Below are 67,480 nucleotides of genomic sequence, written 5' to 3'. Positions count from 1 at the left end.
TGAAACAGCCACTGGGGGTCACCACTCTACCTCACATCGAGGTGTTTCTGTAGAATCAGGCCTTGTAGACACTCTGGAGTACTGTATGAACCTAATTGTCCAAGAAAAAAATGGTCTGGCTGAACCTTCTGAAGAATCTCTAGCTTGCATTCTTAAAAATAAAGGTTTCAAAAGGGAATGTTGGCAGCAATGCCATAGAATAACCATTTTGTGCTCCTCAAAGAACCTTTAAGTTCTTAAAAGAACCATTTTTCTTAGTGTGAAGAGCCTTTGATAATCTAAAGAACATGTTTCCATGGGGTGGGGGGATTATTTGATCCCCTGCTGATTTTGTACGTTTGCCCTCTGAAAAAGAAATGATCAGTCTATCATTTTTTTTAATTTATTTATTTTTTATCATGCACATCTCTACCCTTTTATTATTTTCTAAACATTTTACTTATTCTATTTTTATTTTAATAATTTTTTTCTCTTCTTTTTAATTATTATGCAAACAAACATACTATTTACAGGTAACAAATCAAATACAAAATAACCAAGGTCAACAAAACATACATGACAGCCAACATGATTTGTGTGAGTGAGTGAGTGTGTGTGTGCGTGTGTTTGCGTAAGTGTGACTGGGTGTTGGGGGTGGAAGTATATAAATAAAAGAAAGTACAACAGACATGACAATAGCAAAAAAAAAAAAAAAAACATAATAGTAATGATAACAGTAATAATAATAATAATAATAGTAACAATAGCATTGATAACAAAAATTAGAGGATGGAGGATGAGGAAGGTGATAAGTAATAATAGTAATAGTAGCAGCAATAACGATAATAAACTTATTCAGTCTATAATTTTAATGATAGGTTTATTTGAACACAGTGAGAGACAGAATAACAACAAAAAGATTCAGAAAAACGCATTTCAAAAAAGTAAATTGATTTGCATTTTAATGAGTGAAATAATATTTGACCCCTTCGCAAAACATGACTTAGTACTTGGTGGCAAAACCCTTGCTGACAATCACAGAGGTCAGACGTTTCTTGTAGTTGGCCACCAGGTTTGCACACATCTCAGGAGGGATTTTGTCCCACTCCTCTTTGCAGATCCTCTCCAAGTCATTAAGGTTTCGAGGCTGACGTTTGGCAACTCGAACCTTCAGCTCCCTCCACAGATTTTCTATGGGATCAAGGTCTGGAGACTGGGGGCCACTCCAGGACCTTAATGTGCTTCTTCTTGAGCCACTCCTTTGTTGCTTTGGCCGTGTGTTTTGGGTCATTGTCATGCTGGAATACCCATCCACGACCCATTTTCAAAGCCCTGGCTGGCTTCAATGCCCTGATCCTGATGGTACATGGCCCTGTCCATCGTCCCTTTGATGCGGTGCATTTGTCCCGTCCCCTTAGCAGATCTTGAATGGAGCCCCAGACCGAGGGAGATTGACAGGTATTTTGTGTTTCTTCCATTTACGAATAATCGCACCAACTGTTGTCACCTTCTCACCAAGCTGCTTGGCGATGGTCTTGTAGCCCATTCCAGCCTTGTGTAGGTCTACAATCTTGTCCCTGACATCCTTGGACAGCTCTTTGGTCTTGGCCACGGTGGAGAGTTTGGAATCTGATTGATTGATGCTTCTGTGTGGACAGGTGTATTTTATACAGGTTATACACTCCCTTTAAGAGAGTGCTCCTAGTCTCAGCTCCACCTGTATAAAAAACACCTGGGAGCCAGAAATCTTGCTAATTGATAGGGGATCAAATACTTATTTGACTCATTCAAATGCAAATCAATTTATAACTTTTTAAAAATGTGTTTTTCTGGATGTTTTTGTTGTTATTCTGTCTCTCACTTTTCAAATAAACCTACCATTAAAATTATAGACTGATAATTTCTTTGTCAGTGGGCAAACGTACAAAATCAGCAGGCGATCAAATCATTTTTTCCCCCACTGTATATATACATATATATAGTTACCCTAATTAAAATGTAATAAGTATTGTAACTATTTCAAATAATATAATTTATAAAAGTAATGTAACTGATTACATTCTAACGAATGTTTTCAACTGTTAATCGTTATTAAACATTTAAAAAAGGCAGCGTTTACATTACAGTAGTACTCAACACTGATTACTGTGACTTTCAAAATACTTCACCATTTGAATTACGATTAGAATAATTTAATTTTAAAGCACAGCACCACAAAATCAGATTTTAGCACCTCTTTTTACTTTGAGATCGTTCTGTGGTTAAATACAGATTACAGAAACAAGAAGTAGTAAATATTAATACAAGAAGTATTAAGATGTAACCCCCTTTGCAATCTATATAACATTAACTAACTGTAACTGTAGTTTAATTACACATTTTTCTGTTACACTATAACAGATTACAGTTAAATTTATTTTGTAATTAAGTTATGTTAAGTTACTCCCCAATACTGTGTGTGTGTGTGTGTGTGTGTGTGTGTATGTGTGTTATAACTCTTACTCTGAATGTAGGTGAGGTGCATTGTAGTCATTGCAGTTTTTATTTATTTGTTTGTTTGTTTGTTTGTTTGACAAATTAATGGATATGATGAAATATGAGTTGTCACAAGATTTCATGACATTATAATTATCACACTTAGTATGTGCTAAATTAGTCTTCTTCATTAGTTATGGCATAATTTATGAAAGCTCTCTTTTTCATCTGTTGTTCTCCTCTCGGTGTAAAAGGGATCTGTCATTCTCATGCAGACCGGCTTCAAAAAGACTCTGACCCACCGGGCAAAAATGCTGAACTATGCGATCACGCATCAAACCCCAAGACCACAGAAGAGGGAGAGGAAGGAAGAGTCCATCCTGGCCTTTCTGGGGATTGTTGGAACCATCCTCAACCTACTTGTCATTATTTTTGTCTACATCTATACTTCTATCTGACACTAGACTCTGGCATGCATGACCAAACTTTCCACAGAGGGAAGATTTACTTCCCAGACACGGGATCAAAGATGACGTTCTGTAGCATGTGTTTTATCTCACAACATTTGAACATTACTGAATTATGTGGGTAATCAAACAGTCCAGATCTGCCATTTGGATATGATGAACAGTTATTAGTATAAATTCATACATTTTCCTCATGTTTAGAATTTAAACATTATGGTGCACAGTTACTTATGATCAAATTATGTCCATCATGTTCTCTATCAAAACAAAACTTTTTACATTAATAAATTTGTTCAGAAGTACTGATCTGTTTGCTAAAAGGCTTTTTTTCAGAACTGTTGAACATATCATGTGAATGAAATACATAGACCTTAGTCCATAGACCATATTTAATTTAAGACAGGAATAAAAACAAGGAGGTGATAGATAAATACAATGTGTTTAATAACATACCGATTGTTTGACTGATGAAACGTCTTATAAATTTTTTAAAAACTTGAGTTCACGTGAGTTGGTGAACATTACATGATCTCTAGGAGATTTAAACAATTATTGTAAAGACTGTAAGCCTATCCCTCACAGCCTCGTTGTAATTTTCATTTGTGTTAAATTCAATATGGCGTCTAACCTGACTAAGCTCTATTCAGACAAGTAAATTATCGGACCAGTTAGACAGGTTTTCTCAGCTTTTTCAGGTGAAACAAGTGACTGCATCCAAAATCGCATACTTCCCTACTATATAGGCGAAAAAGAGTATGTGACAAAATAAGTATGTTCAAATTTACAGTACTCATAAAAGAGTAGGCAAAAAGTATACCTACCTACTACTTCCGTTGTGACTGAAGTGTGCATACGATAGACATTTTACTATCCCACGAGGCCACGGGAGAAGATGTGTGAATGGCAGTGAAGCGACGCAACTGATGCTGGTGGGTCACATGATAATGACAATGTGGCAAATGCATCTAGATTACATACTACACACATTCATACTAGGCTATATAGAATGTACTCTTTTAGCGGTCACAAAGTAATAATTATCTGCTCATGATATTATGCGATTTCGGATGTAGCAGTGTTTTCCCATTGTTTTGGCAGTATTCTAAATTGTTGTAATAGTGTTTATTTTATTGTAATTTACTAATCACTGTGCAACTCACTGCATTTACTGTCAGTTTACTGCAGTTGTACTTGTTGTATAGTTTTGATTTACTTTCAAAGATAAACAGATTGTGAAACATTTTAATGCATGCTTCATGACATTTATGTTTTTGTTAGCATGATGCTAAAAAAAATGCTAACAGCTCATTTGAGCACAGTGTAGGACTAAAATCCTCAATAACACATAACTCTTAACGTTAACACTAGCCCTAACTCTAACCGGTTCTGCCACTGATTCTAGTTTAATCACATTCCTCACTAAATAACAAGTTCATTATTTAACAATCTTGCCACCCAGCTAACCTAACACTAATACCAACCCTAATGACAGTTCACCCAAAAATAAAAAAGTTGTTCCAAATCTGTATACATTTATTTTAGCTGTTAAACACAAAATACAATATTCCCCTAGAATTAAAGTAATGGCAACCATACAGTTGAGAAATCAGTTCAGAAACTAAAATATAAAGTGGAATTTTATAGTAGGGTATAACAAACTGGCAAATTTTATCTACTTCTTATCAAAAGCCTTTTTTAACAGGGTTCAACATTACTAATCCAAAGGATTTCGTGACACAATCAACACGTGGAAGCGGATTGACATCCAGACCATGCAGATTCAGGTTAAGACAAATTTTACAGTGCAGTAAGCAAATGTTATAACCTGTTTTCACTAATAAATTTTGTAGCTTGTTTTTCATTTATCATGAATTATGGATTTAGCTTAGCAACAAAAATATGTAAATGTCAGCTGTACTTTGGATGGTTCAGAATGAACCATGAAAGTCAAATTTTGGTCTAGTGACAGATTCTGCTGAAACATACACAAAACGTCAATTTATTCAGATATGAGATTCATTCATTCATTCATTCACTCACTCACTCACTCACTCACTCACTCGTTCATGCATTTAAGATTAAGATTAGGTCTTAAAAAGTTTGGGGATTTGAGATGAGTTTCGGGTATGATTATATAATAAGCTCTTTGCTCTACTTTTGCCATGCCACAAAGTACATTGCAATAAAAAATTAATACAAATTGTAATTGTAATCATGTAATCATGCTTTTTACAGCGCACACACATAACTCTGCAATACATTTTTAAAAAATGAAGTATTAATGTGAGTAAACTATCTGATTTTATAAGATAAAGTGTTCCTGAAATATCTTTCACAGGAGCAAAGCTGTCTTCACTGTTTTTCACCCCATTTCTATCCCACTGAATTATATTGAGAGTAATAGTTCAAGATCTTGGGTACATTTGTTAGATACTAGACATTTACTGTATTTGGAGGACATTTTGTGAGCTCTTTCTCTACTGTATTTCTGAGCTGCCAAACAAGATGTGTGAGGGTTACTTATAGTACTCATTAATGTGTACATTTTAAGTGTTCTGACATTTGCGTTTCATCACACAATTAAATCGAATGGTTTTGTTTTATAGCACACAGCCTCTCAGTGTATAGAAATATAAATGTGACCCTGGACCACAAAATAAGTTGCACGGTACATTTGTAGCAAAAGCCAACAATACATTGTAGGGGTCAAAATGTATTTTATGCCAAAAAAACATTAGGATATTAAGTAAAGATCATGTTCCATGATGATATTTTGTAAATTTCCTACTATGAACATATCAAAACATAATTTTTGATTAGTAATATGCATTGCTAAGAACTTTTTGACAATTAACTTTTGACAGTTTGGACAACTTTAAAGGCAATTTTCTCAGTTTTTATTTATTTATTTTTTACCCTCAGATTTTTTTGCACTTCCAGATTTACAAATTGTTGTATCTCAGACAAATATTGTCCTATCCTAACAAACCATACATCAATGGGAAGCTTATTTATTCATTTATTCTTAATTTCAAAAAAATGTATATTGACTGGTTTTGTGGTCTTGGGTCACAAATATCCAGTTTGGAACAAAGTGCAAAGGTGGATATAAATCATTCAATATATGCAAGAAAGACACAGCCTTTCACAATTCAGTTTGTAAATACAAACTTTCACATTTTAGTTTACACGATTTAGTAAGATTTTAGTGTACAAGATTCGTACATTATTATGGGTTGTGTGATTGTTAATGTATGGTGTAGCCATCTGTAAATCATTCTTGAATGTGATATTCCTCTGGGCATCTGTTATCTAAAATGTACAAAAGCAATATGAGAGAAGTGGTCTGCTATGTTAAGTTCCTCCCCTGTGGGAATCAGGCAGCTGGTCATCAGCGCACACTGAGTTAATTAAAAGAGATGTGACATTATATTTGCATTAACATATCCCTACTGCTCTCTTATCATTGTGATGTATCAAGCCCCAGAGCTGAACGATGGAAACGCATGGAGGCCTGGTAACAAGCCTTCAACAGCCTGAGAAATCTAGACAGAAAGAGAACGAGGTGGCGGAGGAAGAATGAGAACATGAGTGGGAGAGAGAGAACAAACATTCAGTTACCTAAACTGCCTTCTTCCTTTTATATCTCATTTTACCTCTAACATTTGTGATGATATCTGATGTTACAAATGTTACTGTAAAATGACATGTCATAGATGTGTGTTGTACTGTACAGGAAAAATACAAAGTAAAAACTACATACATGATAAACTGGATTAATATGCATGGCTGTGTTATATAATTAAGCATGCATTTAACAGGGCTGTGGGAATTTTAATAAATTCTGGTTCTCATTCCTCTTAACAAATCAAATTCCTTAACAGTCCCATTAATTTGTGGGAACTGTTATTAAAATAGGGAACAAATAGTGTATTTGAAGAAGAAAAATGCTATTCCATAAATGATGAGATAATTCATAAAAAAATACAAATTTAATTAGTACAATCCAATAGTTGGCTTATATTGCATTAAATAACTAAATAATACATTTCAAAAACATTCTGATGGTACACTGTATAATAATGCAAATGGCTTCGGTTTCTTAACCCAAAGTTCTGCATTGGGATTTTGTAAGTTTGACTGGGTATACTCAATTCTGTAAAAAGGACGGGTTGCTTTACGGCAGCAATAAATACAGGTGTACAGCTATTTGCAACAGCTATCTTTTTTTCTTTCTTTGATTCACTAAAATGTACTGTATGATTTTAAAATGTACTGGTTACTTTATGTTTCATATAGATAGCAGTTGTAAGGGAAACAGGTCAATTTAGCTCAAAGGGAAGAATGTATGATTTTATAGAATTTGAACAGAATCACTATTTCACGGCTGATCACGGAGTCGGTCCAGCGATTGACTGAACGAGCCGTATAACATCACCTCTGCACTGGATATTAAAATCCAAAATATAGTGAAAACACTATTTAATAGCACAATAACAAGATCGGCAGTTTAAGACATTAACTTGTAAGCACAAAACACAAGATACTTCTCTTTTCAATATAAATAAGACTTTATTGGATAAACCTAAGACATGTAAACTAATCTAACACATAATCACATGCACACATTCACACAAGCTGCAGGAAGAGAGAAAGTGAGGAAAGCATGAGTTTAAGAGAATGAAAATGTGAAATCCCAAGTTTATAGCAATATGTGCAAATATTGCATAGACCTGAACAACCATCAATCACTTAATTAACCCTCGCATTGAGTTCCTCAATGAGGTTAAAATGTATATTAAATGCACCAATTCAGCTAGAATCTGGGGTTGTACTTGCATTGTCTTTGTGTTAAGGGATTCCCTTTTGTCATGGTCATTGCAGAAAGGGGGTTTCCCGAGGTTGCTGATTGGCTGAAAGTTCAGTAGTCGCTGAAGTGATGAGAAAAACATTGACTAAAAAGAGCCCAAAAAGCATGGCTAAAAGCACAAAGCAAAAAGTCATGACAAAAAGCAATATTTGATGGTGTCCTGAGTTTTTAAACTGGGCTGTTTGACACATCCCAAAATGGTGTGTTGACCAATTAGATATTGTCTTAGCTCGGGGTGTTGCTCTTTTTCTCCTTCCAATACATAAACCCACAATGTTATCTTATCAGTCACATGGTCTGAATTTTCCCGCTCTTGCAGAGTATAATTTTGGACATTCTATAACCAGAATATGATACATTTGACAAAGAATTGATTGGAACAAGCATTTCAAGCAAGAATTTTCATACTCATACATACCAAACATTAATATAAACCCTTAAGCTATTCAATAGTTATTAAAAAGACATACACAATGAGTGATTAGAACATGATAGTCAAATGTGTGGGTTACATACATAATATGGAGTTATGCATAGGAATGATTAGTTGCTCATAAGTCCTTTAAAGATGAATTTGGTGCATCTACATATGCATGGAAAGGCAGTTTCTGTGCCATTCCGTTAAGTAAGAATGCGTTCTGTGAAGACCAAAGAGGTTAAAAGGTCTCATAAGGAATTTCAGTCTGGTTCAATCTGAGGAAGCTCACAATTTTAATCATGGATTTACATGTGATGGTCATGCTGCGCATCTCTTTGACCATCAATCTTGGTTACTTGCCCCAAATTTGACAATCTCCTTTCTGAGTTGGGATTATCAATAAATTTTCTTTTGTGTCAATGTTGTAAGCTGTTCTGTGAAAGAGGCTTGTTGGTTAGGCTTGCTTCAGACGGGCTGATGCTCGGGATTTGATTTATGACGTTGTCTTGTTATCCTGGGCCTCTTTGTGGAATTTGGCTCTTTGGGTCTGATTCGCTCTGATATCCTACACAGTTGCGGTACTGACAAACATGCTGAACAACACGTGAGAACATTACTGTCCAAAATTAGACATCCTGAAGTTCAAATTACATATTTCATTGTATTGTGTTTTAGGGCTCAATGAAATTATTTTCTTGCAGTGTGTGAACTGAGATTGTTAACAAATGTTAACAAAGCATCTCAAATGCATTTTAGTGATTAATTCAAGCAGTGACTGTCTTTTTATAGCTGCAAGCATACTGTATGCGTAGAGGTTTTTTTTGTTTACAGTGTGTTCACCTGCCATCAGTGATTAACCTATAAATCTTAAATGGCATATGTGGTACACAAAAAGAATGAAGAAACTTAAAGAAACCAAGTGTGTCCTTTATTTTCCTCTACTGAGTTGGCAACACTATTTTTAGCGTCTGACCTTTTATCAAGATTCACAACATAAAAGGTGCAGGTTTTTTTTTTTTTTTTTGGAAAATAGCATTATTATTTATGTATGTATGTACTGTATGTATGTATGTATGTATGTATTTATTTATTTATTATTTTTTTTTTTTTATCAAATGACCAATCAAATACTGCTTGTTACATCCGCCAGTGCAACATAGAGATTGGCACGTTCTAGCATTGCTAAAAACATTTGGTCTTGCATTGTCTTTTTTAACCTCAAAGTTAATATTAATATTTAGGCTAAGGAAGCTAGTCATGCATAACCATATTAAGGCGGATCTGCCCTGAGTCAATACAGATAACATGTAATGAGTTATTACCCTGAGATATTCAGCTGAAAATCTACCCAGTGACTCAGATAAAAAGGAAGATGCTGATTAATAGTGTGAAGTCATCCATCCATCCATCAAAGCCTTCTGGTGAGGGAATCCCTCAGTGTTGCAATATTGTCTGTACTCCTCCGATTACTCATGTAGAGGTTTTAAAGGATTCACCCCCCAAAAATGTCATTATTTAAATATGGTGATTCCAAACCCACATGATATTTCTCTTTCCATGCAACACAAAATGAGAAGTTATCAAGAATGTTTGCATAGTCTTTATCCAATGTATTTATTGTTTTCCTTATTCATTATTTAAATTACACATTACATTGTGTTGTGTTTTCAAATTAGAACATGATAGCAATGTCAGCCATGGTCACTATTCACTTTCACTGTGTGGGAAACAGCAGCTTGAACATTTTTCAAAATATCATCTTTTGTTTTCCATTGATAATATTGAACTACTCAAAATCGCTTTTGTGGTCCAAGACACATCTTGTGAATAGCTTTATAGTAAACAGTATTCTGAAAGACACTAATGATTAAAATTCTCCGCAAAGTATGAACATGCTCAATTTCCTTCCACACAAAGTTTTTATCTCCCGTCTTCATCATTTTCAATTACAACCGACCTCCCCTGCCCTGAAGGGCTCTGTATGTGAATAGTGTCCATTATCTTCCACTCAAATGATAATTTCCATGTGAAAAATACACAGTTCATTTTTTTATGATGCAGAATAAATGAATATCCAAAGTCGAATGCCTCCAAAAATTTGCATTCAAATTAGATCACGCCCCCACACGCACCATGTGAGCAACGGCTCTGCTCTGCTCTGTACCCTGTCCTGTCCTACTTCCCCGGTACTGTCATCATCGTAGACTCCATCTGTTCATCTGCCGGCAAGAGAGATTTGGCATTAAGATTCATCTGTGAGCCCAAGTTATTAATCACATCTTGACTGGATGATAGCAAGCAATTAGCAGCCAACAATGTGTGTATGTGTGCATGTCAGCGCTTGGTTATGACAGAAAAAAAAAAAGAAAAAAAAAAGTTTAAATGGCTGTAATTTGGATCTTTGGCTCAGTGGCTTAAAGGTGAAGTGTGTCATTTTTCAAAGCTAAAACACATTATTGTATTCAAGTTAATTATTCTGAGACTATAAGATGTTTGAGCAATCATGTAATTAGTTGAGTATCCTAATCAGGCCAAAACAGCAACATTGATTCAACCAATAGGGTGAATTTAGGGCGGGACTATTTGTATGTCTGACCAATAAAAGACAAGGGGAGTGTTCAACATGTTTGCAACTTATATTTAGTGCCACTAGTGATGCAAAACACATTTCAGCTTTAAATTGAAAGGTTTCTGATGTGACTTTGGAGTTTTAAGAAGTGTTTTGGCTTTTAGTTTTGAAAAAAATAAATAAATAAATAAAAAATAAAAACTTTTGAGAACTTGTGAAGGTGGATGGTTCATCTAATCCAAATAAAATCTTGTCCTTGAGAGAAAGAACAACAATCAATAGAACCCCATTTGATCTTAAAGCAAATTTGCAAAAATAAATAAATAAAATAAAGCCTTTTTAAAGCCCTATGAAAAAAAAAAAAAAACATCTGATGTGGAATGACTTTCAAAGAACAAATAAACCACTACAATTCTACTATAGAGGAGAGCTTGATTATAAATGCCATAATATATAGTTTATTTATTTATTTATTTTTAAGACATAAAGGTGCATCAGAACTTGGTTATTCATTTTGGGACAGACTAAACATATTTCACACACTGGAAAACATTGATTTGCATTATATTTTAACATAAGAGTGGATGGCATTTGTAACTTGAATGTGTGAGGCTTCTGGTAGCTTCCAGTTATTTTTCCTGTACAAAAACAGTCAATTATATTGTTTGATATTAAAAACTAGTATTTGTTGTCATATAGTTTTAACTCACTATCATAATCATGAACATACTGGTTTGAATTGCAAATAGTAAACCCGAATCTTGGCTTGAGCCAACCCCCCCACTGGGTTCTAAGAGGGAGAATAACAGAAATAGAGGAGGAGATTTGTGAGGTGGAGGGATGCCGGAAGAATTGTTGCTTGGATGGCACAACGACAGCTGCTTATGTAGACTCGTAATGATGACTGACAGGACTGAATTATTAGGCTCCTCCCAAACCTACATTTGGAACTTCATTTATTGCACTTTGTTATTCTTCTAGTTAGTTATCAGTAGTAGCCAATGAATCAGAAGTCCAGCACATTCACAGGAAACAGCTTACTTCACCATTGCAAAATAACGTGGATACTGTACTGGAAGGGTCTCATAATTACTTGCTAATAAATCTAGAAGCCGTTGTTTTTACTCACAGCCAAACTCTGTGTGAAAAACATTGATTTTCCTAATATTCAGGTACATATTGCTTTCTAAAGGGTTAAAGTAAGATACAGGCCATGATTTTCTTCACAGCAGATTTTGTAGACAAGCTTTTCCCACAGAATATGGAGAGAATTTGCAGCTGAGCATATTTGTTGTTGGCAGTTTTCTCTGCCTTTTGATGTTCAGTGTTTATGGCTTCTATAAGCCTCACTATCCTTAGGGACCTGACCGTATTGTGATAGACTCAGTTCATATTGACCTCCATTCTTCCCACCATCAGAAATGGCAAAAGCCATAGACAAGGGTAATAAGTACTGTATAAATTTAGTTTAATAAATTGAACTGCTTAATTCAATTCAGATTTCAATAAATGATAAATTTGTGTTTATTCAGTTGGTTTAGAATGAGAATTAATCCTGCTGGTTAGAGCTAATTGTGGATAATGGATCATATGGTTTGTCCCAGACTCTCTTTAGTTGCTTAAAATTCAACTGAATCACACAAGAAATGTCAGGCAGACACCTCAAGTCTGGACGTGTCTACTGAGAGGAAGCATTAAAGGTCAAGTCACTGTGTGATTAGCCATTTAACTATAATACATTGTGACAGGGGCATTTACTCACTCAAGCTCTCTGTTATTGAACAAAAATGCAAATATTCTTAAATAGGTAATTTTATTCAAACTTGATTTTTTACAGGTTTTAATATGAATCTTATTTAATAACTTTCTCTAGGTGCGCTTCAAAGGTGGGAATAAGTTGTATCACCTCTAGCTATAGTGATTAGTAATTTGGTTTCCTGAAGCAGTGGCATTGCATATAAAGGGCCACAGCTGTGGTGAGGTAAATTGCTGGATATTTCCTCATTAAGGTTCTCATTAAAATGAGAACCAACAAATACTCATTAGTCCTTCCTCACAGTGAGGGGGACAAATCTGACAATTATTTAAAACTTCCTCAAGGCTGTCTTTGCTGTCTTTGTATACTTTGTCTACTGTAATTGTAGAGGTCATCTTATCTGTGTGCAAAAACCTCATGCAGATAAAGGGATTCAAATGGACATACAACAAATTTAAAGAAATATATTAATTTCGATTACATGTATATATAATATATTATATAATATAATAATAGCCAATACATTTTTATTTTATTTTTATTTTATTTTAGAAAGGAAGTCAATTTCAGAGACACATGCTTTCCAATAACTCTGGTGTGCTGTTACTATGGATACAGAGAGCCCAACCAAATATAATGGCGAATAAAAGTGTCAAGACTCTCAGATGAACCCAGTAGAAGTCTGTCTTAAACCTAGACAAAAGAACAAAATCTGATCAGACACTTAAAATTGACTTTCATTAGCATAACCGAAAGCAGTCAGATTGATTCAGTCATATTTAAAATTGACTTTAAACTTTAGATGTTATAGCCATGTTTCGGATTTTGTTTACCCAATAAAAAACAACATTTGTAGAGTCCCTTTGGATGGATGTTCTAGAAACTAGATCATCTGTAATGAAGCAGCTCAGATCACATCGAGTAAATCATTCTGACCTTTAAAACCCCCCAAAATTAATTTCGACTCAGCATGTGTTCTGCCGCCTCTATTCACTCAATAGCGTCAGCGTCTCGTCTGCTTTATGTAAGGGGAGTGTCTATATTCAATGAGGTGCTGACCTTCGTCAGATGAAGAGGGTGGACAGATGCCCGTTAAACTGATTGAAGCTCAAGGAAGATGTGATCTTCATACAGTATGTAGATGGAGATGGTGAAGATGAGAAAACACAACAGCTTGAATTATGATGACAAAGTGCATTTTTGACCTATAATACTTTCTGAACTGTCACCCTCACTCATGTGTCCTTCATAATCAATGTTAAAAAGTATTTAGTTGAGATTCTGGTAAAAGAAAGCTTTCATGATTCGTATTCTTTAAAAGTAATAAGTGACGAGTAGAACATCAACAAACACAACACGAGACCTCTTCCTGTTTTACTATGTTAATGCCATTGTGTTTTCATGTGGGCTATAAGTAAATCATTGAAGGAAAGCAGAGCAGAGGGTTGTCTCTTGACCCCTTTATATAAATTGCTTTATATAAAATGTCTCCTACAATACATTTTGAAATGACAACAGCTGAGTTTGCCTGGGGTAACCACACAGCCCCGATCAACATTGCCTTCTCTACTTCCATTATGGCTGGGCTTCTCCCAGCATGCATTAGTACAGAAACACTCCTGGATTAGGTCGAGTGAGGAATGCATACGTCTTTGTTGATGTAACCGCACAGAGATGGATTGCTATACTTTACTGGGAGCAGCTGCTATCAGACTGTGAAGGGAAAAAGAATTCTGTTATTTAACGAAGAGCCAACCGGAGCAGAAAATCAGCTCTGTGAAGGACTAAGACTCGTGACCTTTATCTGTATTTACTGTGTTTGTTTAGTTGGTGGAAAGGAAGAGCCTGCCTGTCTCTCCCATGAAATCCCATTCATTTTGAAACAATAACACATTGCTTCCACTTTCATTTTTTGGTCTCCGATTTGGAGTGCACCATTTTACATCTTTGAATTAGAGTCACACTGAAAAATTCAACCATATTCACAATGGAAAGTAAATTTTAAGTGTTTTTTGTTTTTTTTTCCACAGCACTCTGATCAATAAGCACAAAGTTAAAGGTTGCTTTAAAAGCACGCTTCATTTCTAATGCTCATGCAATTTAATATCTCAGCAATGCATGAAACTGCACAGAATATCATAAAAATAGGTTGAACCATCATATCTGACTATTGTATCTGCCATAGACTATGACAGAGCTTGTTTCAAAAGGCACTGAAGTATAAAGTTAAATAAAATATTATGATGAAAAGTATAAAAAAGCTTAATAATATATTATAGAGAATGTATAGAAGGTTTTTTTTTTTTTGTCACACTGTCACAATATGCAATATAAAGTCTCATTGTGAGATGTAAAGTTGCTATTAGTATTATTAGTATTATTATAATTAGTGAGCAATCAGCTTGTTGAAATACAAGGTACATCTGTGTTTACCGAGCTCTGGTAACTGATGATCCAAAAATAAGTTGCTGATGTTAAGTTTATGTTTAACATCAGTTCACAAATGAACTATATAATTGTTTAAATAAAATATATTGTTTAAATTGTTCTACTGCCTTTATTTATTTATTTTTTTTAATGAATTTAAAATGCTTAAACATTTAAACATTTAATTGTGAAATTTAGAGTTACAAACTTTCGCATTTGTAAGATTTAGTGTCACATTCCGAGAAACAAAGTTGCATTTGTGAGATTTAAAGTCGCATTACAAGAAACAAAAATGCATTTGTAAGACTTCAAGTCACATTACGAAAACAGAAAAGTCACAGATTTAAAGTCACACTACAAGAAGCAAAATCACATTTGTGAGATTTAAAGTCACATTACGAGAACAACAAAGTCACATTTGTGAGACAAAGTCAGAAAAAAAGTTGCTTTTGTGAGATTTTGTCACATTATGAGAATCAAAGTCACATTTGTGAAATATAAAGTATAGTGCATCAGGGTCATGAATTTACAAGATATAACATCAAATTACAAGAAGCAGAGTTGCATTTTATGAGATTTAAAGTTATGTTACAAGAAATTGTAATGCAAGTTGTATAGTACTAGCAACATCATGGTCATGCACTGTAAAAAAAAAAAAAAAAAAGTTGAGCGAACTTAAAAAAACATTTTTTACCAGCTTCAGCAGATTTTTGAGTTTGCTCAACTTGTTTTTGTGGGAGATTCTCAAATTTTTGTTGTATAAACTTAAAACAACAAGTTGAGAAAACTAAAAAATCTGCTGAAGTTTGTTGCCTTAAAATTTTAAGTTGGCTCAACTTTTTTTTTTTTATAGTGTGAATTCAATTAATTCAAGGAATGTGGGATCTGATACAATATACAGTATACCTTTAATGCAATGTAAAGGCTAACACTGCACTGAAAAAAAAAAAAAACGTTAACCTAAAAAATTGGCTTCATGCAGTAACATCTAAATTAATTGGGTTTTATTAAAATAAAAAATGATATTTAACATTGCTAATTAAAGTTACACAAACAAAACTAAATAAGATCAGGTAGATGGCTCTTTAACGTAACAATTGCAGGTTACAACTTTTGTATGCACTGACAGATGCTGACAAGTGGCTCAGAATGTTACCCCTGTCAGCTGTTGGCATTGGTTGGTGCTTGATTTCACCAACATGTTCAATTGCTGTTTTTCAGGTCATTTACGTACTGTAATCTGGTGACTGGCGTCTGTCGCTGCAGTGTGAATCAGCCTCAAGTCGCTTTAGATAAAAGTGTTGCAATTATGGGAAGTAAAGTCACAACTGGGAGACATAAAGCCACATTGCATCATTTTCCCACAAATAAATAACTGATAAACAAGGTGCAGACAGTTTTAAATTGGGTCATGGAGACACAGCATTAACAAACACCAGAGGGATGATATGTATTCAAGAGTTTCAAAAGGACAAGAGCTCATCTCCACCATCCTAACTATGCATCATAATGGCTTTTGTTATATGGGCTGTGAATGGGTTTTATCAGCTGTCTGAGGAAGGGATTACACTTCACAAAATAGGGCCGTGGGTAATTTAAAAGTAAATTTGGAATTGTATAAAGTAACAAATAAATCAGAATGAATCAAGCAGTCAGTGTGTGTATAAAGAATCATATATATATATATATATGCATGTGTGTATAAAGTGTATTAGAAAACTGGTGCAAAAATAGGTAGTCGCTATTCCTATAGCCTGGGGTGTCTGTTTAGCATATTTTTGTATTTGTCTAAGCGCTCATTTCATTGTGCTTTGTTTTTCACACTTAATAGTCATCATGCATATCAAGAACTTTATGACCTACACCACAATCACACCAACAAATGGCTGGAGGGTGAATAGTCTACATATTAAAAACACTGGATCTCATTACCCAGAAACAAGGATGCAGTCAAAGTCATATTTGTTTCCATTCTTTGTGGTTTCTAATTAGCTAGGTTCTATTTTAAATATATAATATAATAAAAATGTGTCCACTTTTCAGACCTACAGTAGCATTAGATCTACCCACCTACTCAGATAACACTAATGAGCAGAATGGTCTCTAAAGTCTTCTTTCTTGGAGGTCTGTTGCTATGAGACAAACATTTAACCAGAAAATGTGGCCTAACCTTTATCGATGGCTTAAGGGATTTCCGGTTTAGACATTAATAATTGATGCGCTGTGACCTGTTATTCTGAGGACAGTTGCTGTGGGCGTCACGCGCCTCCGACTCTCATCTCAGATGTTTCAGTTCAAGAATTTATTTCTCTGAAAAGATACGTCTACCTCTTGTTTTCCTCAGTTGCACTTCGGGGCGCATTATGTAACTGTTTTGCAAGTGGATCCATCATTGTCTCTTTTTTTTTTTCTAGCATGCTGTTCTGACAGAGTTTGTCTGGGAGTTCAACAACTGTCTGCTTTGATAGACTTTCTCCATCTCAGTGTTTGTTTGTGTGTATTGTACTGTAGTGCTAAACAAAAATTCCTCTGGAGGATTTAACATCCATCAATATTCATTGTCATAATATAGAAAATTGCTTTGGCGTCTAATGGTGTTTTTTTATTAAATAAAGATGCATGGTGAAATTGATTTCTTAACACACTTTCACCTCAGCCGTATTTCAGACATTTGAGTATAATTACCATTCGGTTATCAAATGTGGACATATTACTCTAAGTTATATTATGCATTCAATGACAGGACACCCTTGTGAAACAAAGTCAACTTTAGCATACTTTAAAAAAAAACTGATTATGGAAAATATGTACTTTAAAGGGCACCTATTATGAAAAATTCACTTTTGGATGTTGTTTGAACAAAAATGTGTGTTGGCAGTGTGTGTACATAACCACCACCTTATAATGATAAAAATCCACCCGCTCTTTTTTTTTTTAATCCCCATAAATCATAAGCAGTGTCTCAGAACAAGCCATTCACAGAATCCGTAAAATGTGACATCACATTTTAAAGGCTCCGCCCATGACTGTTGATGGACATTGCCTCATTAGCAAAGACCTGATTGAGACACACACAATCTGCCATGTTTATCTTCACGCTAGAGCATTTAAAAGCAGAATCAAGTGTAAAAAATATATATATAATAATAATAATAATGTCTTAATAAATTCTTTAATAAATTCTAATTAAAGCTGTAGATGTTATTCAGTCCAGAGCAGTGAGTGATTATCTGAATTTATTTTATTGTTTGGGTCATATTTTTAGTATAGACAGCAGTATAAGTCATGTATATTATGCTGCTGTCACTTAACACACACTTAACATAAACATGCAGTTTCTTTTCCAGCTGTTTACCTTCACAGACATAACCAATTGTGTTTATTTTAACTCATGTTTTTTCATAAACGTGTGTGTATTTGACAGTTTAGGTGCAATAAGACATTAAAGAGAACTTAGTTTAGTACTCACATGCCGAGTGATAGCAGCTTTCTGTGCGCGTGCATCAGATGTGTGCACTCAGAAAACCTTATATTAGAAGTGTAAATTGATATGGCTTTAAAATGCATGATTTTAGCGTGATAGACTTGATAATGAAAACCTAGCAGATGTTTGTTTTTGTTTTTTTTGCAGAGTATCTGAGATAAGAGCTGTAAAGGCACAGACCTATTCTGGTCATAGCTAATTGGTGCCCTTTACTGTAAAATAATCTATGTTGATAATGTTGGAAAGAAAGGAGTTTGGTAGTGGTTTCACTTTATTTTGATGGTCCCTTTAACACATTCTATTGACTATAAGTAATGTTGCACCTACATTTCTGCAAAAGTTACTTATAGTCAGTAGAATATCTGTTGGGAGACCAACACAATAAGGAGTTAGTAGATATGAAGCAGACAGTCTACTAATACTTTTATGAGAGTTTGTTGACATGTAGTTGCAACATTACTTAGTGTCAACAGAATGTTCAAAAGGGACCATCAAAATAAAGTGTTACCTTGGTAGTCACTGACTTCCAGTGCAGAATTGTATTGTCAATTGCTACCAACATTTTTTTTCTTCTTCTTCTTTTTCGTTACCAATATTCTTCAAAATATCTTCTTGAAACAACATAAGAAAGAAAACCATGAAGGTTTGGAAATAAAGGATGGCAGAATTTAAATTTTTACATAAACGAGCACATCTAATGTGTGTTTTCTCATCACACATCAATGCATTGTTAAAAGGTAATGCTAAACGTATCCTGAACTCTGGTCAAATGTGTGAGGGTTCATCAAAAGTACAGCGATTCGGTCCTCTAAACCCCATTAACCTGCCAGGAGGGTGGCGCTTTTGTGCTCACTGACTAGAATGACGATTACCTCTTGCATTTGCAATTCAGATCACTGTCATGCACAAAAGAGAGAGTGTGGAAGTTCAATAATCTTCCATTAACAGACTGTGGATACGTGTGTCAAGTATCGACTCTGTTTCACCTCGACACCATCAGCTCCTCAAACGTCTTTATGACTAGAATCTTGAATCACATAGAGAGCTGATTATTTATGTGACATCTCAACTTGATCTAGGATAGATTAAGATTATGGTTGAGAAAGCATTCTTTATATATATATATATATATATATATATATAATATTAGCTTGAATCCATATTGCCTTATTTACTATAAGTGATGGTCCAAGATAAGCAAAAACTGAGCATGGTGTGTGTGTGTGTGTGTGTGTGTGTGTGTGTTCCACAACTCCATGTTCTGAATCCGCACTAGTTAGAAGATGCCAACATCAGTTTTGTCATTAATAGCAACAGTTCATCTCCATAAATTATCACTAGGACAGTGAACTTGATTTTAATGTCAGCTTCTTTGAACCTTATATTTAATGGAGGAGAAACTAGGTTTTTTTCCAAGACAATTTCCTCAAACTTGATGTCATATTAGTATCTCATAACAGCAGCAATGTATCTCACCCTTGCTGATTATTTGCAAACCTTTTGCAGGTTTTAACACATTGTATTTTATGGCAGCCTATTGTTCATAACATAATGGATCTGAATACATTAAATATTTGTCACATTCTGACTCCCTTATTATAAAAGGTTTTACTGCATTTGGCTTCATATTATTCAAGTCTCGTTCCTGAGCACTCCATCATGAACAGCAAGCCTTATACGTTTACCTTCATACAAGTATGTCTTCCTTTATCTCAAATTGTGATCACATTAATATGTTGCCTGTTTTGTTTACTGTCTTGTCTACTTAATGTTTTATTAGATATTGTTTTGTATGCTAAAAAAGCAACAACAACAACAAAAAAAAAAAAAAAAAAAAAAAACGTCTACATTTATTTTGCATTTACAAATCTCCGGCAAATCCATAAATAAAATTATCTTGAAGGTTTTTTTTCTTCTTTTCTTTTGGTTTGCTTCCATTTATGGCTGTGGAAATAAACATATTTTGGTGTCGACAAATCGGACAAAATTGGCTTTGAGAGAGCAATTCTTAGTAAATAGTTCGAGCGCATGTGGCGCATCTACAAAAGCTTTGTCTAAAAATCTTTCAGAGACGTTCGCTAGGTCGGCGTCACAAAAACAACTGAATATGAATAAGACAAGCACACGCTCCCTCTCTCTCTCTCTCTCTCTCTCGTTTCCTCTCCTCTGGTCTGTCTCATCCTCGCCTTGCTGTTGATCCGTCTCTAAAATGATCGCAGATGCACATCCGATGTTGAGGATTCATGTACCTGGAGGCTGGAACTGAACTCGACGATGTCATTTGGATGTAAATAGGTTACCCCGGTGGACAGAGACGACACAGAAAGCTAGCTTACCTGACCTTCTTGAAGCTTTAGTTGTTATTGTTCTGATAAGCAAATCATCATGGATCTGTCATTTATGGCTGCGCAGGTAAGGCATTTAACGCTTCTGTCTCGACTCTGGAGCTATAGATAGAGATAATGTACATAAAGGTATTAATAAAGTCAGCTTGAACTTCACACGAACTCAGCTTGTTGAAGTCAGAATGTACAAACTTCAGCTTAATCATATCAGAAAAACTATTTTAGATAGGCTAGTCTACTACACCGTAGGTTCAAAAGTCTAAAACTCTAGCATTTCAAATACTGTAAAAATAAACAAAGGTTTAGGGTTTTGGAATTTTAAAACCACATTATTTATGTTTCTGCACATATTAGGTCACTAATCAACTGCTTTGTGCAAAAGGTTGCATGGTGTTTCTTCCATTGAAGCAGAAGATGCTCTTTGTGACATTTTCAAATCATGCTGGGGAACATGGATCACCATTTTTTTTTTTTTTCACAAACTTCTGGAGTCCATGATAAGGCAGATGAGACATTCTTCTTATAGTCACCCTTAAAAAAAAATCAACCTGTATGCATGTGACAGCTATTGATTGATTCAACAATATTTTACTTACTCAGAGTTACTGAGGCAATCAGCAAGCAACTATCACCTTTCTGGATGCAAATTGCGACAACCAGTAGCAATTAAATCAGTCCTAATCATATTTATATACAATTTTAATAGTCTTAAATATAATCAATAATTATTTGCATTTATTAGACCTTGAGAATGTGTATGCAGTGTCCATGACTCAGAGAGTAATAAAATTAAGAAATGATAGGAACAACTGCAGACTTTGTAATGAGCTGTAGAGCAATTATTGGTGGAAGGCTAATGGGAGAGAACAGCAGTGCTCAAGCTTTATAGTTATGTTCATTTCCTCATGTTTCATTAACTTGGCAGAAAAAAAAAATAAATAAATGTATAAACTGTTTCAACACTGCAGCAGAAGAAACCTACTGAAAAGGAAAAATCATAATTTCCGCCTATGGCAACCACTTTGCTGGAGTTTGATAAAAAATTGCTCTTTTATAAGCCAAAACTCTGCGATTACACACAGTGCTTGTTTTGGATGGGGATTTTCTTGTAGGCAGACGAGCAAGACGAGTTCTGCTTGGAGTGACATCAGAAAATCGCACTGACAGAGTTATTTAGCTAAGCGAAGTGAACAACATCATTGCAACGTCATCAGCCAGGGTTGCAACTAAACAACCTTTCCCTCTTACTGGATGAGCTATAGAAATAACTTTAGGTGTGTGTCACAGACTACATTGTGCTGTGTATGGATTTGATCCAAGGCCAGACATAGATAGGGCATCAAAGAGTGATCTCTCCATTAGTGTTGTGTCTTCTCTCAGTGTCATTTCTCTTGACAGCCAGGAGGCAGAAGCTTTAATATTAATGGCTGAGACTAACTTAGAGCCAAGTCAGGGTTCAAACTAGCCTGCCAGAACAGTGCTGTTCCCGAAGAATAGACATTACCCTCATAAAGTCAAGTCCGATAGGTAAGTTTTGGTTTGACTGATTTCTGATGCCAAGTCTGATCTATTTCAGAGCGGATGAACTGGACTGAGGTCTTAGTTTCTATATGCTTGTGATTCTCGGTGGAGAGTTTTAGAGTCAAGCCAGATCATAGTAAGTGGCAGTTCAAGGCTAAATGATTTTTTTCAGTTTGGTTTCATCCCTCATTTGTGCCCTTGATGCAAATGAATCTTTGGCTTTATGTGTTTTGACAGTTGCTAAAAGATGGCCGCGGTTTCTCACAATGGCCCTGATTGCTGGCGAGATTTCTGTTAATTCTCCAACTTCCCTCATTAATCTCATATAGTGTTGTCTCTCTGGATTTAATTGAATTGCTCCATTGTGCTCAAATGGTGCGGAACAGTGAGCTTATTTTTTGGGGAATGAGCTAAATCATATCAGTGATGTTACAAAAAAGTTATAAAACTACTTATAATACAATAGCGCAGAGAAAAAAAAAATGTTCTGATTTCCTTCCAATTAACTGGTCTAAACAAGCTTTCAAAAATGGTTTACATGTATTCTTCCACCTAAAACGTAGAACATATTTGCACCTAGTTACCTTATGTTGTAGGGTTTGCTTTGAAACAGTTTTCACTTGTACTAATGTAAATTTCACAAATAACTACAAAGAAACTGCAAGTAACACATTTAATTAATCATGAAATTTCTGCCACATGCTCGTTGACTTTTTGGACTAATCAGTTTGTTCACAAGGTGGGAACACAGGCCCAATGTTTCACAGTTAAAAAAGAAATGGAGGTAACGGAACAACAAATTTGTTTTTATCGGTCATAACAAGTTTGAACAAGTAAATCAACTTTATTTTTTACTTCTGGAGAGAAATAGAGCAGACATTGGTCAAATTTCTAGTGTGCATGTGTTGTGTTATTTGCTCATGCTGTCAAATGGAATGTACTTTGAAATACTGTACGCATACACTTTGCGTTCTCATCAAAACTGAAGTGTTACAGAACGAACGAGACAAGAGGCATGCGGATCCATCTGCAAAGCTTTATTATCAGACGTGGTCATAAAACAGGCATGGGTCGACAGCAGCAACAGGTATAGCACAGACAAGACGAAAGAGTTATCCAGAGACAGGCGTGGGTCAATCGACGGCGAACATAATCCAGACGGCGAGACAAATGGGTAATCCACAAACAGGCAATAGTCCAGGCGAGGTGCAGACAAAAAACAAAATAGCAAGACAAGCTAAAGTCCAAGGCAGGCAGAGAACAGACAGGACGAAGCAAACAGCCTAGGATCAAGACATGGATGAATCAGGCAATGAACAGGACTTGACTAGAATTAGACACAGAAAAACTCGGAATGGCTCCGTAATGTTGCTATCACTAGTACAGGGATAAACATAAATAATACTCGGCGATCTGGGAAAGGTCTGAGTGGGTATTATATAGTGTGTGTGTTATTGGCTGCAGGTGAGACCATAATCAGTGATGGCGAGCGGACGAAGGGTCACGGACGGGATTCATGACAAATGAGAGTTGACAGATGGTCTCTTGACTGTAAAAGGAAAGGCCTCATTGTACGGGACGGAACATTGAGTAAATTTAGAGTCGGTCTCTGTGACTGCGTCAAGACAGACTAAAAGGTCATTACACACTGAGTCCGAAATTTTCATCCAAAATTTTTGGTTCGATTTTCTGCGTTTTCACATCCATAGCAAGCATTTTGATAGGAAAGGATGACGAATACAAATAAAACGAAAAAACGTATATGAAAATTTTGGACTCAGTGTGCAAGGACCTTAAGAGTTCTAAAGCGGTCTTCTTGACCATAACGGGCAGGACTGAGAGTTCATGATTGGCTTCTAAGGCTGAGAAAAGGTTTGACGGGAGATTCACTGACGGTCTCCATGACCTCGTCAGGAAAGACAAAGTGTTCATAAATGGACACCCCTGACTCCTCTGGAGGTTCTGCAGCGGATGCCTCCATCTCTGGAGATTCTACAGCAGTAGCATCAGGAGCTTCAACAAACGCAGAGAGTTCAGAGACAGCGCTTGCGGTCACAAATAAGGCATCAGAAAATAGGGACAGTTCAACAACATTCTTCTTAACAGGCAGATACAGAGTTCAGCAACGGTTTCTTCTACCATGACATTACAGGCTGAGAGTGCATTGCTGGGTGCCGCCGCCTCGGGAGGTTCTGCAGTGTCAGCTGCCACCTCTAAAGAAATCATAGTGGGTGCCGCCACCTCTAGAGTTTCAGTGGTGGTGTATGCAGCCCAAACACACCATAAAGCAATCCCCATTATGGGAAGTGCTACAGACAGGGGAATCAGTTCAGGAAAAGGAACGTTTGAGAGCACTGGTTTAGGGGTACCAGATGCGTGTACTGACACCAGTGGTGGATCCTCCACACTGGATGTAAGTCTGGGATACCTTAGAACTGATGTCGACGATCTGGGTACAACAGACGGGACGTGACAGGACTCTGGACGAACAGATGAGACGTGCATGCATACAACACAGGAATACACTATATGCATTTTTGCTCTTTGAACCAGAGGTGGACGCTAGACATGCATCTGTAATTGCATCTGTAATTGAGATATAACAATGGAGCAGTGAAAGTTTACGATGCGTAAAACCTGATCGAACATCTTGATTGCATTCAAATGCTACAAGCGCTGACTTTACTTGACTCAGGAAGATCAGCTGTGACTTGACTCAGGGATGTGCAGCAGTGACATGAGGGAGTGTAGTCATTTTGCGAGCGGGCTCTGCTTTCGCCGCCGTTATGTGAGCGCGGACCGGTGATGCCACCATTTCACGAGCGGGTTTAATCACCAGAGTAGCGATCAGCATACTTGAATGTCCCAGAGCTTGTGGATGAATGCGTGCGTGCGGATCCATCTGCAAAGCTTTATTATCAGATGTGATCATAAATATGGATGGGTACCGAGAACCGGTATTTTTTTGGACTGGTCTGTAATTGGGTCAATACTGGACTATACTGTTATCGATACTTGCGTTGTTTTATCTCCGTATACTTCAATGTTAATGACGAATTAGAAGCTGCTGCTTGTCATTTTCCTTCACTGAATGATGTGGCCGTCGTTTGCTCGATGTGCGTGTGATATCCATGCAAAGCCTTGCCGGTTAAACATTTCATTTGCGTGCTGTTCTGACCTGCGCTCATTCAGAGCACGTACACTGAAGCGAGCGTAAGTAAAGGCCGGTCAAACAGCACGTGATTTCTTGATTACTCGTCTGATTGTGCTAATATTGTCAAAAACACACAAGGTTTACATATAAACACAGTTAGTTATGTCTAAAGTGAAAGTAAACAGAGAGAAACAGATGCGTACAGAACTAAACATGCTGCTGATTTTCAATTATGTCATTATTTACTCACTGTCATGTTGTGCCAAACCTATATTAATTTTTATTCTTGTCCTGAACACAAAAGAAGATATTTTGAAGAACGTTGGTAACCAAACAGTTGCTGGTCCCCACTGACTTTGATAGAAAAAAAAAAATATGGAAGTCAGCAACTGTTCGGTTACCCACATTCTTCAAAATATCTTCTTTTGTGTTCAGTACAAGAATAAAAAATAATACATTCTTCAAAATAAGTTTTATGTTTAACAGAAGAAAGAAACTCATTCAGGTTTAAAACAACTTGAGAATGAGTAAAGGATGACAATTTTCATTAAGGTGAACTATTCCTTTAAATGTTAATAAAATAAAACACAAAGAGAAAAATAACTCCCTGCTCCTGACTGAAGAATTGTAATACAGTTGCTAAAGTTCAACAGTAATAAAATAACTTTTCACATCATATCTTTTTGCACCAAATAGTATCAATAACAGTATCGATAAGTACCGGTATCGATAAGCAGTATCGATATCGGTATCAGTATCGATAAAATGCAAATGATACCCATCCCTAACAGATATATCACAGACAAGACGAAAGAGTTATCCAGAGACAGGCGTGGGTCAAACGACGGTGAGCGTAATCCAGATGGCGAGACAAACGGGTAATCCACAAACAGGCAATAGTCCAGGCAAGGTGCAAACAAAGTTCGAAACAGCAAGACGAAGGGATAATCCAAGACAGGTTAAAGTCCAAGGCAGGCAGAGAACAGACAGGACGAAGCAAACAGGCTAGGATCAAGACACGGATGAATCAGGCAATGAACAGGACTTGACTAGAATTAGACTCAGAAAAACTTGGAATATCGCTAGCACAGGGATAAATGCAAACAATACTCGGCGATCTGAGAAAGGTCTTTGTGGGTGTCATATAGACGGTTTCATCGGGCACACGCGCCTGGCCCGAAGTTAACTTCCGGTCCGTGTTTGTTTATCGGTCTGGTTAGTGGCGCCGGCTACAAACACAGTTAAAGTGATGAGTAATGAAGTTGGGCTCAGGTTGTTGTGCTGTGGGATGTGTTTCCCATACATTTATTTATTTGTGGCGTCCCGCCACGATATCGAAACTGACCGATTTTCCACAAGGCTTCGTTGAATAAACATGAGCATGTAATGCACGTTTAAAAATCAAAACGAGGGGTAGGTGTTTTTATATCACTGTATTTCTAAAGGAAGACTGTCTTTAGAAAATGTTCAATGTCATTTTTATTTCATCTTGAATGGTATATGCCTGATAAAACAGTGTTTGTAAGCTCAGCGCTGCTGTCTACAGCCCAACAGCCGTTGCCGGGGGAAACCTGTATTTCTCCCTCTTTAAAACGCCTCCTGCTGGCAGAGAATGAATTTGCATTTTTAATAAGTCCGTCTGATTTACTCAGCAAACATATTTTGCTTGTTATCAAAATATAATCTACTCTAGAGGGACTTAGATGTTGTTATTGATTCTATTTGGATGTCTACCGGAAGTTAAGTTAGGGCCACAAAAGCGCACGTGCACAGTAATGTTTGTTTATGTCGTTGCCGTTGAAACCGCCTATAGTGTGTGTGTGATTTGCTGCAGGTGAGTCCATAATCAGTGCAATGGAACATGGAGAATGTAGTCCGGAGTGTCACGTAATAGTCTGCGTAGTGTGGGAGTCAATATAATGAGAGGGCGGCCTGGTGGCACTTGTCCCGATGGCCGTCTAGGTGACAAGGTCTTCACTGGGGATCTGTCTCTTGGGCTCATCTAGGTGTCCTGGTCTCCGCTGACATTCAGGGCTGTAAAGGTCATCTCTAGGTGCTGATCCACCATTTGATCTGGATTTGGACTGGATCTGGGTGACTGCAGTAACCATCTGATCAGGATACGGACTGGATCGGATGGCTACAGTGATCTCGGAATAAGAAAGAAACAGACTAATATTAGCGTAGATGCCATTCTTCTTACGATGTAACAAGTACATTGGGTGTTATGGGAAGTGTTCCCGGTTCTGGTTGACCTAATTAATGCAGCCTAACAATCCTTTAACGGATTTGAATATTAGAAGCGTGTTATGTGTACGCCAAGTTAAAGAGATGGGTCATTAATCTAGATTTATTTAGATTTTATTTATGGTTCATTGAGGCTTTGCAAGCACTTTATATGGGTAATTAATCCTGGTATCACTAACACAAAGAGCTGTTTTACTCGTGTGATGTGTCCTTTACCTCTTCTCTCCTGTTAGTGTGTTGTTTGGTCCACACAAGTTCTTTGTAGTACCACTGAAGAAGTCATGACCAGAATTCTTAGTCTTCATTCTTGGTCTTTCATAAACACAGTCAATTTTGGCTGGTTATCACGGTCCAGTTAACCCTGCTGTAAATACCATGAATACACCATCTGCCTGCAAAAAAACATTGTTGGTCTCAACACACTCCAAATCCCTTTAATGTGCAACATCCAGATGTTGTTGTTTTTTACGGACTGTGACAGAGTGTACACTTTTTACAGTCATTATTATCTACACTCAGCTTTGAGATTATTTCCCCATCATCTAAATCCTTTCCTGCATTGTCAGTGTGGAAAAAATCTCATTGTGCCTGTGCACCTTTTCATCAGCCTTTCAACCTCAGCACATGCATATTGGCTTCTTTTATTTCCCCACTGGCTCTTGGCTGCTTTTTGATTCTTTATCCATTTGTGTGATGGCTTTGCTGAGATCTTGCCTGGGTCTAACTGTAGACTCTCGGACAGTCCATGAATCCCTAATGTACACTACAGGATTGTGTGCAGGTCTCCTTTGGGACAACTCTGTACTAGCAATACTCTACGGCGATAATAAATGCTTTAGCTTTGTCACCCGGCTCTGACACCTTTTGTTAAATTTAGCCATCTCGTTAATCATTCTGCATTTGCATTTTTAAAATCGCCTTTGACATTGATGTATTTTTTTTCTGTCTTTGTGCGCTAATGTTCATGCTCAATATATCACCTATTGTTTAAGTGAATGGGTTCACTTGCTCTTTTGAGTTCTTTCTCTCAACTATAGCTATATGAAACCTGTCAAAATTGCAAATTCAAATGGACAAACTACTATACTGTGAAGAAAAATAATAATAATTATAATTGAGGTTAAAACAAGTGAAAAGAATCTGTAACTGAAAAAAATACATTTTATTATTGATACATTCCTTTTTACATGCAGTTGCTTTCAGTTGTGTGCATTAAGCGTCAGTACAAGACACATTTAATTATTTGCATGCATTTGTAATAATATAAATAATTGTATACACATTTATACTTTCATAGATATTTTGGAGAACCTAACCACACCCCTACCCTAAACCTACCCGCTTTTCAACAATATAAAACACAAAACAGGCAAATAAAAATACAGTCACAGGTATTTATTGCTGAAACTGACAAAAAAAGCTTTATACAAGTATTACAAATAAGTTGTGTTGCATTCAGAGTCTTCTGAAGCCATACAATATATTTATTACTCTCTATATAACTTAATCATGACAATATAATTATCATGCCCTTTGCGTCTGCAAATTGATGTCATTTTTACAAATTTTTACAAGTGTTTTTGTAGTTTTCACAGAGTATTCACAATAACGGTATTGCTTTCAAAAACTCTGAAACCCATTTTCAAAAGTTTGCATTTTCAAGCCACCAAAATGTTGTTGCTGTGTAAATGAACGATCAAAACTTTTTTTATTTTTTTTATTTTTTTCGATTCTATTTGAAAACGGTGTTGTGTAGACACCCCTAGCTCCAACCCTGATTAAACACACTTGAACCAGCTAATCAAGGACTTCAGACTCACTAGAAGCGTCCATGCAAGTGTTGAAACTGGCTGGAGCTAAACTCTGCAGTATGTTGGCCACATTAAAGTAGTAGTTTAGGACGGCTATTGTGAAGTAAACAGGGTTGGGAACCTACCAAAAATTTACATTGCTAAGCTCCCAACTAGTCAACAAGTAAGTTTGCCAAGCCAAGCTGAAAGATATCCTTTTAGAGAAAGTTACAAAAGCAGCTTGCCAAAGGAAATATGTAAGGGATAATCAATGGCTAGCTGTGCATTAAACGATTTGAACTGTTTAATGCACAGCTAGCCGTTGATTATCCCGTTTATGCCATGGTCATTTCTCAGAATTCACATATTAAAGATGTTAATAATATTTGCGCTGCAATATTTGACTGGAACGATAAAAATGACGGTTATTTTCGTCTGTATTACTATTCAACTGTAACTATATTACTATGGTTACCAATGTTTATAGGAAGTGCATTAATATAGAACGTGATTAAACTGACCTGGAACTACCTGTGCAGTTAAACAAATTTAATCAACACCTGCCAGCCAATCAGAATCGAGTATTCAGACAGACCATGGCATAAATTTTTATAATGATGAATTATATATACATTTGTATGGGAATTGCCAAAAAGTATATGTGTTGGTCAATCTCTACTATGGTACAGTGATGGTATATCATGGTATTTTACTATTTCTTGGTACTAAATTACCACCATTTTCACATACCATGGTATTCATATGGTACAGTTCTTCATGACACTGTAGCAATTGTACTGTTTTTGTGTACTGTTTTTTTTTTAATCTGAAATGTCTTTAACTACATTCACAAGCTGCACAAGCAGGTGTTGAACCCAAAATACCCAGCTACTATTTATACAGATTGAGAAACCACTCAAAACAAATCATGTATGTGTGAGCTACCAGAATGATTCAGACTGATTAGTTAATCAGTTTAATAGTGTTAAATAGAGCTGACTGAGTGATAATTCGTTAATTGGGCTTCACTGTAGTTGTGATTCTAAGCAGCTGACAGAACATATATTCATATGGTGTGTTATATATTGTCAAGGAAAACAAAACAACAGCTTGTGTCAATGCTACCCAGCTACTTAATCAATAAAATGTAGCTTCACTACTGAAAAGCTACTTGATTTAACAAAGACTCTTCCACCTCACCACTGAGAAATGCAGAGGTGAAGCTACTGCAGAACACTGCAAGTGATACTTTTTTAATTAAGGTTAATTCAGGTTAACAAGAGCAGTCTGTGACACTAAAATTGTGAGCCAAAACAAGTTCACAAACTGCTGATGGGAAAGTTCTCAGCATTTCAGCCAGCTGAACAAATGCCACATCACCAATCTGGAACCACCTCCTCAGAGAGCCGAGTGTCATTCCCCGCTAGCTGAGGACAGCGATGCCTGGATGGGTAAATGTATGCCCATAAGGACAATGAAGGCAGCGGGACGGGGGCCGGAAGCTTGTTCAGCACTGCTGTGAATGGAAATGGCACTTCAGTGTAGATAATGCCGTGTAGTTCACTGCACACTGATTCGTTTGCTCTAGCCAGAGGATTCCTTCTCTCAGAAGTACAAGCTGATGGCTCACATAAGGTATTTTTCTTCCATCTGCCTCTCCTGTGTTTCGTGAGCAGCTCTCCTGCATGTGGTGATACTCTTATGTAAGCCGTCACAGTTATGAGTGCATTTGATTTGAGCTCAGATGGAGAAATCTAATGTTTTTAACTGGACGTTTGTTTGATTGATTTATGTGAGGTCAAAAGGTTAAATATTTCAAACACTTATTGGTTATGCTGTAAGATTGGCATGGTCTCACACAACAGGGGATTTCAAACTATATATTCATATATAAAAATTATATATTTTATATTGTGTACTGTTATTTGTATAGACCTCAAGAGATAAATAAGAAGCTCATAAAACAAAGAGAAACATAAAGCAGTAATAATGTTGTCAATAATGATACTTAACACTTAAAAGGACAGTTCACCCAAAAATGAAAAGTCTGACATTAATTACTCGCCCTCATGTCGTTCCAAACCTAAGACCTTCGTTCATCTTCGGAACACAAATTAAGATTTATTTTTTTTATCGTTTTATGGCCCAGAAAGGTAGTAAGGACACTTTTTGTGTGCAAAGAATACAAAAATAATGACTTTATTCAACAATTTCTTCTCTTCCAGGTCAGTCTCAACTGCCATTCACTAGAGTACCATGACACATGTGTGCGTCTTCCTCTGCTTGTAAACAAGGTGCAGTGCATCTGGATTCTACATCAGAACGCCAGCTCCTGCATCTGCAGCACTACATGCTTGCATCATGATTCTCTTGTGAATGCAAAGCAGAGACTGACATTGTTGAATAACATTTATATTTTTGTTTTCTTTGCACACAAAAAGTATTCTCGTAGCTTCATAAAATTAAGGTTGACGTTACATGGACTATTTCAATGATGTCCTATCTTTCTGGGCCTTGAGTGTGTCAGTTATGTTGCTGTCTATGGAGGGTCAGAAATCTCTCAGATTTAATTTAAAAATATAAATAATTTTTGGGTGAACTATCCAAACTAAAAGTAAAATATTGAAATGGCAAATTGTCCCTGTGATCTTATATGTAGATCTGCTTCACAACCTTTATTGTATATAAAAATTCAGTATTATTCTTCTACTGAAAGAAAGAAAGAAAGAAAGAGAATTAATGCATGAATGAAGTGTGATTTTTATTGTGAATAATTTATTGTGAAGAAAAAAAAAAGTGTAGGAAGAAAGTGTTTAATAAAAAAAACAAAACAAAACATAATTTCAGCCATAATTGCTTATTGTGAGCTAATGAACATTAATTAAATGTTAATGGTTATATTAATGCAGAGACACTCTCTTACAGTTTATAACACATCAATATATTCACTGGCATGCAGATCATGCAGTAAAAAGGATTCATTATGAGGCATACACTTGCTGTTTACTTTTTTTTTTTTTTTTTTGGCAAAACATGGGACAAAACATTTTTATTATTATTATTATTATTATTATTTATTTATTGTACAGTACACAGAGAACAAACACTTAATTTAAACAAAAGGCTATTTTTTTGGGTACTAGAAACTTTGTGAAGCTTGAACTAATGCATTGTCGTGTGAATGAACGTCAATCTGTTGTTTTTCAGTTGTTTTATATAAATCTGCACTAGATCATTGTGGGTCTTTTGCTGTTTTTGCATTTTAAAGCACATCTAGGAGACCCTTTTATTTTACACGCGTTTACTGAAGCACTAAAAGCGCTTATCTCAAAGTCAACTTGAATGTTTTTTCTTTTGTTTTTGCAAACATTTTTCACATTATCAGACCACCTACAAAAAAAAAAAAAAGCGCTACAATTTTTTTTTTTCAGTAAACCCACAGGCACCACTTTTAATCAGAAATGGCTGCTAGAAAGTATGATTTAGTTTGATGTTATCTTTATTTTATCAGAATTATCACATTATTTACCACCCCTAAAACCACCAGTCCCATTACATAAAATAATTCCTTGATATTTTTTAGCCTTTTTGTTCAGCTACACACGCACGTCTCTAAAATTTCTGTTGAAGAGCACTTTATCTGGAAACATCTCGTGTGTACAAACATCTGATAAACATCTTCTTAAAAGCAGGTTTATACTTCCTAAATCAAAAGATGTCTGTCAAACCCAACTTGATGTCTGTCAAGTTTTTGATGTCTGACAAAGATGTCTGTTGCACAGAGACAGTGTGATTCATAGCCATTCAGTTTCTACCAAATTCCAAGAGACAAACCGAGTCATGTTACATAACTCAGTCTGTTTAAGTCACTGATGGCTTGAATACATTATCAGACTGAGAATGATGAATTATGAATCATAATTTACGTTAAAACAGATCAAACTCAGCAAAGCAGACTCTGATGTTTGCTAATCTTTCCATCTTTCTAATAAATATCATTACAAAGCTATTCAATGGTTCCTTTATCTCTGCTTTTCTCATTTTCTATCTTGATGCAGTGTGTAACAAACACTTGTGGCAAATGCCTTTATCTGTTCTCGACATAGAGGCTATCAGCCTCTGAAAAGATTTCATTTCTAGCATGCAAGAAACTCATTAGTCAACATCAATGCATGCTATCTTGGCTCGGCAGAATGACTGAGGTCCTTTTTTCGGTTTTAGATCTCATCCCAATTTAACTGTGATGCGTAAGTTGACAGAAAGTCAAGTGGTCACACCTCATTCCGTCTTCAACAACCATATTCTCATTTCTGCTTTTTTGAGTAAGTGGGTTATTATAGTGGATATGAATATTGTCAGCTGGAATATATTAACATCAAATACTTCTCTTCAAAATGTCCTTTCTTTCCAATGTTCCCTTAAGATTCAGAGCTTCCATTGACATAATTTGAAAGCTCCCCTTTGTCTCCAGAATAAGCTGAATATGAGATCAGTCCAAACCAACACTAGGTCCTCTGGAAATTGGTCTAGCTCTTTACTGTTTTTGCGGTCATCTCTCTGGAAGATGAAGAGTAGTTGTTATTCTGTGGTAAAAGAGCTTTGGTTTGAGAGCACGGCCCTTGGCTTGGATAGACGAGGACTGTGTTGTGTCTTACCACATAATGTAAAACAGCTTTTAGCATATGCCACTACAGTAACACAAAGCTGAATTAGAGTCTGTCCTTCTGTATGATTTAATAGGATGAGACACAAAAGTAATAGAGTGGGAAAGGCTTCAAGCTCTATCATAAGACAGAATTAAAATATTAAATCGATTTCCTTTTCCTGGACTTGCTGAACTCTTAAAAGTTAAGTATATAAGTAATAATAAAATTAAACATGCTGGATACATATTTAAATATCATTTAAAACTTTTATTTTCTGTAAATGAACTTGGAAATTAAGTAGACAAACTTTAAAATTCATTTTAATCAATTTAAAATTTCTAAAATCTGTGCCAGAATGGGTATTAATAAAGGCTGCAAAATTACCACAAGCTATTATGTATAGTTTGGGGTCAAATGTTGGCTAGTATTTGCTAAACTTCTACTATCCAAACAACTATATATATGATATATATTTAAAATATATTATTTATTTTGGTAACACTTTACTGTCAGGTCCATTATTATGCTAATAAATGCATTAACTAATATTAACTACCAATGAACAATAGATTTGTTACAGTATTTATTAATCGTTGTTGGTTAATTAAAGTACTACTGTTTTTTGTTAGTTCTTGGCACAGGCCCATTAAATGATATTAGCAGATACATCTTTTTAATAATTATCTTAATACTTTACAAGTATTTTTCATATTAACTAAAGTAGTTAACTAATGTTAACAAAATTGGAACCTTACTGTAAAGCATTACCATATATATATATATATACAGTCATGGCCAAAAATATTGGCACCCTTAAATATGATCAAAGAAGGCTATGAAAATTAATCTGCATTGTTAATCCCTTTGATCTTTTATTTTATGTTGTTGGCTAAGACAATTTAGTCTTAGCAAACAACAACAACAGCAAATGGTTTTGTGCCTCAAATGCTTCAGTAAAACGAAGTGTCACTATCACTGTAAATCACCTGAGCATAAAGGAGTTTCACAAACAGCATTAACTTTCTGTCAGGGATTTTTATATCATTTCTAAAGTTTAATTGACAGCAGATGCAAATGCCATGCCCTTGATGGCGGTTAACTCATGTATCCAATCATAAGTTTAAAGGAAACGTCCTTTCCTGCCCCATCCAGAATGGTGCTTCATCATTCTGAACTTTCATTCAAAGTTTAAATGCATATTTCAAAGAATAAATCACTTTGGCAATCAGTCATTGGTGGTGATGAATTGCCGCTCTTAATCAAATCTCACACTGCCAGCAGTTTGGAATTCAACTGGATAGTGACTGGCAGGCATGAGCACTGCAGAAGATACTGTATATCACCACAGTGAGTGACTCCAAAACTACACATAAAAAAATCAGCCATTGTCCTCTGGCTCTGGAAATTTATAAAGTCAAATCTTTTGCTGAACCCTATATCCTCCTGCTAGACTAGGATTCACTATTCTCTCTGCCTTTCTTTAATTTGTGAGTGCCTTGAAGGCCAAAGTGCCAGTGAAACCCTGACTGCACCTCAACCAATAATAAAGCAGAGGTTCATAAAGAAGTTGCTGAAGGAAGTTTTCTAAGACTGGAATCAAGAACAAAGAGCTGCGGCTGTGAACAGAAAAGAGGATTTTGTCTTAAAATTGTGACATTTGAATGGAAGGAGGGCAAAAAATAGCTGTGAGGCCTGCTGTACAGGGAGCGCTCTGTCTTTGGCACAGCGATAACACCCATCTGGGCAACGAAGCTTCATCATACTGACAACGATCCGTTCTCAGGACAATAATGCCCTATCGGTGTAGCGAGGTGTGTATGCGTTGGTATTGTCATATCAAACATTATTCACAAACTGAGAATAGTCTAGGAAATTTAAATGGTTATGTTATCCAATTAAGGGAGAGCATGGTAAGCCATGTTTTAAATTTTCCTTCAGCCAATGAACAATGACAAATGATGATGAAGGAAAACTTATACGAATGCATGCAAACACACATACAGCTATAGGAACATGAAGTCCAGAAATGCATCTTGCCAAATGATATTTAGGCCTAAATGAGATTTATATCTGAATTGCATATCAAATTTCCATCCATTTGTATGATTTAGTTTTAATATAAACTAATAAACTCTTATTTGCAGCTATTAAACTTTATTTAGAGCAATCCACAGAAAACAGGGGCTAAACACAGGAACAAGGAAGTAAATGCAAACTAAAAGTCTAGAAAACAAAACAGAAACGGTTACAGCAATGGGTAACATCTGTAATAGTACAAATAAACTGAATGTGTAAATACACAGTGAACATGTTTATAGCTTTTAACTGACTAAATTTATTGTTTTCACAATGAACAGATTTATGCTGATTCTAAGCAGTTTGAATAAATACATTTTGATAATATAATTATTTAAATAAAATCAAATATTGCAAATAGTTAATAATAAAATGTTATATGTTTGCTTATTATTTATTTTATTTTGCTCTAAATTATGTATATTCACAATATTTGGATATTGACATTGTGTAATATTATTTGTAATAGTCTACAGTAGTTTAGTTATTTGTTTGTTTGTTGAAGGCAAAGCTTACTATTAGTTACTGACACAGCTTACCCAAATTTTAACTAAATTATTTTACATTGATTTTACGTTGGGAATTCGCCAACATACATAGTAGATTTGTTTTGATATGAAATTAATTTAACTGCATGATGTAGATATTAATTTTAATTTGACATCTACATTTAAAAAATATAAAAAAATATGGTATAGCAAGCAAAGTGACACATTTGGTATAGCTCTTCTCTCAAGTGTACCTTTTGACTTCAAAATATGGTTAAATTGTAAAAAAAAAAAAAAATGTACAGTTTGCTAGATTACAGGGGCAACATATCCTAACACTGACACATTTACTTCTCCCTCTATGTTCTTGTTCTCCTACAAAATGTAAGAGAACTGATTAGAATGTTTAGGCTGGAGAAACTTGTAAATATCAGGACAGAAAGTGGTTTGTTTTTGGTCCATGTGACTAAGTAGATTGTATGAGAAAGCTTGGACATCTACAGATATTTTACTGTTTAAGTATGTGTACATTTGTTTGCATTCGTTATCTCATTTTTATTAGGTGCCCCAGAGTGCCTATTCGCTACTGTGAGCCTTTGGGCTCTTAGCAGTTGTCCCTTGAATCCTTCATATTTGAGCTCAGAGCAGAGGCAACAGGAAGCATGGGGATCATTAAGACTTAATGCAGCTCTCTGAATGGTATTAAGCTCCAGGCAACTCATTTCAACCGCTGCCCATGCGATGAACAGATACTGAGTTCATGTGACAGTTGCATCGCATGGAAGCCTTCGCCTTGAATTAAAGGTTGATATTCATATAGTGTTTCTTTCTCTGCATATTTCAGATTTTTTTGGATGATGTAAAATCCATCAGTGACTGTGGTTAAAAGTTAAAAACTGTTAGGGGAGAATGGGGTCATGAGAACATTGAAAACCTTTGAATGCGATTGATTTAATAGAGGAAAAATGCAGAAGAACAGCTTCATTTGACAGTGAAGTGCTGGTTGGTTTAGAGTTATTAGGAATCAATTCATTCATATATTACTTTTGTAAAATGGTATTTCTTAAGGATAATTGTTCAGAAAAAGATATTTTAAAACTAAAATATTTTAAAACCATTAGTAAAAACTAAAACTAACACTTGCATCTCTTTTCAGTTAAACTGAAGCTTACAAGCAATGGTGAAAAAGCACAATACAATATAAAAGTAGTCCATATGTTTTGTGCAGTATATTCAAAGTTCGGTTTCACTTTATTTTGATAGTCCACTTTAGACATTCTACTAACTATAAGTAACTTTGTAACTACATGTCAACTACATGTCAACTAATTCTCATTAATTTGCAACATGTCTACTAACTCTCAGTAGGGTAGATTTAGTAGAATAAGTTGACATACTTGCAAAGTTTCTCATAGTCAGTATGTTGTCACGGTGCACACACACGAGGGAAGCGAGGATGAACTCAAATAACAGTCTTTAATCAAATCCAAAAAGGGCAAGACAAGGCATGGCTGAGACACACAAGGAGCGTAACGAGTAAACCAGACGAAAAGGAACTAAATAGGCAGGAACTAAATACACAAGATAATTAACACACAGCTGAACAGAATCTAAACAATCAAACTAAATTAGGACAGGAACAGGAAAGAACAAATAAGTGCATAGAGGGGGAAAACACACAGAACATGACTGACATAACTCCCCCCTCCTGGGAAGGCGCGACCCGCGCCGTAACAGTACCACCGGGGAGTGGGGGTGGGCGCTTTGGATGCCCCTCAGGACAGACACGGACAGGATTACAGGACGGGGGCCTCCAGGACGGAACAGACAGTTCGGGGCACCATGGCGGATCATGGATCTCAGGAGGCCATGGCGGTGCAGGGAGCACAGGAGGCCATGGCAGGTGGTCTTTATGGCTGTGGCCTCGTCCTTCGGCCCGGCCACTACAGCCGGAGCTCTACCACCCAAAAAAAAAATCCATGGGGCAGCTTACGGGTATCAGGAGCCCTCTGGAGCTATCTTCAGGAACAGGAAGCATTCTTGGGCTAGGCTTGGAAGCGGAGGCCTTTACTGGGCATGAGTCAGGGGCCCTCACAGGGTCCCTCAGCAACCGTTTCCATCTCAGCGACATGAGAGGCAGGCAGCTGGGAATGGCCTCCGTGGCCGAAGGGAACTGGATTCACGGGACTTGGGAACGGCACTCCTGGCCGAAACTGGGGAGCTGGATCCACGGCACCTGGGAACTGAAGTGAGCCTCAGCCGGCGGGCTTGAGGGAACTGCCTCTGGCGGCTTGACATCGGAACGGCTGGCGGGCTTGAGTGAGCAGCGGCCCGCAAACTTGATTTAGGAGCAGCCTGCGAACTTGGCTGACGAGCGGCCGGCGGGCTTGGGATAGCCACAGCCGGCGGACTGGACAGATGAACGGCTGGCAGACTTGACCGATGAGCTGCCGGTGAACTTGACTGACGATCGACCGGCTGGCTTGAGTGAGCCGCGGCCGGCAGGCTGGAGAGAGCCGCGATCGGTGGGCTGACTTCGTAGCGGCCAGCGAACTTGACTGATGACCCGGCCAGCGGACTCGCAGCACTCGTGGTGATCCTGTCGAGTTCCCATGCTCCATTTCTGCAGGCTAAGGCGAGATGACGAGTGGGAACTTCCATGCCACGGGAAACACAAACAGGAACAAAAAAAAAAAACTTTAAAAACCGAAAAACAAAACGAGGTGAATGGGCGCCGCTTACTTTGTAGGTCTGGTCTTCTGCACACACACGAGGGAAGCGAGGAGACGAGGATGAACTCAAATAACAGTATTTAATTAAATCCAAACAGGGCAAGACAAGGCAGGGCTGAGACGCAAAGGAACACAAGGAGCGTAACAAGTAGACCAGACAAAAAGGAACTAAACAGGCAGGAACTAAATACACAAGATAATTAACACACAGCTGAACAGAATCTAAACAATCAAACTAAATTAGGACAGGAACAGGAAGGACCAAATAAGGGCATAGAGGGGGAAACACACAAGACACGACTGACAGTTGTATGTTGTGGACCCATCAGAATAAAGTGTTAGAAGATATTAAGCAGACAGTCTACTAATACTCTAATGACTGCTAGATGACATGTAGTTGCAAAGTTACTTGCTGTTAGTAGAATGTCTAAAGTGGACAATCGAAATAAAGTGTTACCCAAAGTTCTTTCAAAACATACTATAGGAAATTGCGTGACGATTTTTGAGCAGAATCATTAGTGAATCATTCATGCTGGTTTTGTGCATTGGACCAACTGATTCACTGAAAAGATTAAATTCAAAAGAACATTTTGTTCACAAAGCGTATCTCCTAGTGGATGAGAACTTCAGTCTGTTCCTCACACTAACCTGTCATATTGTTTCATAAAACTTGGAATATAGTTGAAATGACTCCTTTTATGATGATTTTTTTTTTTGTCAGTTTTCATCATTTCGAAAGCTCCTGTGATCCTTCATGTTTGTATTAAAAAGCATGACCAGAATATGAAATAGTGAATACTAATGATAGTCAGTAATGACAGAATTGTTTTGTTTATCTTTCTCTTTACCTTTAATAAGTGCTTATTAATATAAAGTGTCAATTTAAATATTCACTCTTGATCACATGCATTGATTCATAAGCTACCTCTTTTACAATGTTACTCCATAGGAATGAGAATTGCTGAGAAAAAATCTGCACTCAGACAATGTTCGGATTTAGAACCACTTTTTTATAAGAGTGTGAATTTTTTTACATGAGGACAGAAGTGTAAAAGGTTTTGCTGATTTATTTAGTAGTTCTGTTATTTATGTCTATGTCTGTTTTTATGTTTCAAAAAGATGAGAGAAGGTTTTTCTCTTTAAAGATTGATGGAGTTATTCTGTCCGTGAGGAGCAACATGTGCAGTGCTGTATCGATTGCTGCTCAGTTTCCTCTGTTTTACACAGTCTTCAATAATCAGCCAATCACTGACCTCTGAGCCATAAATTAACATAACATCTCAAAATAGTTCTGAAATGGCATAATTTTAAGTAATATGAAAAAGCTCAGATTCTGATCTGCATCCTTGGTCTTAATGTAAGCCTGGCAGTTGGGCCATAATTCAGCTGTTCAAGTGTGTTGTTGCCTTTAGCAAAATGGAATACATTGCTATCAAAAATGCACAGCAGCATACTAAATTATTAATTGTATGAAATATAAATATGGATTTGAATTTAAAAATATATTGTCATACAAAATATTACATATACATTTTTATGGTATAGCACTGAAAAAAAAATGTAGAAACAGTTTTCACTCAGAAATTGCTAGTAAACACAAATAATGGCAAGTAACAGTGAATTTGAAGAACAGATCACCTAATAATGAAAATGTACTCATCCTCAGGCCGTCCAAGATATAGGTGAGTTCTTCATCGGAACAGATTTGGAGGAATTTAGCATTGCATCACTTGCTCACCAATGGATCCTCTTCAGTGAATGGGTGCCGTCAGAATGAGAGCCCAAACAGCTGATAAAACATCACAATAATCCCACTCCACACCACTATAGTCCATCAATTAATGTCTTGTGAAGTAAAAAGCTTCCTGTTTGTAAGAAACAAATTCATCATTAAGATGTCCATTAAATTCAAACCATTGATTCTTGCTAAAATACACGTCCTCTATCCAAAATATTGCTTTACCCAGTGAAAATTTGTCTCTTTTGAATTAGGAGAGAAATATGTACAGATGAAACACTATTTACAATTGAAAACACAAACGGATTTTGATGTGAGAGGACAACAGAAGATGGACATTTTGACTAGAAGAAGTGTCATTACGGGTTATGAAATTACGGGTTTAAAGTTAAAACGCCTTAAAGGTGAATTTGTTTCTTACAAACACTGAGATTTTCACAAGACATTAACTGATGGACTGGAGTGGTTGTGAATTACTCGTGGATTATTGTGATGTTTTTATCAGCTGTTTGGACTCTCATTCTGACGGCACCCATTCACTGCAGAGGATCTATTGGTGAGCAAGTGACGTAATGCTAAATTTCTCCAAATCTGTCCAGATGAAGGAACAAACTCATCTGCATCTTGGATGACCTGAGGAGGAGTACATTTTCATCTTTGGATTTATTATTCCTTTAAACATGAAATATTGAATGACTAAAGTTGTGTTTTCTTCTAAAACATGCTCCAATAATCTTTATTTACAACTTCAGAGAATCATTTTTTACAGTGTAGTAAACATAGGCTACCTCAGTCCTATCTGAGTGTATTTTTGTTTCTGCAAGAGCAGTCTGTGCTCCCTGACAATGGTTTGAATATAGAAGCAGATTAAAAAGTGTTCAGCCATGAGTTAAATGACACACTATAAACAATTAAATTCTGAGATGGATGATTCAGATGCTGCTTTCTGATTTACCATTTTTGATTTTGTTTATGATGGTTCACTGGTAGCCTCTCATACACAGTTAAGTTTGTCATTCTTCTTCATTCCCAGAATCCCTGCCTCCATCATTCCTTGTTCTCTTCTGTCAACAGTAGCCATAGTGAAAAAGAAAAAGCATCTGTCTTTGTATGTGTGATGTGTGCAGCTTATAAAGGTGCAACACCTCAAACCGCAGCACAGACAGGTGTGCATGTCAGACTGAATAGAGAGGAGAGGAATTGGCTGTTTCTGGGTTCTTTGTGATATTTTTACCCTGGTGGTGAGAGTCTTTTCATCTCAGCTCAGTGGAGGCTGTCAGACTGTTTACTGCCCCATGCAGGTTTTGATCAGCCCTGAAACAGATCAGACACGTCTCTGGAAAGAGCCAGAGTTGTTATTCACTGTTGTTCATGTTCTCACTTTAACCAACAACATGCAACTTGTTAGACATTTAGTTGTGAAGGTTATGCAAATGACAGCTCTGCTTTGTGAATTACTAAGAGGGACCATTTTTAGGGCCAAGGGCCATTAGACACGGTTGTGTACTGTGAAGTATTTTTAGTGAATAGTCAAACTTGATTTATTAACACGTGTGAAATATAAATTTTTTTTTTTTATGCAAATTTTTTAACATGGTTTATGGCTCAAATTTTTCAAAATAAAGAAGTAGAAAGCCACAGGGATGCTTGTATTTGCTAGCCATAGGAAGATGGTTTAGCGGTACAGTTCTTGCTTTTGGTGTTAAAATTTGCAGGTTAAAAAGTCACTTACCAAGCAATTCAATCAATCAATCAAACTTTATTTATAAAGCACCTTAAAAACACCGAAGTGGACCAAAGTGCTGTACAGAAAACTCATACAAAGCATACAATACAATTAAAACAACATTTAAGAAAAAAAAAAATAATAATAATAATAATAATAATAATAATAATAATAAATAGTGAATAAAATAATTGAAGGTACAGTTCACCCAAAAAATATTAATTACCACCCTCTTTCAGACAAATACAATCAGAGTTATATAAAACAAATTGTCCTGGCTCTTCAAAGCTTTATAATGGCAGTGAATGGTGGTCAAGATTTTGAAGCCCAAAAAAGCGCATCCATCCATCATAAAAAGTGCATCACACGGCTCCGAGGGGTTCATAAAAGCCTTCTGAAGCGAAGTGATTTGTTTGTGTAAGAATAATATCAATATTTAAACTTTGTAAACCGTAATCTCTAGCTTACGTTAACTGTTGTATGTGCTTTCACAAGAGAATGACATTCCAGCGGATGACGAAGACTTACTGTAATCGACAGTGAGAATATGCTAGTCTCGTGAGAACCAAGTTTAAATTTGCTTCAGAAGGCCTTTATTCACTGCCCGGAGCCATGTGGAGTACTTTTTATGACGTATAGATGCACTTTTTTGGGCTTCAAAATCTCGACAGCCATTCACTGCTATTATAAAGCTAGGAGAGCCTGGACATTTTTTAATATAACTCCAATTGTATTCGTCTGAAACAAGAAAGTCATTTACACCTAGGATGGCTTGAGGGTAAGTAAATCATGGGGTAATTTTCATTTTTTGGGTTAACTATCCCTTTAAATGTCAGATTTTTTTTTTTTACTTTTTTTTTTTTTTAGGATTCAATTCATAGTTATTTAAATAGCATAATTCTAACTATGTTATCTGTTGAACAAAACTGCTTTTGATTCAAAGGTTTGCAGGTTAAAAACTAGGCAAGGCAAGGCAAGTTTATTTATATAGCACATTTCATACACAGTGGTAATTCAAAGTGCTTTACATAAAAGGACGTGAAATAGTCATTAAAAATAATAATAATCACAACAATAAAAACAAGGAATTAAAAAATAAATAAAACAAAATTATATAAAAATTGATTTAAAAATAATTTAAAACAGTTAAGAATAGAAAATGATTATACATAGTGCAATCAGTTTGGACGTAACACAGTGCTCATTTAACAAATGCACAGCTAAACAGATGAGTTTAGCTAAGCTAATAAAATAAAATAAAACTAATAATAAAAAAATATAATAAAATAAAATAATAATAATAATACAATTTTATTTAATGAATGAATGAAAATGCTTTGTATTTTTACTTTGTAATTACCCATTTTTCCCCCACAGGATTAAATATATATATATATATATATATATATATTATGTAGATTTATGAAAAGATTTAGTTACATTTAATTGTTACACACCTCAACAAATAAATAAAATGATAAACAACAACTAAAAGTGTGATCTAGAATTTCTCCTGCATATCTTTAGAAAATGCACTTTTATTAATTTGACAGAAGCGACTCACAAAGCAATTCATGTATTTTATCAGTATAGTAAATTTTCAGTAATTTATATTTTACTATCAACATCAATAATAAGTCAATGCACTTACTTTAGCCATATGAAGTCTGTCCTTTTTCAGGCAAAAATATAAATAAAAAAATAAAACAATTAAAAATAAGTAAAATTATTATTATTTTTTTGTTGTTGTTGTTATTGTCATATTCTTATTTGCAATAAATCTAATCAAATCAAAATGCATCTGTCCATTGCATGGTTCATGGTTCTTCTCTGGCATGGCTGTGAAAACCCCCTTTTGGATCTTTTATCAGTAAGAGTGCAGACTAAGGTTAAATCAATCTTAAGTGCACTTCTCGATTGTATCTTGAGCTGTAATTGTGCCTAGCAGTGATTTCAGTGAGACTTTTGTAAGATGTCTACAAAACCAGACCAGAGTGCTACTGATGTAGAAGATGGAATCATTTGGTTGAATGATCATGCGTCTGACCTCTTATCTTCTCCATCAACAGATCCCCGTGATGACAGGAGCCTTCATGGACTCATCGCCTCACGATGACTACAGCACGGATCACTCTCTCTTCAACTCGTCTGCTAGCGTCCACGCCGCCGCTCTGGCAGCTCACAACCAACAGGAGGAGCAGCAGCCCATGTCCCGAGACGCCATCTGGCTGTGGATCGCCATCACCGCCACCATCGGGAACATCATAGTGGTGGGCGTCGTCTACGCCTTCACGTTCTGACCTCTGGAATGAAACCAGCTGAACTTTGGAGACATATTCAGCTTTGAGTCCCCCAAATATAGGGCCCCGGGGCCCCTTATCAGATGAACAGTGTGTGCAATCTTTCAAGAAAAAAAGTACACTGTGTTAGTTGTTTATTTGTTTGTTTTTTACGCAGAATGGTATTTAGAAGCGCCAGAAATTATTTTTGATTCATTGTAATTTTCATGTTGAAAACTTTGTAACTAGATTGTTTAATGCTTAACAAGTGTAACATGAGGAAAAACCACAGATTTTTTTTTTTTCTCTGAGTTACTAATACTGCCAGACTTGTGCCAAACAATTTGTACGGTTTTTTTTTGCTTTTAGTATGTAATAACAAATGCTGTTATTAAGCTTTAAATGTCTAGAGGGCAAACACTATTCTCTGAAAGTCATCCAACTACCTTTTTAAAGCAGTGATTAGAAAATTGAAATGAATCCCAAACCTAATTTGGAAAAGTAACCATAAAATAATGTAAATAGAGGAACTGCAGTATGTAAGTGCCCAGAACAGAAAACGAAACCCTTTTTTATTAAAGTATTTTAACCTTGGTCGGAAACAGAGATAATAAGCGATAAAAGCACTTAAAATCGTCTTGATTCATGGGGCATTTATAAACACTGGTTGATTTTTTTTCGCCCCAGGATATGTCAATTTGGAGACAATCTCTTCTCTTAATTCTTCGCATGGTAAAACCACCATTTTAGTTGATGAAAGGTTCAGTTTAACATTTAAGAAATGCATCACACAGTGGTTTTAATTAAAACCTGCATACTAGTAAATGATTTTATACTGAGAAATCATTCCATCCCCTTAGTTGAGGGTGACAGGTCCAGCTTGTATTTGGTAGAGGTCAAAGCTTTGCTTTTAATGAGCTCAGCATAAAAGGTAGGGTTGCTATGGTGACTGTTTCATGCTGTCTGGTAGAAAGTGGCTGTGGCTTCTTATCCCACATGCAAACATATTTACTGCCCACTGGCACAAAGCAACTGTCCAAACAAACATGCATATGAAGAGATTTATTTCATGTATATTTTTTATGTATTTATTTATTTTGAATTGTGTGATTTTTGGAGTGTCTCAAAGCCTTAATCCACAAATGAAGCATATGACTGGACTAACAATTTTACTTAAAAGAAATACATTTACTGCTCCAAGTTTGCTTATGCAGGTTAGTACCGGTCTGGCTAGGTAACCAACATGGTCTTTCTAGAGAAGCTAGTTGAAGTTGGCTGGGTTAAACCAGGTTCTCCCAAAAAAATTAAATTTGCATAGTATTTATTCATCCTCAGGCCATCCAAGATGTAGATGAGTTTGTTTGTTCATCTAGACTGATTTAGAGAAATTTAGCAGTATGCCACTCGCTGACCAATGGATCATCTGAAGTGAATGGGTGCCGTCAGAATGAGAGTCACATAAAAACATCACAATAATCCACAACACAACTCCAGTTCACCAATTAACATCATTGTTTTTAAGAAACAAATCCATCATAAAGATATGTTTAACTTCAAATGGTTGCTTATGGCTAAATATGAGTCCTCTGTTCATAATATTGATTCCTCCAGAGAAAAAGTCATCTTGTCTGAATCAGGAGAGAAATATGCACACATTCAGCACCGTTTACAAGTGAAAACAGTCCAAATGATGTGAGAGGACAAAAGGGAATTGGAGGAAGCATCATTATAGATTATGTTTTGTTTGTTTGTTTTTTAGCTAGAAGCAACAGATTAAAGTTAAAACACATTAATTTGGATTTTCTTCTTACAAATATGCAGCTTTTCACTTCACAAGACATTATTTGATGGACTGGAGTGGTGTGGATTACTTGTGGATTATTGTGATGTTTTTATCAGCTGCTTGGGCTCTCATTTTGACGGCACCCATTCACTGCAGAGGATCCATTGGTGAGTAAGTGACGCAATGCAAAATTTCTCTAAATCTGTTCAGATGAATAAATAGACTCATATACATCTTAGATGGCCTGAGTGTAAGTATTTGTTTAGCAAATTTTCATTTGAACTATTCCTTTAAGATAATTTGTTAAGCAGATTGATGGGAACACCAGCTTCCCACCATTTGTTACTGCTGGTCTTTTTCCACACATACACCTTTTTATTTTTTTTAGATCAGTCAGTTCTATTTTAATTCCAATCATGCAACTGCCAAACATTCCCAGATGTCCTTAAAGGTCTATGACCAATAAAACTAAAAGAAAAAGGAGGTTTAAAAGTTATTTCATACCAATTGAATTTTACAAACCAGTCAAATCTTTAGTATTTTCACTATAAAACGTGAGGGACAGTTACTAATTGAGTCGTTTTCGACCGGACCGTTTTCAGACTGTGACGGTCATTGTATTGATCTGATCAATGGACTTTGTACCTTATTTATAAGGCTGACCAAAATGAAACGATTTTAGCTACGGTTCAACACGATGAAATGGACTGGGACCAAGCCAAGATGATCATCTATCATCTTCCCTGCAGTGGATTGCACTAGGAAATGGAGTTAAATATATGCTGAACAGTAAAATGGCCTTCACTTTATCAATGACTTTGATTTATGGACTGGAAGGTCTCACGTCGGTATGTAAAAATACTTCACAGATAAACTCTAACTGCCACAATGAAGTTTGATGAAGAGCTGATTGTTAATTATGGAGTATAACACACTCTAATTGGAAAGACTGTTGAAATGTCCTTCAAAGTCCCTTTTGCTGGTACAATTGCAGTTCCTAATAGAGGAACATCTGTTATTTAGACCAGCTCAAATCACATTCTTCCAACCACAGTAAAACTTCATTTAGAAGTGTGCTGCGAAGTAAAAATTTTCTGCTCAGCAAACAATGTAGATATTACGATTCTTAGTAAAAGTCCTGTATGTTGATGTTGAGAGGTCTTTATATGGAGGCCTGATATCTAGTTTAGCAAATGAACACTGGTGTGTTCAGCTCAAGTCTGCTTCACCTGCCCTGCAACATGTTTCTTTTTGTATTAAAAAACCACTGTTGAATTAAACGAGTCATTGAACACCAGATGTGTGACTGTCATGCACTTATGATAACAAATCTGCTCATCTTTTTCTGATGGTGACACTGAACAAAGCAAAACCTTGATGCTTTTACCTGAACATTTTATTGTCACTATAAAAAGCCTACTACTGTACCACAAATCCCTGAAATTTGATTGGAGTTTGAAAACCCTGCATACGCATCACTAAAACATTTTAGATTATATGTTAAATATTGTAAAAAGTAGTGTTGTATACAAATAGGAACACGTGGAAAATAAGGTTTGTTGGTTTAGTGCATATACTGAATATGTCCAGTCTTAAGTATCTCCATAAAAGTCAACATTTCATTTCAAAATTTAATTTAGAAATTCATAAAAAAAATGCAGTTCTAAACATGTTAGCCTATTAGCCTATAGTATTTGAAAATATATGAAACCCAATTTGAACAACTGTAAATTCTGCAATAAATAATTTTGTAAATAATTTGATATGTTCATTCAGATTAAAGTTAAATGGGCCATTGAATAAAAAGTAATTATAATTTGAAACAAATTTTCAGAATTTCAAAACTCCTACTTTAACCCAAAGCAGCATTCATTGAAAATAAGCTGTGATGAATAGAATTAATACATTGACATGTGAGTGCACGTTCAGTAATACATTACTATTTTGGATTCAGCAACTCAATTCAGTCCACACAGAAACTGGAAAGAAAGGAAGAAGTGAAAAATCAGTCACAGATAACTAAATAATAAGAAGAACTAGTATAAAGTTTGGCTAACAGAATGATTTGGTGTCCATTAGTCCACAGGGAGTCAAATTGAGAGCAATTAATTTACTTGTACATCTTAGCAGCTTGGCCCACAACAGAAAGAGCCACAGGAGAGAGGAAAAATAAAAAATAAATAAATAAAAACCTCCAAACCAAAACGAAAACCATGACAATTTAGAGACACTGTGTACTTTTAATAACCTGATGAGTTAGGCATCAGTTGAATTCAGAAGATTTTCTGTAAATCGATATCTGCCAGCAGTACATAGTTTGGCAAACAATTTTGAATTTACAGCTTTTCTAACTCATTAAATCACCCACATGCAAACCAACCAATGAGCAGTGTTGCCAACTAACTTTCAGGGAAAGTTGCTAAAGGTCAATTTGTTGCTAAAAGTTGCTAAATGACATTGTGCGATGACGTCATTACGTAATCATGACACAAAATTGTGTCACTACATCAAATCTTAGCAAAAAATATATTTTATACAGTGGTGTGAAAATGTTTTTGACCCCTTCCTGTTTTTTTTTTTTTGTTGTTGTTTGTTTGTTTTCTTAATTTTTTTGCATATTTTTCACACTTGATTGAACACATTTTAATATTATACAAAGATAACCGAAGTAAATGCAAAATGCAGTTTTGAAATGATGATTTAATTTATTAAGGGAAAAACTCTGTCCAGACTTGCCTGGCACTACTTAAGTAGTGCCCCCTAAAGTAATTGCCCCCTAAATCTAATAACTGGTTGTGCCACCCTTGGCAGCAACAACTGCAATCAAGCATTTGCGATGACTGGCAATGAGTCTGTTACAGCGCTGTGCAGGAATTTTGGCCCACTCTTCTTTGCAGAATTGTTTAATTCAGCCACATTGGAGGGTTTTCGAGCACAGCATCCCGATCAGATTTAAGTCCAGACTTTGATTTGGCCACTCCAAAACCTTAATTTTGTTTTTCTTCAGCCATTCAGAGGTGGACTTGCTGCTGTGTTTGGAATCGTTGTCCTGCTGCATAACCCAAGTACACTTGAGCTTGAGGTCACAAACTGATGGCCGGACATTCTCCTTCAGGATTTTCTGATAGAGTGCAGAATTCATGGTTCTATCAAGTATGGCAAGTCATCCAGGTCCTGAAGCTGCAAAGAAATGGCTTTATAACCCTTTCCAGACTGATACATGTAAACTATTTTGTTTCTCATCTGTTCTTGAATTTCTTTAGATCTCGGCATGATGTGTTGCTCTTTAAACATGCTTCACTTTGTCAGACAGGTTCTATTTAAGTGATTTCTTGATTCAACAGGTCTGGCAGTAATCAGACCTGGGTTTGGCTAGTGAAATTTAATTTTTTTAAATATTAAAAAAAAAAATTATTTCTAAAATAATGTGGTTAATCACAGTTCTTTCATGATTTAACAGTAGGGGGCAATTATTTTTTTTTACTTAGGACCAGGTAGGTTTGGACAGATTTTTTCCCTTAATAAATGTTTGATAATCTGAATCTTTTAAGTGTGACAAATGTGCAAAATAATAATAATAGTAATAAAAAAAATATTATATATATACATATATAAACAGGAAGGGAGGCACAAACCTTTTTCACGGCACTGTACATGTTAATTTAGATTTGTTCATAAAATAATATAAATGCATAATATAATATTAAAAGATAAATAAGTATTTTTAAATACAAAATTGAATTATTGAACACAATTACAATTCAAGTTTTATTTTTTATTACCTAGTAAACTAGTAAATCTACAAATTATGAATAAACTGCTACGTTTCTTCCGGTTCACCATTACAGGGATGTAGTCGCCTCTTAATTTCTTTCTTAAAATGCTTTGTACCATGGTGCTCTGAGATTTATAACTGGTTGTAAATCTTCAACTCATCATTGTGAACTATATAAAAGTGTTGCATGGCCTTCCTTGAATATTCAGAGAAAAATTAATTGTTATCTGTTGATATATAAGGCAATTTTGGGTTATTTGCCATCTTATCTCTGTTTTCTTATACAGAAGACTTTGTTTGGAAATTATTCATTATGTTCTCAAATCAAAGTATAATCTTTATGTGCCCCTTGTCAGAACTGAGCTTGGTAAAACCTCTTTTAAATATGCCACCGCTTCAGATTGGTATGTGCAATCTCGGCTGCCTATCTTGGCCAGGACACTCCTGGAAAAGAGATTTTAATCTCAGTGAGTCTGTTCCTGGTTAAATAAATGTACTATACTATACTATAGTTTTAAGCAGTGTATTAGTAGTTAATGAGTATGCTACACTCCAGGAAATGTCTGTAAAAACAGGGCAAATAAAATAAGAATAAATTTAGAAAATGTAACAACTTTCTAAAAAATTTGTGTTAATATTAATAATTAAATCCCTGCACTCATTTACTCTAATAGCGCAAATATGCAGAACAACCACATGCAGTTGCTAAAAAGTTAAGCAGTGTGGTGTAAATATTAAGAACTGGCTGCATTTCCTCCTCTGTGCTTGGATGACTACACATCATTAAAGGAACCATGAATTCTGAGGTAAAGTTCTGGAAGACTGGGCAAAAATCCCCCAAAACAGATGTCAGAGACTGATTAGTGGCTATGGGAGATGTTTATAGCACATTATTGCCGCTAATGGAGGAAATCACAAGCTGTTTACTGGTATGCATATTTTTGCACACATTAAATCTGAATGTAAAAAAAAAAAAAAAAAGATTTTATAGGGTATTGTAGACGATATTAGCCTATAGGATATGACCATGTTTTCGATCTGTTTTCTTGTGCTTAGTAGTTTGTGCCAACTTCCATTAGAACATCAATTGCTGAGTTTTAATTTTGAGTGGGGTGGAAATGTATGCATATACACAGGGGTTGGACAAAATAATGTGAACACCTGGGAAATAAGCAATATCACATTATTAAGGTGTTTTACCACCCTTTAATACTGCTTCCAGCCTTCTTAGAATAGAACTTCTGAATAGTCTCCAGTCGAATGTTGTCTATAAAAACATCTGCCAGTTGCTTCAGAGATGCTGGAGGAGGGAATTGGCTTCTCAAACTGCTCTCTAAAACTGCATATCCACAGTGGTTTCATAATATTCAAGCCAGGGTTTTTTGTTTGGACAGTGCAGATGTTAAAGATCTTGGTATTCCAAGTTTTATGATCATAACATTTTTATTTATTTTTTTAGCATTGGTATATATTTAATGTTTTAGCAAGTGCAGCTCTTTCACGCATGTTGGGTTTTTAATGTTCTCTGTGGCCATGTTTTTGTGGAGACACTTATTAAAGTGGCTTTTGAGGTTTTCTGTCACTTTTGCTGCCTGTGTTTGGCAGTGCCATCATTCACTTTTCACCCACAAGTTTTCTTTGCTGATGAAGTCTTGCCATGCTTTGTGTACACAGTCATAATCGTAAAGACTATTAAAACACCAAAAAGGCTGCACTGTTAAGGCTACAGATGCTGCTTGATTTGTCCTTTTTGGAAGTCCATTATTTTAAAGTCCAATTCTCGCTATTAACAAACCATTAACTATGACATTTGGCTCTATAAACTCTGCTTATTAAATGCTGCTTATTAATAGTTAGTAAGGTAGTTGTTAAGTTTAGGTATTGGGTAATGAGGGATGCAGAATATGGTCATGCAGAATATGTGCTTTATAAGTACTAATAAACAGCAAATATGTTAATAATAGGCATGCTAATAAGCAACTAGTTAATAGTGAGAAGTGTTACCCAAACTTCCAAACTAAGAACTAGCTGAGTGAGATTTTCAAACCAGTGCTTTTTTGATGATGTGCCTGGAAAATCAAATGAAAGATCATAACAGCTTGATTCCTTCAGATCAAAGTATGATGATGAGGCCCATTTCTGCCATTAATCCCAATAAACCCCCTTCTGCTAGTCAGGAATTAGAGATGTATTGACAAAAAGAAGTACTGTGCCATATACAGAATAATTTAATACATATCAAAAGCTTCATGGAGCAACAGAAATGAAATTATTCTGGAGACCAAACATATGGGCATGTTTTTTGTTTGCTTCTCTAGAGGAAGCTGTGAGCCTGCAAAATCCCAGTATCCAACCTTTTCCCTTTGATTTGATACATATTCTATGAGCCTCTCAGGCTGTTTCCACAAACCCTGGTCTTTGTTGACTTGGACTGAGGCAGGCTCCCTAGAGACATCTACTGTTTCAGAGCGCATGCTTTACAGACGCCTCAGTGCTGCTCAGAGCGACACTTAACATAACTCTCACGTCTCTCTCAATGTCTCCAACGAACACTCAGTTCTGATTTCAGCCGACCCAAATATGACTACCCAAGAGCTTTAACTCGCGCTTTTAGTCTTTCTTTTTAACATTCTCCACGTTCTCTCTCTCTCTCTCTCTCTATTTAAAAAAAAAAAAAAAAATTTATATTTCTTAGTTATTTTTAATGAGCAATGCAACTCCTGCTATAAGAAACTAAAATAGTAATATGGTGTCACTCTAAATATATATATGGCTGTGGGACTAAAACATTTTGGCTTTTCTCAAATCAATGCGTAATAAATTTAAAATGTGAAAACAAAAAGTAAACACCTTGTACATTTAATTTTGCATTAGGAAGCAGGGACATAAAAAAAGGAAGCAGGGACATAAAAAAAGTATGGAGCACTAGAACAATGCAATGCTTTTAGAGCAGTTTGGATTCCATTGTGATTCATTTCTGTCTACGACTCTGCATGCTTATGAAGAGGTTGACAGTGAAAATAACAGTGCCGGGGAGGTTTACAGCAGGGATGGACAGAAGCACCAGCACATAAGTTGTGGACTATTGTCAATGTTTACCATATACAGTAGATCAATTAGATAATACAGCAGGCAAATAATTTAAATAAGGAATAAAGTACAGCAAGTGATCATCATAAAATAAACCAGATCAGGACAGGTTTTGCATTATCCTAAAGGGGTATACTTTGCATTAATGGCCAGATAGCTATACATTATCCCACTTATTACTTATACTTACTTTTATTATTTCTCTGCAAGTTTTTGTATGCACTACTTAGCTAACATAATTAGCTACAACTTATGATGTTGCAAGATGGTGCCAATTAGATAGAAGTTGCATTGGTATAAAAATAAAAGGACTGTAAAATGAGAAAAACTGCACCAATAGGTTGCCATGAACAACTTTTTTAAAAGTAAATGTCCTTTATTGGCATCTATGATCCCATTATGAATCTTTAACATCAATGGAATCTTTCCATTCCACAAAAAGGTTCTTTATAGTTGAAAAAAGGTTCTTTGATTATTAAAATGTTATTTACCCAAAATGGTTCTTCTATGGCATTACTGCAAACTCCTTTTTGTAACCATTTTTAAAAAAAATGAATGTGAAGTGAATGGTGACATGTAGGGTTGTACCGATTGATGATATTATCATGTATCGATGATAGTCATCCTTTGATGATATCAAGATGATTATTATTACTATTAGGCTAGCATTATTATCTATTATGTGTCACGGCACGGTAGGGATGTGCAAGGAAAGAACAAGATCTGGGTCCAAATGCAGGGAAAACGCAAAAGCCAACAGGGCAAAAACAAAACAGGTTAAGGAGTGGGATACAAGACGGCAACACAGTGCATGTATCCCCAGAGTCTAAACAGCAACTACAACAAACAATTAATTCCACCAGACAGAGTAGCGGGAGTGAGGTGTATAAATAGTCCATGGTGATGGGGAACAGCTGGGAGTGTGATGAGTGGCAGGTGTGTGGAGTTATGGCAATTGAGTCCGGGAAGACGAGAGGTGGCGACCTCTGGTGGTGAGAGGGATCATCGCGGACCCGGACTCATGACATTATGGATTTATTTGTCTCATCATATTTCTTTTTACGCGTTTTCCAGTGTTGCACACTATAACCAATCACACACAACTCTGTTGAGCTTATGAGTGCAATGACCAATCAGAGACGCTGACTTTTGGACCTGATCTAAATCTCACTCTAAACTTTTGCGGTCTTCCTCTGAGTTCACACTTTCATGAGGTAATGCTGCTTTGACTGTCGGGTAGAAGTCTCCCGCGGAGCTTGCCTCTGTGTAGAGGTCTGCATTGCCGCGGTAATAATTCCCGAATAAAACGCGGTTGCGGTCGGTAACTCTGGTGCAATTTGAACGGGAGCGGGCGGTCTAACAATATCCCGTTCCCGACGTCTTTTCAGAACAGCATATCTGCACTTTATTCAAGCACCGGTACAGCCTGCACTGGACTTTTATGCACGCATGAAACAGTGCTTAGTTTTATTTGCGAGTGTCCGTGCACAGCATACGCATAACGATGCTCAGAGCAGGCTACCAGCGGTGAATATACGGCCCGCAGACAGAACAGGCAGGTTGTCGATGAGTGACAGAGCAGAATAAAGATGGAGCAAAGTGTGGATGCACTGTCCTTGAAGAACGCTCAACTCGGTTTTGTTTATATTTTGCTTAGCCTATAATTTTAAATGACAGATGTCGAATTTATTTATTTTTCTTCCGCGACACTTTTCCTAGGCTACTGTGTTTACAGCAAGATGTTAAACGAATTTAGTATTTTGACAAGACGAATAAAATTATAATAGGCCATTTTTGTACAACCTACTTTTTTTCTCTGCGACACTTGTTCATATTGTGTTGTAAAGGTTAAACGAGTTGTATCCTGACAAGACGAATAAAAATAAGGAATATAAGTTTTGTACATTTTTATTTTCTCTGTGACACTTTTTCCCCCCTAAAATATTAAAAGAATTTCGTGTTTTAAGACACAAAATTCGTTTAACATTTTGCTGTCAATAAAAGACTCTTGACAAGACGAATAAAATAACAAATACAATTTTGTGCAGACTACACTTTTATTTGTTAGAGTATCTGTCTTTCTTTCAGTAGAGGAAATTTAAATGTGTGATTCTGAAAACGAGATCTAAATTTAGCGGGAACGGTCGGGTCGGGAAGAAAATTATTCAAAGCGGACAGCGGGTGAACAAAGAGTAAATATATCGCGGGAGCGGGCGGGTGCGGGATATGAGCGGGCGGGTGCGGGATATAACCTCGCGGGAGCGGGCGGGAGCGGGACTTAAAAAACAGTCCCGCAGCAGACCTCTACCTCAGTGCTCAGCGCTCGCTGACTGAATTTGCTCTCTCGCGAACTCTCTCGTCATAAACAACAAATTGCAGATGAGCATGTGATGTAAGTATAAGAGATGTATTCATCATACAGTGTAGATAGCTTCGCTGATTGTAATGGGGGTGTTTTTACTCGCGCTAGACTGAAATAATGTCAGTAATGATGTTCTCTGATAATGTAAATGTTCTCAGCTCATTTTCTGTAGCTGCTGTTTGAATAACTGAGGAAAAGCATTATATTAGTAACTTACAATGTTTTTTTATTATTATTATTATTAAATTTTGATCATGTTAAATACAAATTCAGTCATATTAAAAAAAAATTATGACATGACATCCATATGATACTTGACTAAGATATAATGTGTATAGTTAATAGATTACACTTACACTAACAGTAGCAACATACAGTAGGCTCATCGAAAATGCATGCCTCACATATATTTCAGCAAAACTGAAAAAAAAAATAAATAAAAACATACTACGATTCACAGTTTACAGTTTCACACAATTACTTGCAGAGTATTATGTTATGACTTCAAAAAAAATTTTTAACATCCTGTGTGATTTGAAAACTGATCAAGTATCAGAATGAATGTTGTAGGCACATATACAGATTCATATGCATGAGTTTTCTAATTCCGTAGGTTTGCTCAGTAGCTCACGTGATACAGTGTTGCACTTGAGTGATGAAATGCTCTGGTACGAATGCTGTGAAACTACAGTTCGACAAAACAGCTCAAATCCGCATAAGGAAGTTAAAATAGCACAGCTGCGTCAACAAATTAAAAATGTTGCATTTTTTTAACACTGTCGGGTAAGTTTAGGGTTTGATTTAGTGTAGGGGATAGGCCTATTTCCAACATGATAGAGCATTATGCTTTAGCGACACTCAGATATTTAAATTCTGGACAGCCACAATATGTACCTCAAGCAGCGTAATAAAAATGCAGCAAATATGTGCCTTTACCAACATAATAAAAACGTGCATGGTCACGTATTGAATGTGTTTTAGTGCCATTTCACTTTGAAACTGCCACAAAACGTGCAGTAAGGTACGGAATCATCATTTGCAGAAATGTATAGAGGCACATATTTTCATGAACATTTGGCCGCTTTTAGCCTTTCCCTGAAGTTGGTTCACTTTCCGGCTAGTAAACTAAGTTAGTAAATAATTAAGTAAATTAGCACGATGATATTGTGTATCAGTGATCTCACAGGCTGACGATAGGACAATATGACTATGGAGCATATCGCCCAACACTAGTGACATGTACAGTTTAGTAGTGATTATACAAAAAAAATGCCCATTGAATGCCACAAATGACCAATCAGAAGAGTCGTGAAGTAATTATAAGCAGTGGGTTGTGACAGGTTGGCATAGATCCCATTTCATCCCTGTTTACAGACCAGTCCTTCTGACATCCCTGATGGATTACTTAATAATTCAGTAATGTGAAAGTGAATGCTTTAGTTGGAGGTGAAGAATGACTGTTTTCAACCTCCACATCAGTGCTTGATTTGTTCACTATTATTGATGGTTTGTTCCAAACAGAGATTTGTAACGCATGCTGTGTTCGACCGCCAGCAAGCCCCGTTTTTTTGTCACACACATGTAGGGCACTTACATGAAGGCTGAATGCTTAGAATCCTACAACCACTCATTTTATGAAGGTCACTGATGTTTGTCATCAATCTGTTTCAAGAATGCGTTGGTTTAGATTTTCTGACGTTCCCGTAAAGCTCCTCGCTGCTTGTATTTGGCCTTAAACCAGACAGATGATGATTCCTGCAATGTTATGAGATATGAAATTAGATATTCCATCCACCCCATGGGTCAGACTAAGGTAACCCGATATTACAGCTTTCCATCTCGTGCATGCACATTTGCGCTGAAACCGAATCAGGATTCATTGGCTCCGTTAAGATGAATAGTTTTGTGTGGGATTGTGTTTTGTTGAGAGTGCATGTGGAAAACACTTATATGATGCTCTCTCACAAATGTGTGCAGACTAGGTGCAAATTACCAGCAGAAACTCTGTTGCTATGGCAGCATCACCATGGCGACAGTAATTTAACAGTTTTTGAGGATTAAGCAGGCAGCGACCCTGCAGCTGATGTTTGGGACCACAAAGATTTCAGAGAAAGAAAATTCACACATATGCCGTTCATCTCCTGCACGACAGACTTATATACGTTCTTTCTGATGAATCCTGTGACTGCGGATCCTGCAGCGCGTCGCGTCGCGTCCATCAATCTCCCACATACTGTGTGCGTGGGATTGATGGCTCATTGCCGGTTGTGTAAAGGAGAGAACTGGAGGAGTCTGGCTCCAATTATCCCACAAATCTCAAAACAGCTGCATGTTGATGAATGGGTCCCACCTGTCACCTTCTGTTTGACATCACCTGGCAGGTAAACTCATTTAGCAAGAGCAAACAGTTGATGTGATGCGCCTGTGGGTCTCTGTTCGTTCATCTTGATATGTTGGCTGAGTAATCGTCTCTGTTTTTGCCATATCCGATTACGGGAACCTAGTAACGTTTAGGGTAAGTACTAGGCCATTTCCTGGATGAGGCTTATATCAGGAGAAAATTACTGTCAATGCTGAATCTAGGATGAAAACAGTCTTTTGTTAGGGTTATGTTTAGAAGAAGTCTGGAAAAATACAGTGTCTTCTGTTTAATTTATCACGGTGACTTTTAAGAGAAATTATAAACAGCACTAACCACATAGAGTCACTGTTTGACACCATTAGTTTGATTGAATGTGAAAAAGTGCAGCCGGACAGAGCATGTGTTTGTGTTTTTCAATAATTACACATCATTCTTAATTTTAAAAGATTATCAGGTGTGCTTTATCATATTTTTGATAGAGCTGGTCAACACTGTGATATATTTAAGGAGCAGTTACATTTGACCAATGACCTTTAAAATGAGTTTATGAACAGATGTACACTTCTGTTAATACTATCTGGCAGCCACAAATAGTAGCAAACACTTGTAAAAACAATAAACTATGAGCTCAGGCCCTCTATTAAATTGGAGCTTGTGTTTCATCCGCAGTAACAATCGATGGGAACAGGAAACAAATTAGATAAGAAACCCGGTAGCCACAAAGCAAACAATCATTTCCACACTTTAGATTTCATGGAAAATATGGCAAATCATCGATACAATAACACTACCTCATAGCTGGCCTACTATAATCATCATAATAAAATATGGAAAATAATTTTTAAAAATGTATTTACATTGAAATATATACTTACATATTTAGATTTAGCATATGTACATTTTTGAAGTCATTGTTTAGGTATTTGTTTTGAGGACTATATGCAAACACGTAACATGTATTTTTTATTATAATAACAATAAAGCATGCATAATTACATGCAAGCAACCCTAAGCCAAACCCTAATCCTAACCCTAACTATATATTAAGTACAGTACATGTACTCAGTACCTAAATGTGTAATTACACTGTAACAAGGACACCTTAAAATAAAGTGTAACCAAACATCTTTTACATGTAATAGCTTGTACGGGAAATAAATGTATCTATAATGATTGTATATAAGATATTTTATATACTGTATTATATAATTATTAAACTATGCTAGCAGGCTGTATTATATATTATTTTAATAAGTACATACAGTAACAATAGTAAACCATACTATTATAATAATAGTACACCAAATGTAAATACTGATATGTATTTGAAACATTCTCAAAAAAAAAAAAAAAAGTTAAATATTTATTTGTTTGATTCTTTGTTGATTTATTATGGAAGGATTTTCCGGACTATTTTCAAAAGCAATTGCAAATTGCATTTTCAATTGCGTTTTCCACATGTGGGCGCATAAATTGGAACATAATCCAAATGCAATTGCAAATCTTGCATTACCGTTTGCATTTTTCACTTTCGTGAATGCACAGTGACTGCCACATTTCAAATGAAAAAGCAAAGTCCATTTGCAACTGTATTTCCCATGTTTTACGAGTTATGAGCCTGTCATATTTAAATAGCAATATTAATTACCACATTTGCTTTTTCACTTTCTCTGCGTCGCGCATGTAACCTGTATACCCTGCTAACAGCGGGAGCAACAACAGTACGCACAATAGGCCAATCTTCACTATTAACGAAAAGCTTTTCACCTGTCTCAACATCTCTCACTGCTTCTCTCACTCCGATTGACGCAAATGAGTAAACAGACATTTTCTCTAGCGCGCTGTGGGATTCAGACGTTCTGTCATTGGAGTCATCTGATCCAACGTTGCTGGGCTCTTCCTCTCGTAGTGACGAAAATGAAGAGGTTGATGTGGTTGGTGACGATGATGAGAGCATGAGCACCGAGTCATCATTGGCCATTCCCAGCTGCGCATATGGGGACATGCTGGATGTGATGGGTCGTGCCTCTGAATGGCTGGGGGTAATCAGTCTAGGGCTGAGGCTCGTAGATGAGATCAGAAGTCCAGCGTTGCTAACCACGCCCCTCCTCCCTCTAGGAGATGGCGAGGAAAGTCTACCGCTAACAATGGAAGAGACGATCTCAGGAATGTGATGAATAAGAGGTGAGACCGTTCTATGCATCCTAAGCCCGGCGCCTCCTGATCATCTTTCTCCCTCAACTTTCCATAGCTTTCTGAGGATAGCCCTTTTTCTATGGCTGGTACTTCAGTCAGTCCCGCTTCTGGTAGCTCCTTCCTGTATGACATAGCTATCTGAGGATATCTATGTGCTAGCTCAGTGACTGCTCCCCTTTCGAGGGTTTTTAAGTAGTGGTCTCCCTATACTTTGCTATCTCCCCTGTTTAGGGTAGTAAGTAGATAGCCCACTCTCTGTGGTTTGGGCAGCTCTGAGGGAAGGCTACCTAGTATCTGTTGGGAACTGACATGAGTTTGGGACATCCATTGGTATAACCACCTGAGTGTGGTTATATTACAGTCTTTACTATGGCAGGACAAGGCTTAATCAACTACAGCTACCTGAGGCTAGCTGTGTTTTATTGCAGTTGCACTGAGCCCTCTCCTGGGGTGGTCCCCTTTCGAGCTATCTAACGATAGCTTTGTGCTAGTTCAATGGTTGCTCCCCTGTTCAGGGTTTAAGTAGCGGTCTTTGAGCTCTTACCTAGACAGTGTTGTCACCCCTCTTTGGGTCGTAAGTAGACCGTTGTAAGGGAAACAGGTCAATTTAGCTCAAAGGGAATCATTTATGATTTTATTGGGAATTTGAACAGAATCACTGTTTTACGGCGAATCACTGAGTCGGCCGGCGATTCACTGAACAAGCCTCATAACATGAACTCTGCACTGGATATTAAAATCCAAAATATAGTGAAAACACTATTTAATAGCACAGTAACAAGATCGGCAGTTTAAGACATTAACTTGTAAGCACAAAACATAAGACAATTCTCTTTTCAATATAAATAAGACTTTATTGGATAAACCTAAGACATGTAAACTAATCTAACACATGAACACACGCATTCACACATTCACACAAGTTGCAGAAAGAGAGAAAGTGAGGAAAGGATGAGTTTAAGAGAATGCAAATGTGAAATCACAAGTTTATAGCAATATGTGCAAATCATGCAAATCATAGACCTGAACAACCATCAATCACTTAATTAACCCTTGCATTGAGTTTCTCAATGAGGCTAAAATTTATATTAAATGCACCAATTCAGCTAAAACCTGGAGTTGTATTACTTGCGATGCCTTAAGGGATTCCCTTTTGTTGTCCTTGTTGCAGGAAAGGGGGTTTCCCAAGGTTGCTGATTGGTTGGAAGTTCAGTAGTCGTTGAAGTGATGTCTTGGGAAGCCAATGGTTAGGCGTTGGCTGAAGATTCGGAGTTGTGCCTGGTAGAAGTTTTGAGGCGGTCACAGACTCAAGTTGAACTCGGAGACAAGGCGTGGCGGCAAAACTTAAACTGAGAACACGAAACTCGCAACGGAAAAGAAAAGAAACTAATGTAAAAGAAAGAAAGGATGTATGCACACAATGAGTGATTAGAACATGATAGTCAAATGTGTGGGTTACATAATATGGATTTATGCATAGAAATGATTAGTTGCTCATAAGTCCTTTTAAGATGATTTTAGGTGCATATGGAAAAGGCAGTTTCTGTGCCATTGTGTGGACGTGAGAATATGTTATGTGAAGACCAAAGAGGTTAAAAGGTCTCCTAAGGAATTTCAGTATGGTTCTTGTCCCGTAGGTGAACCCACCCAACAAAGTCTTTACTAAAAAGTCCTTACTAATGACTTTCCTCATGTGATGGCCATGATGTGCTATGTCTTTGACCATCTTGGTTACTTGCCCGAAATTTGACAATCTCCTCTCTGAGTTGGGATTATCAATAAGTGTCCTTTGTATCAATGTCGTACGATGTTCTGTGAAAGAGGCTTGTTGGTTCGCCTTGCTTCAGACTCATGGCTCTAGGGCAGGGGTGCACAATCCTGCTCCTGGCGATCGACTGTCCTGCAAAGTTCAGCTCCAACTCTAATCAAACACACCTGCTTTTAATTTTCAAGCGATCCTGAATACCTTAATTAGTTTCTTCAGGTGTGTTTGATTAGAGTTGGAGCTGAACTTTGGGCACCCCTGCTCTAGGGTATCGTGGACAGATTTATGATGAACATCCTGTTTTCTTGGGCCTATGTGTACCTATGGAGTGGCCCTTTTTTCCTAGAGTCTAGCTATCTTAGTTTCAGTTTGGTAGCCCTTCCTGGGTACATAGTTATCTGAGAATTTCTGTGTGCTAGCTCAGTGACTGCTCCCCTTCTTAGGGTTAATAAGTAGCGGTCTCTTTAAGCCATTGCCTGGACAGTGCTATCTCCCCTGTTAGGGTAGTAAGTAGATGGCCCACTCTCTTTGGTCTGGGCAGCTCTGTAGGGAGGCTATCTTGATATATCATTCTGGTCCACAAGTCTTCATAAGACCTTAAGGTATTGCTATCTGAGGATAGCCATGTTCCAGCTCAGCAGTTACTCTCGTTTGGGATCTCTGAGCTCCTTTGGAGGTTTTCTGTTAGCCTCCTCATACCCCTTTTCCACCAAGGCAGTTCCAGTGCTGGTTCGGAGCCAGAGCCTAGTTTCATACCGGTTCTTTGTCTTTCGACACCACCGTTCGGTGCATGGCATTGGGGTGCTGCGGGAGCGACTGTAAAGCAGACGGCTCTTTTGGATCGCTCTCGCAGTGCTTTGGTGTGTTGTGCGCCAATCGATCAGTCTGCGTGGGGCCGATGCATCTAGAACAAGCCTGTGTGTTTGGCGTTGCCGCAGCTGCGCTAGTGAAACGGAACATGAAACGTATTCAGTGACGTAAGACCTGGCTCTGTGGTGGCTCTCTAGCCTGTGGAAAAGCAACCGGTTCTTAAAGGGCTCGCCAGTCGAACCAACTAAGAACCGGCAATAGCACCTGAACTAGCTGAACTGAACTAGCACCTGGTTCCTGCTGGTGGAAAGGGGGTATCAGTGGTCTTGTGTATCCAGGCTAGTTCTGTTCATATAGCATAGCCATCTGTGATAGCTGTGCTCTTAAATTGGGTGGTTTGTTCCCCTTAATCTATTCGGGTTCCCCGTTTCTGTAAGTTGCGTGAGCGGCCCGTGGCGTCAGTGGCATGACCCCTTTCTAAGGAAAGGCTTGGCGTATGTATGTCGCTTCCATGGTGCTCCTCCACCAGGTGGACAGGCATGTGCCTCGGCATGGCTTGGTTGGGTTGTGTTCCCCATAGTGCCCCCTACGGGGCGCAACGTGGAATTCCCTAGAAGGGGAACGTCTTGGGTTACGCATGTAACCATGGTTCCCAGAGAGGGAACGATATGCTGTGCTCCCTTGCCATGCCTTCGGCCGGCCTGTTTACGTCTCCTTCAGACAGCTAAGTGGATGATGTACTCAGCAGGTGCCCTTTTATACTTCTGGGAATCCCACCTATGACGACATGGGCCAGGTGGGCCAACAGATTGGCTTGTTTTCACACGTGCTTAAGACACCGGTCATGCAGACTGCATTCCCATAGTGCCCCCTAGGGAACCATGGTTACATGCGTAACCCGAGACGTTTTTTCCACTTCATTATCCTCACTTGAAAATGTATTGTAAATATTTATTAACATGACACTATATGACTAATCATAAATGACTACTTCACGTTTGTTCTTAATTTATATTATTTTAGTTTCAATATTATCTCAAAACACAGACCCCTGATCAGACTAAAATCCATACATTATAACATCAAATAATTGTATGTGCCCTTTGAACAAACATCCTGTTGCTCTGAACTTTGGCCTTTTACTTTTTCTCAACTTGAATGTGGAACCACACTTGACAAATTCAAACAAAAAAAAAAAAATCCTTTCATATTATTTAATGAAGTGTTAGGTTATGGAATGTTGAATTTTATATGATTTATCATTTTTGTCAGTTTCTTCCACTGTGTGTACTTTAAGGACAAGTATTTTCTATCCACTTTCCATGATATGTAGATGGGAAAAGGCTACAATATATTACTGGAACTCTGCATTATTGTTATTGGAACTTTACCCTAGGATAGCGTTTATGGAAATAATTATGCAACCGTTCTAATTTTAAACTCAAACATGCACTTTAATGGTCTGTGTTTGCAGAACCACTTTTTTATTGCATGCTGTTTCCTATCAATACACCCCAGAAGAAAATTCTGGCAGGCGTGTTGACTTTGCATAAACAACATTTTTTGAGTCCAACGGCACCTTCCGTGACAAAACGCTGCTGTCAGATATTGCATCTGGAACACTCTACTTCCTTTAGGTGTTATATACCCTTGGATGCATCAACACAAGCCTCGTCACTTTGATGCTGACCAAGAGCAACATCTGTGAGTCCACAGCTGCAGAGAGGCAGGAAACTAGAGGGGCCGCTCATGCAGTGGCTCTCCTGTGTGGCTGTTACCATAGAGACACTCAGATGGCAATTCATCCGCATCTAATTTCCTTCAACTTCAAGATGGTCGAGATGCACCCTCAAGCAAACTGGTGAGAGAAGAAACTCTGGAGTCTCAAGGGTCAAAACACCCACCTCCTGGAGCTCTAATGGACTTAAGGGTCAGGATGAATCTGTTCTTGGCCTCATGCCTTTACAGTGAGAACAGCGAACACTTCACAGATGCCTGAAAATAAAACTAGTGGAAAGAAAGCTTTGAGAAATAGTTGATGGAAAATTGCTCACCCTCAGGCCATCCAAGATGTAGATGAGTTTGTTTCTTCATCAGAACAGATTTGGAGGAATTTAGCATTACATCACTTGCTCACCAATAGATCCTCTGCAGTGAATGGGTGCCGTCAGAATGAGAGTCCAAAGAGCTGATAGAAACACAATAATCCTCAAGTAATCCACACCACTCCACTGAAGCAAAAATCAGCACATTTGTAATAAACAAATCCATCATTAAGTTTTCAAACTGTCGTTTCTGGCTAAAAGCAACAGCCAAAAGTGACGGTTTAAAGTTAAAGGGGTCATGAACTGAGAAACCAAAATCCCCTTGATCTCTTGACCAGTGTTGGGTAAATTGCTAAAAAAAAAGTAATCCACTACAAATTACTAATTACTTCTTTAAAATTGTAATTTGATTACATTACTGATTACTGCATTTAAAAAGTAATCAGATTACTAATTACTTTACTTTCAAGTTACTTTCAAGTTTACTTTACTTTTCAAGTTATCAAACCTAAAAAGTACACTACAAAGAGAAACTCATAGTTCACTTTCATTAATTTCATATTGACTAAAAAAAAATATTATTTTATATTATTTGTATACCCTGATTCACTCCCAATATCAACAAAACTTTTTTTTTTTTTTTTTTTTTTTTTGGAAAATAAAGAAAACAAGTGTGCTTTCTGCATTCTCAGTCTCCGTGAATATCTTCCTGAGTCACTAGAATGAACGAAAATGACATGAGAAATACGTAGGCCTATATCTAAAGAAAGCTTGAAGTGTCTATTATTAAATGAAGTAAGTCATGTTGAAAACAAATTTTCTCTCATAAAATAATCCGAATGAAACCAATGCGTGGACCAGTTTTTCCTTTTTATGAGCTCACCTATAACAGCCTGGTCTCATGTTCATACGTAGGTATTAATACGTAACATTTACAAACACAAAACATACATTTTTGTAAATTTGTATTGATGCTAAAACGTACAATTTAGACGTATTTCAACGTTTAAAACATACAAATCGATACATATTTTTAGCTAAAAAAACGTAAAAATATTTACGTATCTTTTCTATCATTAAGATATGCGAATCAATGCATTTTTATCATTTATATATAATCGATTTAGACTTTTAGACCCCTTAACCTACCCCCAAACCTAAACCTACCCATTTTACAGCGAATATGCATTTTTATAATTTTATTAATAAGCAATTTAGATTTTAGACCCCTTAACCTACCCATTTTATAGCGAATATAAAGGGATATAAAATGCAATTGATGGAAACATTCAGGAAAATAACCATTTTAGTAACAATATAGCATTAAAAATGTTTTTATAGTCGCTAATCCCACTCCTGCATCTAAACCTAAATATAGATATTTCTGTACAGTGTAAGAAAATCATGACAGACAGGTAAATACAATTACAATCATTTATTTATTGCAAAAATGTCAAAAGCACTACCGAAAGTAATCCAAACGATGATGCGTTGCAGCCGCAGTCCTCTCTGGCTGAATACAGTAGGTTTGTGTGAGGTGAAGAACAGAATTTATGTTGTTAATGGCTGAAAATATTATCCAGATTTTCCTGATCCTCTCGCTCTCTGTGAAGGCGTGCGCGTGCTAGCATCATTCAAATACACACCTCACCAGAAACACGGCATGTCGCAATCTGTGACGAATGCAGGAGAGAGCCAATGAGCGTTCGATTATCCTGCCGTAAAACCTGTCGTTTGAAACGGCAACATTTGAATTTGTAACGAACGTGTCAGTCAGCGTGGGCTTTGCTGTTTACGGTCGCTGGACTTGCTGCTCTGGATGGAGATGAAGATCGTCGAATAAAGGCTTGGATTTGGGTCTGTTCCTCGCAGTCGTATGGATTCTGATCTGGATTACAGCGCACAAATAAAATCGTTTCATTTCGTAATTATGTTGCGATTTTGGTGGGGTTTTTTATAGTTCTGTTGTCAGTCACAGTATGTCGGAGAAAACACCTTTTGTGACCCATGGCAAACAAAGTATATGACAAGTAAAGGTTAAACGATTTCATATGTTATTTATTTTAAGGTTTAAAGTGAAGTCTTGTTTAACATTATGTGGGCTA

The 67,480-nt window shown here is 36.7% G+C and overlaps 1 protein-coding gene across 1 annotated transcript; it reads left to right on the top strand.

Annotated features, from left to right (window-relative positions):
- The first annotated feature begins 20,411 nt into the window (after window positions 1-20,411).
- Window positions 20,412-46,256, top strand: LOC131527227 (uncharacterized protein C14orf132-like). The gene is made up of 2 exons (XM_058756173.1): window positions 20,412-20,857; window positions 44,978-46,256. The coding sequence occupies exons 1-2, from the start codon at window positions 20,831-20,833 to the stop codon at window positions 45,206-45,208; spliced, it is 258 nt and encodes an 85-aa protein (XP_058612156.1). The 5' UTR covers window positions 20,412-20,830; the 3' UTR covers window positions 45,209-46,256.
- The last annotated feature ends 21,224 nt before the right edge of the window (window positions 46,257-67,480 follow it).

Source organism: Onychostoma macrolepis, chromosome 20, assembly GCF_012432095.1.
Source record: "Onychostoma macrolepis isolate SWU-2019 chromosome 20, ASM1243209v1, whole genome shotgun sequence".
Taxonomy (NCBI): Eukaryota; Metazoa; Chordata; class Actinopteri; order Cypriniformes; family Cyprinidae; genus Onychostoma; species Onychostoma macrolepis.
The sequence above is the reverse complement of the archived record's forward strand: the minus strand, read 5'-3'. Positions and strand labels throughout refer to the sequence as shown.

Bases quoted from the DNA above. Each gene is read 5' to 3' on its own strand.
- LOC131527227 (XM_058756173.1), top strand. From the start codon at position 20,831: ATGGATCTGTCATTTATGGCTGCGCAG. The intron at 20,858-44,977 runs GTAAGGCATTTA...CTCCATCAACAG, and splicing joins TGTCATTTATGGCTGCGCAG to ATCCCCGTGATGACAGGAGC.